This window comes from Mus caroli, unplaced genomic scaffold, assembly GCF_978045245.1.
Source record: "Mus caroli unplaced genomic scaffold, Mus_caroli_1 scaffold_18, whole genome shotgun sequence".
Taxonomy (NCBI): Eukaryota; Metazoa; Chordata; class Mammalia; order Rodentia; family Muridae; genus Mus; species Mus caroli.
This window is the reverse complement of record NW_028227273.1, coordinates 23,369,217-23,441,153: the sequence shown is the minus strand read 5'-3', so window position 1 is coordinate 23,441,153 and position 71,937 is coordinate 23,369,217. Positions and strand designations below refer to the sequence as shown.

At 40.7% G+C, this 71,937-nt stretch overlaps 2 protein-coding genes, 1 long non-coding RNA gene and 1 other non-coding gene across 6 annotated transcripts in view; 2 read left to right on the top strand and 2 right to left on the bottom strand.

Moving 5' to 3' along the window:
• Positions 1-6,727, bottom strand: part of Ndc80 (NDC80 kinetochore complex component) — a 33,674-nt gene extending 26,947 nt beyond the window's left edge. The window contains exons 1-5 of the mRNA XM_021149345.2: positions 6,630-6,727; positions 5,516-5,625; positions 3,358-3,435; positions 574-697; positions 306-478 (exon numbers count right to left, since the gene is read on the bottom strand). Coding sequence (XP_021005004.1) covers positions 306-478; positions 574-697; positions 3,358-3,435; positions 5,516-5,616 — 476 coding nt within the window. The 5' untranslated portion in view covers positions 5,617-5,625; positions 6,630-6,727. The remainder of the gene's footprint in view (positions 1-305; positions 479-573; positions 698-3,357; positions 3,436-5,515; positions 5,626-6,629) is intronic.
• An 18,536-nt stretch (positions 6,728-25,263) lies between these two features.
• Spdya (speedy/RINGO cell cycle regulator family member A) lies at positions 25,264-61,385 on the top strand. 3 transcript variants are annotated; one of them, XM_021150018.3, is made up of 7 exons: positions 25,264-25,357; positions 28,572-28,821; positions 30,209-30,267; positions 34,483-34,568; positions 41,008-41,179; positions 50,605-50,869; positions 61,294-61,385. In XM_021150018.3, the coding sequence occupies exons 2-7, from the start codon at positions 28,590-28,592 to the stop codon at positions 61,383-61,385; spliced, it is 906 nt and encodes a 301-aa protein (XP_021005677.1). In that variant the 5' UTR covers positions 25,264-25,357; positions 28,572-28,589. The 3 variants fall into 3 exon arrangements, with proteins under 3 accessions (XP_021005677.1, XP_085688775.1, XP_021005675.1); XM_085832649.1 differs by having other exon boundaries at positions 50,605-50,902; positions 61,297-61,385; XM_021150016.3 differs by having other exon boundaries at positions 50,605-50,902.
• Positions 61,386-61,473: 88 nt separating this feature from the next.
• On the bottom strand, positions 61,474-69,199 carry LOC110284302 (uncharacterized). Its single transcript, XR_015045826.1, has 3 exons — positions 68,350-69,199; positions 62,897-62,931; positions 61,474-61,691 (listed from the first exon to the last, which is right to left on the bottom strand). It is a non-coding gene; the product is annotated as an uncharacterized LOC110284302 (long non-coding RNA).
• A 487-nt stretch (positions 69,200-69,686) lies between these two features.
• Positions 69,687-69,758, top strand: Trnac-gca (transfer RNA cysteine (anticodon GCA)). Its single transcript has one exon. It is a non-coding gene; the product is annotated as a tRNA-Cys (tRNA).
• Positions 69,759-71,937: the final 2,179 nt, after the last annotated feature.

The following is a 71,937-nucleotide window of genomic DNA, read 5'->3' as shown; positions in this document are numbered from 1 at the left end:
TTATATATGATTGTGAGCCACCACGTGACACCCTAACCTGACTCCTCTGGGAGATCAGCCAGCACTCTTAACCACTGAGCACTTTACTTCAATGACTCCTACATTTTATGAGTTACCAAGCAGTGGTGTTTTGCTACAGGAACAAAAAAAGTGGTATATTGCAGTATATTTTCCTTTCTCTTCAATTTATTCTACAAATACTGCTCATCTTAAAACTAATCCACGCTATTCACAAACTTATCACAAGTCTTCGTTTGTTTCTTCTCTGTGACTTGGTAAGGTCTCTAGACTAATGGAAAACATACCCAAGTGCTTTAAAAATTCTTGGGACCTCTTCTTCACATTTCGTACCAGGGAGTTCATACGACGGGCACAGGAAGCCATAGAGAAAGGCGAAGATCTTTAGGAACTCTTTAGTAGATGGGGCTTGCAGAGACTTCATGGATACACTATACACATAACCGTTTTCTGTAAGAAACTACAAAGTTCTTTATGAAGCATTGAAAGTTTTGGACTAGAAAAACATATTGGCTATAAAAACACTCAATTCAGACAATTTAAATTATTGAATACCTCATAGAGTTGTCGAATACACTGCTGAATGAATGCTTTGTCATTAAGTGGTCTTGGGTCCTTGATTTTTTCAGAACTGGAAAATATACCAAGTTGACTATTCCTGGATCCATGTCCGCTAGTCCTAGAAGCATATTTTTTAAAAGTGTATATTATTTCAAGGCTATACATAACATACACATGAGGTCACAGGAGTTTGTTTCAGGCATAGAACGAGGTGGAAACAAAAGGTGCTCTGGGACTGGGGACACAACTCAGTGGTTTGTTCAGCACACACAGTCCTCCATGCCCAATCCCCAGCACCACAAATGTCAAACCAAACCAAATGATTTCTTTGTGCCACCACCATTCATTATCCCTGAAGGTATGCTTCCAGTGCACAGGGCTTCTGCAAAGTCTATTCAATGACCTAAGCACTCCCATGCCTACTGACCCATAGCTGCTCCCTTAATTCAACTCCCTTGCCACTATTCTAGTGAAAAAAAATTGTCCAGGAGTATTAAGAGTTAACATGTGCAAAGGACTCAAAGCATTTGGCCTTTTTGAAAACTCAGGAAATATTAGATTCTGTAAATAACTATCTCTATCCATCAATCCTTAGAACTGCTCTAAAAAGAGATACTGCAATTATCTCCCTTAAAAAAAAAAGGTTAGGTTTAATCTGTGTGCAGTGTGTCTGCAAAAGTGTGTGCCACACATGTGTGAGTGTGAGAGACAGAGACAGAGAGAGAGAGAGAAACGGAGGACAGAAGACAACCTGTAGGAGGAGGGTCTCTTCTCCTACTGTCAGGAGCCATAATGGGACACGCTAATAACTATCAGGTGATCATCCTGAAGTGGCCTGCCTCGGATTGTCATATAATCTGTAACACGTGAGCCCTCATTAAGCAAGGCTGTGAGGGACTAATTTTAGGAAAGATTACTGCTATTAATAGGCTTTTCCTGTTATTATTAAACATATATAACAATCACTAAGTAGGACCACACCCCCTTTGAAGCAGACCTCTGCAGATCCACGAAGATCTACCTTCTTGTAGCGATGCTATATAGACAAATAGATGACTTAAGTCCTAATGATGATCCTATAAGAATTCCTAAAATTATATCTGTGATTATTAAGTTTTTTATAATGGGACTGCTATTGGATCCTTTTCTGATAGTCAAAGCTGCAATGAAAACTCTGCCAGTCTCCCAAGTGTCACCAGTTAATTGCTCTTAGATGGTAACCAGACTTTCTCCTACCCAGAGCACATTCCAAGAGGTTGTAAAACAATTAACCAAAGGTCATTAAAAGGCAACTAATGATTTACTATAGGTGCTAGGACAGAAGATAAAATATCGACTGGGTTTATCTATACAAAACTTCACTAATTAGTTATGATTTTAAACCTTCAGTGAACCTGTGGAGCTCAGACAGACGATGGATGTTTAGCCAGATAATTACTCTTAATGGCTCTGCATGTAAACATTTGCTGTTGTAAACTTGTTTATGATTTGATTTTTTGTGTGAACTTGTGATGAACTTTGTAACATGTGATCATGTATTTTGAAAGATGTCTAAGTACTGACGACAAAGAGCAGCACGAGAATCATCAATAGAATGAAGATCAATAGAGGAGACCTTTTTTGCCTTTCCCCACTTAGGATCTTTTGCTTTTCCCCTTAGATAGCTTTCACAGGAAACTTTTTACAACTTGGTAATAAACTCTATAATCATTTATCTAAGTGTCTTCTCTTCCTGAGACTTCCGACTAGCAGGCTGAAAGTTAGAGCCCAGCAGTTCCTGCTGAGATAGAACAGGGCAGCATTGCTTAGTCCTCCACTGTTAGGCTACAGTGTTAATCGCCTAAGCCAGCAGTCTTTTACCCTCAGAAAGAACAAGAACGTTTTTAGGACTTTTTAGAAGTTATCATCAGCATTTCAGTATAATTACAGAGCTAGAAAGCCCCAAGACCCTCAGACTTTAAAAGCATCACCAGAGTCCTACTCTGTGAATCCACTGCTACCCTGGCCCAGGCTGGGAGGCATCCTACCTTGTGGGACTGGGAGTTGAAAGCAGATTCCTAGACTTGGAGTTGAGAAACTTTGCCTGCTGAGCCATCTTGCTGGCCCAGAAAGGTTTTTAAACATTAAAAGCATTTTATTTTTGTAACCATATGAGATTATAATGATTTAGAGTTGAGTTTATATGACATTTTTCTGAGGTTAATTTCTAATATAATCAATTCTGGCAGACATAGACCATAAAACAAAAGCTCTCTGAAGTCACTATTAGCCTTCATAGTGTGAAAGAGTCGAAACTCAAATGTTGCAATAGAAGATGGCTCTTCTTTATCCACCGGATTCTGAGAACTCGGTACAGAACACAGTAGACTTGACCATCACCTTATAATCACAGAATCTTCTCACCACTAGCATCATGTAAAGCAGGCATCACCTAGGATTTTAACCAACACAGGAAAACCGGATCATATGTCCTGCTTCAGAGCCCCTTACAACCCATCATTATTACTGAGCTCTAAGAGAATGAAGAAATAAGAATCTACTCATTAGGGCTGGAGAGATGGCTCAGTGGGTAAGAGCACCCGACTGCTCTTCCGAAGGTCCAGAGTTCTAATCCCAGCAACCACATGGTGGCTCACAACCATCCGTAACGAGATCTGGCGCCCTCTTCTGGGGTGTCTGAAGACAGCTACAGTGTACTTACATGTAATAAATAAATAAATCTTAAAAAAAAAAAAAAAAAAGAATCTACTCATTAAATATAATTAAAAACCTCATTACCTTTTCCCAAATATTGAGACTTTTCTTTCCGATGTCGGTTTGTGTGTACTCAGCTTTCCAAAGGTTGATCTTTCTTTGCTTTAAAGAAACATTGAAAACAACTCTTTAAATCAAATGTAAAAATACTAGTTTAAGTAATTTTTGAAATATGTTAGAGTTAATACCTCTTTCCCACTGTCCCACTACCCACAACAATTTTTGAAAAATCATAAAAGTTTTTGGTAGCTGTTAGGTAGATGAGCTGCAAGATAGTATAATTTTAAAATGTTAAAAATGTTTAATCTATGTGTTTTTTTATCTTAAAACTTATTTATGTGGTGCTGATGGCTCAGCAGTTAAGAACACTGACTGCTCTTTCAGAGGTCCTGAGTGCAATCCCCAGCAACCACATGGTGGCTCACAACCATCTGTAATGGGATAGGATTCCCTCTTCTGATGTGTCTGAGGACACTGACAGGGTACTCACATACATAAAATAAATTAATCTAAAACAAACAAACAAACAAAAAACCCAAAAACCAAAAACTCTGATTAAAGTAGGTTTTAAAAAATTGATATTATATATATATAATATATATATATAATATATATATATATATATAAACTTTATGAATAAAAATAGAAGAAGTACTTAATTTTTGGTTGACAGCTTTGTTTGAATTTCTTTCTTTTAAAGTTTACTTTTTAAAATTTTGAGATAGGGTCTTAAGTCTGTATTCCAGGATGTCCTAGGACTCAGTATGTAGTTTGGGTTAGCTTCAGACTCAAAATTTTTCTTTCAGCATGGAACTAGATATAGCCATTTAAGCCATTATTTTCTAAACTATAAGAAAAATGGCAATGGTAACATTTTTGCTTTTAAGTACAATTCAATGCACAAAATCTTTTTTGGTGTAAGAAATGTGTCATGGTTTAAAGAAGAAAAAAGTGCTTCAAGTATCCAGAAAGAAAATATGTAAATAGTTTACATTTCTAAAAGTAGTGGAGCCTCACCAGGCACCGGTAGTGGTACACACCTTTAATCCCAGCAGTTGGCGAAGCAGAGGCAGGCAAATTTCTGAGTTCGAGGCCAGCCTGCTCTACAAAGTGAATTCTAGGACAGCCAGGGCGTCAGGGCTACATAGAGAAACCCTGTCTCCAAAAAAAAAAAAAAAAACAAAACAAAAACAAACAAAGCCCCAAACAAACAAAAAAAGTAGTGGAGCCTTATACTATATCAATACAAGTGATTTACCAATGGCTTATTAAGCAGCTAGCTTATATGTAGACTTTATAGGATATAGGGTTAGAGATAGCCTTCTGTTAACTGGAAGAGCAACCTCAGAGAGAAAAACTGATGTTTACCATAAGATATTCGTTGGTTGGCTGTTCTGTGAACTGTACAAGCTGGGGGAACTTACTATATAGCCACACTGGTCTTAAACTCACATTGCGCCATCATCATCATCTCTTTTTTTTTCTTTAAAGCTTTATTTAGTATATGTAAGTACACTGTAGCTGTCTTCACACACCCCAGAAGAGGGCATCAGATCTCATTACAGATGGCTGTGAGCCACCATGTGGTTGCTGGGATTTGAACTCAGGACCTTCGGAAGAGCAGTCAGTGTTCTTAGCCGCTGAGCCATCTCTCCAGGACCAGCCATCTTCTTCTTAGAGCCTTTTGAATACTGGAATTGTAGGTGTGTGTGTGTGTGTGTGTGTGTGTGACACCACACCAAGCTATGTAGCAAGTTCCCTTGGACACCTGCCCCCAAACTTGAGGGAATTACGTTATTGCTTATCACCAAAACAAATAAATCTGCTTCAATTTTATTACTACCTTTAGTATTTGGAAACATCTTAATAAATAATGAGTAGTGCCACGGTGCCTACTTAAACGGCTAATAACAAAGGAATAGGAGGAAAGCAAGCATTGACAATCATTTTATAGCACACCCAGTAAAGAATCTGACTATGGGAATTGGAGAGACAACGAGCTAAAACCTAGCATCGTGTCCACTTTTAGATTTCACTGCCCCCCACCCCCGAATCCAGTACTACTGGGAAGAGGCAGGAGTCACCAAGACATCACTTACACTTTTGTACTAACCATTTCTGGCACTTTTTTTGCTCTAGACAGTAAAGCAGGCAGCTGAGAAGCACAGGGGGAGGCACTTACGTTTGAGGGGTATAGAGGCCTGGCTTATTGAGGTCCAGGGTCCTTAACTCCTGCATAGAGAGGCGGCCAGCACCACAGGTGGAAACTGAACTGCGCTTCATTCTCGCAACCTAATTCAGGATTTCAGCGTTAGGAAAATGTTCCAGACTCAAGCAATTCATCGAGCAACAATTATTATCTTTATCCTCTAGTAGGAAAGCAACTAAGTTTGTTTCTTTACGACAATCGTTTCCTTGTATGCTATATTTATTTGTCCATGTAAACTGAAGTTCTTACAGAGAACACCTATGCAACTTCAAGTAGAAAAAAAGAGGCAGAAAAAGGAGGGGAAGATGGAGCTGAAGGTTTTGGGAGAAAAGGAAGGAGGGAGGGAGAGAGGGAGGGAGGGAAGGAGGGAGGGAGGACGACTGAGGAGGAGAAGGCAAGTGGAGCAGAAGCATCTGGCCTGGAGAAGTTCTAAGGGGTCTCTTATATGGGGAAGATGGTAGTGTAGTGATATATCTGCCCAATGTAGGCGCACAGCATGTATTCATATTAATTAAGTTGTGTTTTCATTGCCTGGGCTTATTTGGGTTGGAGATTTACTGCAACACCTTTCAACAAAGAAAAACAATCCAGTTTACAACAACACAGGCTGCTCCCGCATTTAAAACTAGTATCAAAATAATGTCTACGTTGGAGCCTGTCTCCATCTCTGCAGCATCAGACACTATGCACTCGGCCCTAGCTTCCACAGAGGGTTAGACAGATCGCATTTTTATTGTTGTTGTTTTGTCTTGAGCTAGGGGTGGAGAGTCAGCCCCTTTAGCGAGCTAGGCTGAGCACTGAGCCACACCCCTCCTTGTTTTGGTGGCTTGCGTTCAACCTAATTTTACTCTCATGATTTCACTGGTTTCCAGTCACGTCCATACCAGGCTTTTAAGTTGCAGCATCAGGACGGGAACACAACACACCACTCAGCTTTCCCCCTGTCAGTCCCTACCTGTCAGCATCGCCTTCTCCCGCTACGAACGTTGCAGAGCCGGGCAGATCCCACCCCAGCTCCCTCGCAACAGTCAGCTCCAGCGCCGCGGACCATTTTAACACAGACAGAGCTGATCCCATCTCATCTTACCTTTTGCTCAGCTTCTCAACGAGACCCGGCGCCCAGCTTTCAGTAAACCGCACGAATGCATACAAAAACAGCCGCCCAAACCAGAGCGTCCGCTTCCGTCAACCCACCGCGGTTTGAATTTTAAAGTTTCCGCCCGCGCTGACGTCAGGACTGCGACGTCGAGCACGCATGCGCGCTCGCTCAGCGCCCGCCCTCGTCGCCGGAAGTGTCCGCATCGGCGGCCAAGCGCGCTCCGGGCTCTTCCCAGGTCGTCGTTAGCGTCGGCGACCCGAAGGGAGTCCCGCCCTGTCCCGGAAGCTGGCGTCTAGGACGAGTAAGGCTGTCGGGGCGGAGCGGAGCGGCCCGAGCCCTCTTGGAGTCGAGTTCCGTACAGCAATATGGCTGCGTCCTGGAAGTAGAAAGCGCGGGTTTGTCTCCGATAGGATGGAGGCCAGGACCCAAGCCGATGAGGCGGCGTGAGGTTCCTGACGTTAGGAGAGGCTGTGGAGTGTGGCGGTGGACGAGCCTGAAGGATATTTATCATCAGGCTTCCTCAAGTGCTCTGGATTCCCGCCGCCCAGCCTCGGAACTACAAGCAGGCGTTACCAGTTCCCCGATGGTGGTGGCCTGTCCCTGGGCTAAAGGGTAGATTCCTGGATCTCGGCGCTATTGTGCCGGTAGCTAGTTTTGAGCTAAGCAGTCCTTTTTTGAGTTTGAGGTTCCCTAGCGGTCACAGTGTCTCCACTTTACGTCTCTACTGGGAAACCAAAATCTCAGGTATCACGAAGAGCTCCATCACCAAATAGTAGTCAGCAGATATATTAGCAGGCATTATATTTCAGACTCTGTAAGCGGCAGTTCATTTACTTCTCGAAACTGATGGGATTAGAACATAAAAATGATCGTTTTAGTCGGGCGTTGTGGTACACGCCTTTAATTTCCGCGCTCAGGAAGTGGGGGTAGGGGTAGGGGGTGAGATGGGGGGGATCTCTGTGAGTTTGAGGCCATCCTGGTTTACCTAGTGAGTTCTGGGACAGCTAGAGCAACATAGACACTATATCAAAACAAAACAACCAACAAACCAAACAAACCCAAGCAAAACCACCCCAAACAAAACACACACGTACAGACAACTACAAAAACTAAAGAGATAATTTTGAGGCTCAGTGAAATCAAGGACTTTAGTTTGTATGCGGGGCAGGGTCCACACCCGAGAGAATCTTGAATTTGAGGCCAGTTTGATGGACCTGGCATACACCAGGGCAACCTAGTGACACCCTGTCTTTAAAAAACAAACACTATTCTGCAGTCAGTTGCATAAGAAATTTGACTATAAATGCTATTAGACGAGCCTTTAATTTGTTTTTTATTCGGTGTTCTCTTAAGGTTTCCACTACATTATAATAAAGCTATATCCAGAAATGCAAAACATATCTTAGGTGAAGATAAAGCAGTTCTGCAAAACCTAGTTACTGGAGTGTGGCTCAAATAGATTATTAGATCTTGACGTTTTGACCTAGCAAACTAGTTAAGTCGTGAACTTCTGATTCATACTGCACTTGGTTTGGCTGGAGCAGTCTTTTAATCTTACTGCCCTCCAACTGATAAGGATTAGGTAGGGCAGGGATCTGAGAAATGGAGTGACTTCCTGTGGCAATTGTAGTTTGAAAGCACAACAGCTGTCTTTCCTTTAATTTATATCATTTAAAAAAGGGTAGATTCTTGTAGGTAATTACTATCCTTTGATTTGACAAGACACCTTTTAAGGATTTAGTGACTTGAATACTTGGACCATGTGGACTCGTGCCTTGACTCAAGGACCAACACAGGACCATAGAGGGCACCGGAAGAAAGGAGGATCAAAATAAGGAGCATCTTTGGCCAAGTTGGCTGAAAAATTTGACCAATTCTGAAATGAAAAGACATTTAAAGTATTGCATGTTTTCCTTAAAGGTGGCATGTACACACTCACCTTGTATGTTTAAATATAAAACCTTCTTGTGTGTACAAAGTACATCATCGATATACAGGACAGTGAGAACTTAATTACAACATTGGTATCAAACCCAGGACCCGCACGCTGAGCTGTACTCCCAGCCCTGGTTGTGATTCTTGATTATCAGGTGTTTGTTTGTTTGTTTTGGTTTTGTGAGGATGTCTGTGGTGCATCATTTGCCTCCTGGGTGGTTACTGGGTCATCTTTCATCTTTCTTTCATTAACAAGGTAAACTATCAACTTCACCAGCATCAAGAGCCTTTTTGTAATAAAAGCAACCCCACTTCTTCTGTCTACACGGATTCTCTTCAGCTGGATCCCAGGTCTCCTTTTGGAGCTTCTGCTACGTGCTTTGCTCCTGACTCCACTACTGTGTCGGGCAGTGAGGATGGAGGGAGTTGTGAAGTGATCACCCAAAAATATGTTTTCCGATCTGAGCTATTTAATGTCACCAAACCTTATATAATTCCAGCTATTCACCAAGAGCGCCAACAAAGTAACAAAAAGTGAAAATCTACTGAGTGACGATGAACAAGAGGTCTCTGTTTCTGTTGGGAAAGTAGGAAGTGTTAAGCATCTTTTTTTTTTTTTTTTTAAACATGAAACAAAAAAATTTCATTAAGTATCTCAAACATCTTCCCATTTTCTAAGTATAAAAGAGTTAATCATGCAGAAGGTGTTAGCATGTCCAAGAGCGATTGTGGGTTGCCCTACAACTCATTGCCTAGCTGAGAATCACAGGCTTTTTATCCTCCTGTCTCCACTTCCCAAGTGCTGGGGTTCTCAGCAGGTGCTGTCAGTCACCTTTAATCATACTTTCTAACATCCTGCTATTTTAAACAACACATTGCATGTTTCAAAAAGTAAACAGAGGTCAGGAGAGGTGGCCCAGCAGATGAATAGAGGTGCCTGCTGCTGAAACTCACGGTCTGAGTTTGATCACAAGGGCCCACTTGGTGGAAGGAGAGAACTGTCTCCCAGAAGTCTCTAACCTCTGCCTGGGTGTCGTGGCTATGCACCCCTCCCCACAATGCACAATGCATGCATGAATAAATAAATGGATTCTCAATGCTTGTGAGAAAACCTGAAAGAAAACAAGAGTCTTGTGACCTCAGATGCTTGAAAATCATGAAATTGTTCTTGGGATGTGCTTTTGTGTCCCTCTCAGGTGTAGCAGATACATGGGAATTTATTCATCACGACTGGACTTTGTTACTTGTTTATATGCCTTTATGAAAAAAATCATGTTTTTACCATATCCTGCTTGTCAACCTCGTTTGGCTGCCTTTGTGATTGTACCTGTTACTCACGTGACTCTTAACCCTCAGAGTATAAATTGTCCGATACTCTGATAAACTGATAAACTTGGCTATCGCATGAGAGATTAATCAGCTTCATCTGTTGGCTTCCTTCTCCCAGGTGTCACTGACAACAAGAGTGGGAAATAGTTACTGAATGTTTTTACACCTGTTTTTGCTTTTAAAATTTCTATGAAACAGTTTCCAGTTATTCAGTGGATTTTAGGGAATTTTAAAGGCCTTGTTTTGGTAATAGGCTCCTATAAATAAAGTTTGAGAGAAGGGTATTTTTGGAAAGTTTTCTAGTGGTAATAGGAAGTCTTCTATGGAATATACATATTTATAAGGTACTTGTGTGTGTGTATGTTTTTTAAAGATTTATTTATTTATTACATATAAGTACACTGTTGCTGTCTTCGGAAACACCAGAAGAGGGCGCTAGATCTCATTACAGATGGTTGTGAGCCACCATGTGGTTGCTGGGATTTGAATCACCATGTGGTTGCTGGGATTTGAACCGCTGAGCCATCTCTCCAGCCCCATGGTCCTTGTGTTGAGTATATACTTTGGGGCAGTTTTCCAGATGTTTGAGTCTGATACAGTGGTACATACACAGTTGTAATTGGAACACTTGGGAGGTAGAAACAGGAGGAACAGGAGCACCAGGTCACCCTTGGCTGCACAGTGAGGTTCATGGTCAGCTTAGGCTATATGAGATCCTCTCCTAAAAAGCCAAACACCCCTCAAAAACAACAACCTCCCCCCAACAAAAATAGATATTTGAGCATACTCTACAGGATTAAATGGCGGGAGTAGGGTTTTTCTTTGCTTCTACCATGTTGACCATTGGCCCTGGGGATTGAACTGAAGTTGTCAGGCTCAGCAGCAAGCACCTTCAATGTATGCTTTAATCTTTTGGGTGTGTTCCAGTAGTCCAGAGGTGATTGTATAAACTCCCTGTAGATACTGTCTTGTTAGGGGTAAGAATGAATGATTGTTCATTTAGCAAATGTGTGAGCTCCTTCCATCTATGTTTGTGCATAATGGTGAAGCAAGATGAGCACAGTGCCTTTTATCTATTGTACCTCAGAACTGGTTAGAAAATTAGGGAAGCACACTAAGAGTTAGAGTAAGGAAGTTACTCATAGTAACCTCTTCCACTGTGGGAGGTACCTGAAATGCTGTCAGAAATGCATGGGTTTTGTTGTTGTTGTTGTTGTTTTTTTAAAGATTTATTTATTTATTATATGTAAGTACATTGTAGCTGTCATCAGACACTCCAGAAGAGGGCGCCAGATCTCGTTACGGATGGTTGTGAGCCACCAGGTGGTTGCTGGGATTTGAACTCTGGACCTTTGGAAGAGCAGTCGGGTGCTCTTACCCACTGAGCCATCTTGCCAGCCCGTTTTTTTTTTTTTTTGGACATGTTTTTCCTTTTCTTTTTTTTTTTTTTTTTTTTAATTTATTATATGTAAGTACATTGTAGCTGTCTTCAGACATTCCAGAAGAGGGCGCCAGATCTCGTTGCGGATGGTTGTGAGCCACCATGTGGTTGCTGGGATTTGAACTCTGGACCTTCGGAAGAGCCGTCGGAGCTCTTAACCACTGAGCCATCTCGCCAGCCCCTGTTTTTCCTTTTCAACAAGTATGCATTGATTCATCTACACGTGAAACACAGCAAAGAAAACCTCAGATGTATCACTGTCACTAATTCAGATCACCAAGCATTTGACTTTAGTATGGGTAAGAGGTTGGGTTGGTTGGTTGGTTGGTTGGTTTTTCGAGACAGGGTTTCTCTGTGTAGCCCTGGCTGTCCTGGAACTCACTCTGTAGACCAGGCTGGCCTCGAACTCAGAAATCCGGCTGCCTCTGCCTCCCGAGTGCTGGGATGAAAGGCGTGCGCCACCATGCCCGGCTGTTTGTTTGTTTTTAATGGGACATGTAACTGTACTTCAGGCTGTCTTGGACCCACTGCGTAGACCAGGCTATTTTAAACTCCTGTCCCTGCCTCTGCAGTGCTGTCATGATAGGTGCATGCCACCATGCCTGACCAATTTCCCATTTTAATGTGGAAGGTACAGATCAGCATATGTCATTAATACTATCATAATGAAACTGATCATTTCTGATATGCTAACGAAGTTACCTAGCTAGCCTACTCTTACATCTTTTTATGTAGTTAGTCAACATGTATTTTAGCCTGTTGAGAATTTGAGACTATGCTAGTAGCAATCAGCAATGAAAAGAAGTTATAGCTCTGTGTTCCTGCTCTCATGCTCTGTTGTGTGATGTAGTCAGGTGCAGAATATTGCTAGTTAACACTGGCCTGCCTATAACCCTCAGATCAAGTCTGAAGGCCATTACACCGCCTCTTACCGGTATGTTTCTGTGAAACAGAACTGTCAGAATTGGAAACTATTCAGAGAAGGATTGAATTTAGCATTTGAATGTTCTGTAGGCTTATGAATTGGATGTTTGTTTTAATATTCTGAAATGTTGTAGAAAATTCACAGCAGAATTTATGAAATCGAGCACAGGTTAGTTTACATCACCTTAGATTTTCTTGACTCTCTGTGTCCGTCCAGTTGTGGCCGTGACAGGTGAAAGCCTTTAGGGCCTGCAGTTCAGCGAGTGGCCTTGTTTTGCCCTCAGGTTTAGGATTCAGAGCGAGAAAATTCCTTGCTTGTTCTAAAACCAGGAGCCAAGCAAATAATGGCAGTGTCTAGGACCCTCTGAATGTAGTAATTTTTTTCTTCTGAAGACAGACTGCCATTTTGTAACATGGGGCAGTCAGCTGCTGCTGCTGCCGTTCCCTCCAGTGCAGTGCTCAGGGTTACACTCCTCCTTCGGAGTAACTGAGCAGCAGATCAGTGGGAAGGGCTGGCCCTGGGCAGCGGCTCCCATGTGTCCCATGAGTGTGAGTCGTGGCCTATGCTCTGCAGCTTATCTGGGCTCTTCCGCTGCCACCCTCATTCCAAGAGTGAGTGACAACATGGAGTACTGCACAGTGGTAAGGACTGCTTTCATTGCATAGAGTGTATTTAAAAGTCAACCAGTGCTCACGTTTTCAAATTTGAGTTTGGTCATGGAAGTCCTTGAGATTCTGAATTTGACATTCAAGGTTTATATTTTAGATAACTTCTTCAGAAAAAGACCTTATTAATTTGATCATTACTACTTAAAAAGGAAGGCAAATACAAAACCAACAGAACCACCGAACAGCAAGAGAAGGTCTATAAGCTACCACTCAAGAGAGCTATGATCCGCTTATCATTTTTACATTGGTAGGACATAATTCATGAGCTAGGAAAAGAAAACATAGGAAAGGGCTGGTGAGATGGCTCAGTGGGTAAGAGCACCTGACTGCTCTTCCGAAGGTCCAGAGTTCAAATCCCAGCAACCACATGGTGGCTCACAACCATCCGTAACAAGATCTGATGCCCTCTTCTGGAGTGTCTGAAGACAGCTACAGTGTACTCACATATAATAAATAAATAAATCTTAAAAAAAAAAGAAAGGAAAACATAGGAAAGTGAGCTGGGGTGAGTCATAGAGAGCCAAATGGTGTGCCTCTGGTTCAGCGAGAGACCTTGTCTGAAGGGAGTACAGCAGAGAGCCATGAGAGAGGATACCTGCTCTGACCTTGGCAAGCACACTATGGTATTTACATACTCTGTGCTTGTATCAGACTGTAGAACACAGATACACATGCAGACACACCACAAACAAAAGGAAGTATACTCAGGGTTTCTGTTACCTTGGAAAACTTTACAAGGGAGTCCTTACAGTAAGTACCTTTGAGAAATATCCATATGTGTTTGACCATTCTTTGTCCTAGAAGGATTCTCTGAAAACTCACCTTTGGGACTTGCAAAATTGCTACTAATGCATTAGTCTGTGACCTGGATGAAAGTGAACTTTACTGCTCCTTGAGAAAAAATATATTCAATATCAGTTGTACTTTTAGGAAATGTAATTTGTATACTTGAATTTTGTTTATCATTTGGTATGGAACAAAGCTTAATGCATAAGCCATTTGTCTTAGGGTTTATAGTTTGCTGTTAAAGATTTACAAAAAATCTTTAAAATCTCAAGCCTTTATTCTTAAATAAATTTTAATCTATTTGTCATTTCATTTAAAGTAGCATAAAAATGTTTAAAGATTACTCTTAGCCGGGTGGTGGTGGCCCATGCCTTTAATCCCAGCACTCGGAGGCAGAGGCAGGCAGATTTCTGAGTTCGAGGCCAGCCTGGTCTACAAAGTGAGTTTCAGGGCAGCCAGGGCTACACAGAGAAACCCTGTCTCAAAAACAACCCTCCCCCCCCCCCCAAAAAAGATGACTCTTAAGAGGAAAGGTTTAGTCTTGCCCCGAGTAGTCTATAAATTACAGTTTGACTGTAGTGCCAGTAGAGGGCAGCACAAACACATTTTAGAATCAAAAACATATCAACCCCAAGTTGTATTTGTGGGGAAAATCTGAATGACTCAATATAGTTAATTCTCAAGCTTTGGTTATGTAGTAATATACAACAAATATTTGTAGTACTTTTTGGTTTTGAGTTCGTGTAAGTTTAGTGTATGTATTTTAGCTTAGACAGGTACAAGATAGAAAGCTATTAGAAAATAACTCAAAGATTTTTGTTTGTTTGTTTGGTTTGGTTTGGTTTGGTTTTTTTGAGACAGGGTTTCTCTGTGTAGCCCTGGCTGTCCTGGAACTCACTCAGTAGACCAAGCTGGCCTCGAATTCAGAAATCCTCCCGGCTCTGCCTCCGGAGTGCTGGGATTAAAGGTGTGCGTCACTATGCTGGGCAAACTCAAAGATTCTTGTGGTGCATTTTACAGTGAAATCAAAACCCTAGGGGTTTGCATGATGCATAACCTGTACATAGTACTTAAAATTTTTCCTCTGAATCTTAAAAAAACTGATTTATATATACTCAAAACATGAAAGTGTTCTCTTTTGCTTCAAAACCTCAAAATATCTTTTAAATTAAATTATAAATATTTTAGAATATAAAAGTAAAATACAAGAAAACAATATATCTTCTTAAATTGTGAAATACTTTTTATATGTATAAGGTGTTTTGTTTACATGTTTATCTGTATACTTTATATATCCCAGATGCATCCAGAGGCCAGAGAGGGCATTGCGTTCCCTGGAACTAGAGTTACAGATGGTTGTTCACCACCATGTGGGTGCCAGGAATTAAATCCTGCTCCTTTGTAAAAGCAGCTATCGTTTATTTTGTTTGTTTGTTTTGTTTTTATTGAAAACATACCTTTCTCATGCAATACATCTGGATCATAGTGTCACATACCAGTCCTCCCCAGCCCCACCCCGTTCCTCCCACCCATCCCCTCCCCTCCCCTCCCCTCTCCTCCCTCTCGATCCCTTCTCCTTCCATTTCTCATCAAAAAAGAACAGGACTCAAAGAAACAACAAGCAGACAGGACAAAATAAAATACAATGACATAAAGCAAAAACTGTTACATCACGGTTGGGCATGGCAGCCCAACAGGAGGAAGAGTCCTAAGAGCCGGCAGCAGTCAGAGACCCACTCTCTCTCACAGTTGAGGCCAGTATTCCTAACCACTGGGCCATCTCTCCATCCCCATCATTAGGAGAACATCTTTATGCCAAAAGACTGAGGGACTGAAGTAAACTCTCCCATTACTATACCTTAGACCATATTAACTTCTAGAAATTAAAAAGGAGATTTTGGGTTTTGTCCTTTAGGTCTCTAGGGAAATCTTTCTGTTTCAAGTTGCCCAGTGTTGAATTCCATACTTATGTAAGTAGAATCTTTTATGTCAACATTGAAACTTATCAAAACCTATATTTGAGTTAGTTTAATTGCAGGCAATAACAGCTTTTAATTTCTCTTTGTTTTTTTGTTTGTTTGTTTGTTTGTTTGTTTTTGTTGTTGGTTTTTCAAGACAAGGTTTCTCTGTGTAGTCCTGGCTGTCCTGGAACTCACTCTGTAGACCAGGCTGGCCTCGAACTCAGAAATCCGCCTACCTCTGCCTCCCGAGTGCTGGGATTAAAGGCATGCGCCACCATGCCTGGCTTCTCTTTGATTTTTGATAAGTAATAATATTACTCTTGGACAAAGAACAGTCTGAAATTCAAAATGATTTTACTAATAGTATAATAATTTTATTAATTATTTGAAAGTTTCATGTGGTGTAATTTGATCCTATTTACTTCCCCTCTCTCCCCAGCTTCTCCTAGGTCCACCCCAGCTATATTGTGTTTTAAATTTTACAGTTGTTATCTCTTAAGTCTTTCCGTTATTTCTAGAGAAGCCACAGGCTGGAAGTATCTGTCAGGGGTGGAGTGCTTGGGTAGCTTTTGCAGGGCCCTGGACTGGATCCTTACTTCCTAAGGAAAGAAGAAAACTTGCAGAAGCCTGCCTGTCGTTCTTAGAATCTGATAGGCTTCTAAGGCCAACCTAACATAGCAACCTTGAGCTGTGTTCTATGTGCTAAAGTACTTTCTTCCTGGAACTATTTTTATGTCCAATTCCTGTTATGTGGTTAGTAGAGCAGCCAGAACATGATTGGGGTTGTAGTGATTTAGTTGTTTGTCCTCTAAGTGAACGGGCTTTTAAAACAAGTTGCTGTGGCCTTCCTTTCTCTCAGGCAGTGTGGACCACAGTTATGTAATGTTTTCTTCAACCAAAGATGGTTTTTCAATGTAGTAGTTATGAATATTTAGACAGGAACTCCTTATTGGAATGGCATGGTGGAATTTAGGCAAAGAGCTGCAGTGTGAAAGCAAGGGGGAGTCTCAGTACTTGCAGGTTACAGCTGTGGGGCTGTCCTGGGTGTTTTCCAAGACTTGTGTCTGTGTACAGCTCTTTGCTTAATTCTTTCACTAATGTATGTGCTAAAAACTAAACTTACAGCTTATCTTCTGTTTTAAAGCAGGGTTTCCCCATATTGTTTTTGTGGGTATTTTTCAATGAATGGATTGCATTTATTAAAAAATAAAGTAAGGGCTGGTGAGATGGCTCAGTGGGTAAGAGCACCCGACTGCTCTTCCGAAGGTCCAGAGTTCAAATCCCAGCAACCACATGGTGGCTCACAACCACCCGAAATGAGATCTGACGCCCTCTTCTGGTGTGTCTGAAGACAGCTACAGTGTACTTACATATAATAAATAAATAAAGAAAGAAAGAAAGAAAAAAATAAAGTAAATGAGTTCTCAGGAGATGTGTAAGAGGAGTTCAAGGCCAGCCTGGTCTACAAAGTGAGTTCCTGGACAGCCAGGGCTACACAGAGACACCCTGTCTTGAAAAACCAAAAAAGAAGAAGAAGAAGAAGAAGAAGAAGAAGAAGAAGAAGAAGAAGAAGAAGAAGAAGAAGAAGAAGAAGAAGAGAAATCTTTTTCTTTCTTAATATTAATTGGTTTCCCCCCACCCCCCACCCCCGACAGAAGTTCTGAGAGACTACAACCAGGTGGCCAGTGGTTGGAATTGTCTGCTCAGAATTTACAGCCGGGTTGGACAAGTTGGAGCAAGTTGGGGCAACGAAGTCCTCAAGTTTCAGCACATGGATTATTTCATTGCTCTGGAGTCCGAGTCCGGACGCTGACTATAAAAGTTGTGCTGTCTTTACCTCACCACCTTCCTTCAAACTCATTTCCCCTTGTACCAGTCAGTGTGCTTAGACATATGAACTTTCATACCATCTAGTGTACCCAGAAATGTAAATTTTATACCAGTCAGTGTGCATAGAAATATACATACATCTCGCACAATCCTTTACAGTGAGTCTCTTCCTTCCTTCCTTCCTTCCTTCCTTCCTTCCTTCCTTCCTTCCTTCCCCGATTTCTGGCGAGCAGTGGTTTGTCTTCTCACATTAGTGTTTCCTAACGTTGTGTCTGGCTTCTTCCACTGAGCATTCAGAAAAACCACTGACACTGTATATAAACCACTCACTGCTTACTAAGGGGATGGTTAGACTGAAAGTACTTGGACAAGCTTGCTTCACCTACCCACTGATTTCATCAGACATTAATTTTGAGGTTTGTTCATCTTTTGAGGGCATAAGGCTAATATCTTCTATTATTCCTTTAAACTGCCAGTTGACTACAAGGCTCATTGAATTATTAAGTATATCCCTTTAAGCTTTCTATGGAGTTTTCCTGTCTACATTTTTTTTATTTGTTTCCATGCACCAGATATCCTGACCCGCACCCGACTTTCTGCTTTAAAAATAAAACCAAGGCCACACCTAGCTTGACTGGCTTAGTTGTTGCCCCTGCTCTGCCCTCCATGTGGGATTTACCTACTGTGTCCATCCCAGTTCTCAAACTCATCCTCCCTGGGGTCCCAAGTCTCCCTTTTCAAGCTCCCCACTCTAGAGGCAGTTCATCATTTGGGACGGACACTCACAATGTAGCCCAGGTTGGCCTTCAACTTTAATCTTCTTACATTGGGTTCCAGGCATGTATCACCATACCAGGCCCTAGATATAAACCCTGAAAGAATTTTTAGTTTCAGGAACACATGAGGTTAAGGCTTTTCTACTCATATGATTCAAAAGACTATAACTATATCAAAGGACCAGCCTACATTTTTTTCTTTTTTCTTTTTCTTCTTTAATTTTTTTTAAAAGTACTATTTCTATGTATTTGGGTGTTTGTATGTATTATGTATGTATGTATGTATGTATGTATGTATGTTTGTATGTATGTATGTGCACTGTGTATGTGCCTGATGCCTGCAGAAGCCAAAAGAATCGTTGGATCCCCTCCCTGGAGGGATGGTTGTGAGCCACCATGTCCTTTAGAAGAGCAACCGGTGCTCTAAACTCTAAGCCACCCTCAGCCCTGGGCCTAACATTCTTTGAAGGAGTTTCTACATCCCCTCACGGTTCCTATCATGTACCAACTTGTTGCAGGCTCGGGGTTTCCCACTCATACCCGGTTCTGAAGTGACTCTGAGACTTAATTATTTATGAATAAATGCCTAGGCCATAAGTTTTGGTTCATTTCCCAACAAATTTGTAACTTATATAATCTGTTTGTTCTAGTTTGTGTCTGCCACATGGTTCGTTACCTCTCCTCAGTTTCATATGTCCATCTCCTTTTAGTCCAGGTGGCCGATCTTAACTGCTCTTGGATCTTTCCCAGAATCCTTTCTTTCTCTGCCAGATGTCCCACCTTCTATTTCCTGCCTCAGCTAACAGGTGATGCTTCCACACAGTACATAAGAGATTCTCTCTACAACTTGTCATATCCTTGCAAGTGCTAAAGCACTGTGTGCACAGTTCCCAGTTTACCAATATCTTGCTTCATCCTCAATATATGCTTGTGAAGATACAGCTAAGGTAGCTGGAGACTAAGAACTGAATTCTAGCCCAGCGTGGTGGCACGAGCCTTTAATCCCAGCACTTGGGAGGCAGAGACAGGCAGATTTCTGAATTTGAGGCCAGCCTGATCTACAGAGTGAGTTCCAGGATAGTCAGGGCTACACAGAGAAACCCTGTCTGGAAAAACAAACAAACAAACAAACAAACAAACAAACAAACAAAGAACTGAATTCTATTTGGGTTCCTTACTGAAGGTACTTTATGTTGTACCATTTGCTAATGGACCTGAGATGTTTACTCATTTTCATTTTTAAAAATTGAATGCTTATGAGTGTCTTGTTTGCATGTATGCATGTGTGCTACATGTGTGCCTTGTATCAGCAAAGGCCAGAAGATGATGCTGGATATTCTAGAACTGTAGTTACAGATGATTGTGAGCTGCCACATGTGTGCTAGGAATTTGAACAGCAAGTACTTTTAACCATAGAGGTGTCTCTCTCTCCCTGAACCTGAGATCTAAACAACAGTCGAATTAGCTCCTACTCAAAGGGCTCATTGTATGTATGTTTAGAATATTTCTTACATTATCATGGAAACGTACCTTTTCAGTATACTTCAGTATCACGTAGCATCAGTTTCCTTAAGTTCCTGACACAGTGTTTCTTTTTTTTTTTTTTTTTTTTTTTTTTTTTTTTTTTTTTTTTTTTTTTTTTTTTTTTTTTTTTTTTTTTTAAAGACTTATTTATTTATTATATGTAAGTACACTGTAGCTGTCTCCAGACACTCCAGGAGAGGGCGCCAGATCTCGTTACAGATGGTTGTGAGCCACCATGTGGTTGCTGGGGTTTGAACTCTGGACCTTCGGAAGAGCAGTCGGGTGCTCTTACCCACTGAGCCATCTCACCAGCCCCACAGTGTTTCTTGTTAGAGATTTTATTGGTGAATTGATAGTCAGAGAGGTTTAAGATCTAATGGGCTGGTAACACTTTTGTCTAAGCCATTAACATTACCATGACCTTGCATTTATTTACTCAGTCACATTTTAAGGAAGTTCTACAAAACACTGAGTACAGGTAGCTAAAAGGGGGAGATTCCACAACCCAACTCACGTTGTCTGCTAATCTCTGGATGTATGGACCAACCCAAAATTCCACAGAGTCTTGTTTACCAGTTCAGTTACTAGTCCACTTGAGTTTGATAACAAGTCAGAACTGTATGGTGTTGGATCCCACAGCCAGCCTTTTCTGTGTAAATATTCTTAGAGCTAATCTAGATCTCCCAGTTCCTGTGAACTTGAGTTAGATCTACAGATTATCCCCCCAAGATCAACCCAACTTCTTGGGCCAGGTAAGAACAGATGATTTGTAGGAGCGGAGAGCAGAGGAGCATCATGGTCCACACTGGTCTTTCAGGTTCGACAGCCCACCCTAGAGTGACAGCTCAGGCAAGCAAATGGTGGGTGGCAGTATGAGATTTGCTTTATTCTGTGTTGCTAAAGATAATAGAGCATCCAGAGCTTTTGTCATTTAACACAGGCTGGTTTTGAACTTGCTATGTAATTAAGGCTGGTACTTTGACCCAATAAACCTGGCCTAAAAATCATTTTTACTAGAGAAACTTACAAACTTATGCAACACAATATACACCAGCACCATCTCAGATATATAATCCAAAAGGCAAAGCCCCTTGGTTTCTATGCATCTTGAGCTTAGACTTCAGAGGTTGCTGAAGTCTCTGGGGGGTGGGGGTGGGGGTGGGGATTGGGAGGCGTGGGGTGGAGCTATGGACCAGCCCATGTATGCTCTTTGGTTGATGGCTCAGTCTCTGGAAGCTCCCAGGGGTCTGGGTTAGTTGATACTTTTAGTCTTCCTATGGCGTTTCCATCCCCCTCAGCTCCTTCAGTCCTTCCCCTAATTCTTCCATAGGGGTCCTGACCTCAGTCCAATGCTTGGCTGTATCTGCATCTGTCTTATTCAGCTGCTGGTAGAGCTTCTCAGAGTACAGCCATGCTCCTGTCTGCAAGCAAAACATGGCATCAGCAGTAGTGTCAGGGTTTGGTAAAAGGCCCATTCCTACTTTCCTGGCTTCCCTTGTGTTCCATGTTAAAGGCTAAACAAAAGATATTGAGCTGGGATCCATATAGGAGAGATAACATACAGGGTCAGTATTTGCCTTTCTGGGCCTGAGTTACCCCACTCAAAATAATTTTGTCCAGTTCTATCCATTTACCTGAAAATTTCGTGATTTATTTTTTCTTCAGATTCATATGAATGGATGGATGATCCTTTGTGTACACGTACCACATTTTCTCACTCATTCATCTGTCCATGGGCATCACATTGTTTCCAAATCCTATCTCCTCTGAATAGAGCAGAAGTGACCATGCCTGTGTCAGTACCTCTGTAATAGTGTGCTGGATAGTTTTTTTTTTTTTTTTTTTTTTTTTGGTTTTTCGAGACAGGGTTTCCCTGTGTAGCCCTGGCTGTCCTGGAACTCACTTTGTAGACCAGGCTGGCCTCGAACTCAGAAATCCGCCTGCCTCTGCCTCCCGAGTGCTGGGATTAAAGGCGTGCGCCACCACGCCGGCGTGCTGGATAGTTTTATGTCAACTTGACACAAGCTAGAGTTATCTGAAAGGAGGGAACCACAATTAAGAAAATGCCTCCAGAACTTGCAAATCTGGCCACTTTCCTTTGCAGTGATTATGCCTCTTGGATTAATGGAGCACTCATTAGATTTGACGGTGGAGAGGAAGTGTTTCTGTCAGGTGAATTCAACTCTCTAAAGAAGGTCACCAAGGAGGAGTGGGATATAATCGAAGGGCTCATCAGGAAGACAAAAGGCTCCTAAGATGGCCACAACTTCATCTGTGAAACACTAAAGTTAGGGACTAGAGTGCTACAGATGGACCGTGGTCTTCCACTTGTCTTGGGGGTTAATAAATTGTTTGCTTGATGAAAAAAAAAAAAAGAAAAAAAAAAGAAAAAGAAAATGCCTCCATAAGATCAGAAGGCAAGCTTGTAGGATATTTTCTTAATTAGTGATTGAGGGGAAGAGCCAAGTCCATTGTTGGTGGGGCCATCCCTGGGCTGGTAGCTCTGGGTTCTATTAGAAAGCAGACTAAACAAGCCATGGGGAGCAAGCAAGTAAGCAGCACCCTTCCGTGCATCAGCTCCTGCCTCCAGGTCCCTGCTCTTCTTGAGTTCCTGCCCTTGATACTTTTGATGATGAACATGTGCAAGACCAGAGTCCTTGACCAGTCCAGCTCTGCACTCTAGTCTACAGTCAAATTCATATAAGCAAACAGTGTGTTTATTCCATCCCATGGTAAGTTGCCAGTGCACATGTGTATTCATAAGCTGTACGAATCAGTCTCAATGGATGTGGGGAGAGGGATGGAGAAAGCAGGGGAGGGAGGGAGGGAGAGAAGGAAGGAGAGGGAGGGAGAGAGGGAGAGCAGGAAGGAGAGGGAGGAAAGGAAGGAGGGAGGGAGGGAGAGAGAAGAGAACAAGAAGTTAAGAGGGGATGCTCTGTGAGGATGGTTCTGTAGTAATTGGAGGAGGAAAGTAGAGGGTGGTTATTGCCTAAATATATTGTATGCGTATGTGAAAATGCCAAGTGTAAAATTTAAAAATGAAGCAAATAAAAGAGGTCTTCCTTGGGCTGGAGAGATGGCTCAGTGGTTAAGAGCATTGACTGCTCTTCCAGGGGTCCTGAGTTCAATTCCCAGCAACCACATGGTGGCTCACATCCATCTGTAATGGGATCTGATGCCTTCTTCTGGTGTCTCTGAAGACAGCTACAGTGTACTTGTCATATATATATATATAATAAGATCTTTTAAAAAATAGGTCTTCCTTATTGTATTTCAGCAGGGGTATTTAATTTCCCCACACAAAACAGGACTAACTAACCTTGCAAGTACCTCTCTCTAATCCCTGTAAGCATTATTCAAAAGCCAACAGCAATATATAATAACTGTACTTTCATTCAAAAGGGAAATGACCCATTTCCATAATTGATACTTCCTGCACTGGCCATGTGGAGTTTTCCTAGAGCCTGCTAGGGGAAAGCCATAGCTGGGCGTAGAAAGTAGGGTTTATGAGTAGTCATAGGGGTGATCTCAGGAGCTGAACTACACCAGGAACATTTGAGAAACTCAAATTCAGATGCTTGCAAAGAGCTGTAATGGAGCCACACTAGCACTGATAAGAGAACATGAAGTGTGTTAAAGCTATGGATACTTTCCTATTATTCTATCCCGTCTACTTCCATAGTTTAGAAACAAGTAGCTGAACGGGAAAGCAAGAGTACAATTTCCTAGTTGCCAATCTCCAAAACTCTTTTTAGATTATCTAAAGTGAGCACTTTTCACCCGTGATGCTTGACAATGTGAGATATTTCACTTTGCGCGCGCACTTTACCGCTCAAGGAAAAGGCTTTTTGTGTCCTGTATTCTAGTTATTTCTATATCTGTTCAACTATTTTACAACATAGCTCTGTTTGTGTGCAGGATAGTCGTTGCTCAAGAAATCACACTTTATACTCATGGTTGGAAATTAGTGACCACAAGAATCCCTGACACTTGGGGGGTGGGATGGAGGGAAGACATCAGGGAAGGATCCTCGAAAAAAGCTGGAAGAATAAAGCATGGGGCAGCCTCCTAAAGAGTTTCTTGACACTTTTATTCAAATAAGAGCCATTGATAGCCGGGCGTGGTGGCGCACGCCTTTAGTCCCAGCACTCGGGAGGCAGAGGCAGGCGGATTTCTGAGTTCGAGGCCAGCCTGGTCTACAAAGTGAGTTCCAGGACAGCCAGGGCTACACAGAGAAACCCTGTCTCGAAAAACCAAAAAAAAAAAAAAAAAAAAAAAAAAAAAGAGCCATTGATAAAAGAAAAACAAACAAAACCTCAAAAGCCTCCCTCCCCGCAAGAGAAATTAGTTCTCAAAGTTGCCCCTTGTAAAAGTAATTTTTAGTGTAACTATAGTATGCATTTGATGGTAAGAGTTGTTGACTGAGGAACTAATTGCTGGGAATTACTGCAAACAGGCAAGGCAGGATCTCTCTTAAATGCTATAATTATAGTAACAGAAAACCATAGAAGCAGCGTCAACCTCTGGAATGACTTAAATATGGTTCTTTTCTGGAGTATGCAGTCAGTAAGACATAACAGCATGGAGAAACGGAAGCGGTGTGTCAACAGAAAGAAAGAAAGAAAGAAAAAAAAAAAGCAGATTCTGAGGCTGGAGAGATGGCTCAGTGGTTAAGAGCACTGACTGCTCTTCCAGTAGGTCCTGAGTTCAATTCCCAGCAACCACATGGTGGCTCACAACCATCTGTCCATCTGTAATGGGATCGATTGGATGCCCTCTTCTGGTGTGTCTAAGACACCTACAGTGTACTCACATACTATATATCTATCTATCTACATCTATCTATCTATCTATCTATCTATCTATCTATCTATCTATCTATCTAACTATCTATCTAACTATCAATCAAATCAGATTCTGCATTAGAGGGGTGGGACTGGCAAGGGTTGATTATGCACCAGCTATATCCCAGGCGTCTCAGGAAGGCACGGGCATGACAAAAGGAGCATTTAGGGCTGTGAATGGAAGAACGTTGCCCTTTGGTCACTAAAGGCCACTTTATTTCACCCCTTTTGAGCTAGCGTACGTGGGCTCTTCCTCCTCTTACACACTTGTGCACAAGGGAAGAAGCACCCAGGTCCAAGGCGCGAGCAGAGAGGCAGGGAGGGGGAACGGCAAGCAGCCCTGGACCTTCAGGGCAGCCCCGTCCCCTCGTCCTGTCCGGGGCTCCTCAACCGCTCCGCACGGCCAGCGTTCGCGGGAAAGCGCGATCGCATCAAGGTACAGAGAGCTGGAGCGGAATAACGGCAGAAGGCGGAGGCGACCGGGTCAGCGAGGGGGCGGGGCGGGCGGCAGCGCAGGCCCCGCCCTCGGCGGTTCCCGTGCTCTGATTGGCTCCCGCGGCCGCGCGCTCCCGGCCCTCCGCTTGAGGTTCGTAGGCGGGCTTTTCGGCCTGCGGTGAGCGACCCTGCACGCAACCGCCTGAGGTAGATCGCTGAGGCGGAGGCTGTGAGGCCGCTCGCTCTTCGCCGGTCTGCGCAGGTACCTTCGCCCGCCCGCCCGCCCGGGCCTGATGGCGGAGTTCTGGGTGTCGCCTGTGCCCTCCCGCTCGCTCCCACAGTCCTGCGTGAGGAGGCGGGGACGCCTCAGCCCCACATCCCCGCGGTCTCGCGGCCCCCCTGCGGCCCCGCCAGCCCCAAGGGCCGGGACGCGGGACGGGCATCCCGGAGGCGGGGACGGGAACTGGCGGTGCGGGGCGAGAGGAGGGAGCCGCGGCAAGGCAGGCTGCGGAGACCCGGCATTGCGGCTCCGGCGGGTGGCGCGGGGTTGGTGCGCGGTGGGGAGTGAGGCTCAGCCTCTTCACAGGGCTGAGGGATGAGTCCTGCCGCTGGGTCCCGTGTCCCACGCCCCCGGCCCGAGTCCTCCCGGGCTGGAGTTCTGAGCTGTCGCGTCTCATCGCGACATCGCGACACCTTTAGCCACTTTCTCCAAAAGTACGAAAGTTCTCCTGCCTACCTGCCCCTGTCGTCAGATGCTCACACGGAGAAACTATTTCTTATATATATATATATATATATATATATATATATATATATATATTTATGTGTGTGTATGTATATGTATATATGTAATATATATAGTAACCACTAGTCATATATATATGTGTGTGTATACACACACACACACACATGATCCTGTCGCCAGACTTTTCTTCAGAAGCTTACAGAATTCAGCTGTACGTACCAGACAAACAAACAGAACCCCAGACCTCAGACACCCAGACGTCGTCTTTATGAATTTTGCTGTGATTTTTTTTTTCCAATGTTGGGTCGAATGCATGCCACTGAGTTGAAGGATCTTTAACTTTTATGTTGTGAGACTTTTCCTTCAGAGGTCCAAATCGATCAATATCTGCTCACCCTAGACAGGGCATTCGTGACAGAGCAAAGTAGGGATTCCACCCAAGTCCGCTTTGGTGAAGCCCGGGTTTACAAGGGTATCTGTCGGAGAGGGCTTACTGACAGATAGAGCCTGTGTGGCTCAAGCTGCGTCCCCGAAAAGTCCACCCAGCTCGGGGAACCCCTGGGAAAGCTGCTGTCCTTACTGCTTTAGAACCTTGGACAGGGGCCTGGCGACTCTTGGGAGTTGTTTATTTTCTGAGTCTTGTTTCGTTACTTCCTTCTCTCCTCCACTCTCTCTCCCTCCCTTCTTTCTTCCTTTCTACACCACACACACACACACACACACACACACACACACACACACACACCTACCTACCTCTTGCATTCCTGCTGCCTTCCAAGGCCAGGAAAGGGCATTGAATCCCCTGGAACTGGAGTTGGATGCTTATGAATCACTGTGTGAGTGTTGAGATTCAAACCTGGGTTCTGTGGAAGAATGGTGAGTGTTCTTAACTATTGAGCCATCTTTCTAGGCCCTAGGCCTAATTCTTTATACTCTAACCCTACACTGGTTAATACAGTAGCCACTAGCCATATGTGACCATTAAACACTTGGATTTGTCTGGTACAACAGGAAAGTTTGATTTTTACTTAACTCAAATATAAAATGAAAGGAGTGTAAAACACTATCCTATATAATTTTTTTGTTATTGTTGTTTTTTTCCAAGACAGGGTTTTTCTGTATAGCATCCTTGGCTGTTCTGGAACTCAGTTTGTAGACCAGGCTGGCCTTGAACTCACAGAGGAGTGCCTGCCTCTGCTTCCCAAGTTCTGGGATCAAAGACATATGCCATCACTGCCCAGCACTACTTCATTTTTATATGACTGTATTTCAAACTATTTACTAATCAGCATCAAAACTGAGACATGTATAAGGCATTAAAAATCTACCAGACTTAAATGATTTAGGATTTCATTAATGATCTCATTAATTTTATATTGATTAGATGTTAAAATTATATGTTAGCTCTATTGCATTAGATACATAAAAATTAACTTCCTTTTATTTAGCACTGACGATTGAGCCCAACTCTTGTGTGTGCTAAACAAGTAGCTATAGTTCCAGCCCTCGTGGGTTTTTTTTTTTTTAGTCCAGCTTTAAAAATATAAAACTATGGGGGGTGGAGAGATGATTCAGTGGTGAAGAGCACTGGCTGCTTTTCCAGGGGATCCAGGTTCAATTCTCAGCACCCACATTGTGCTCACAGCTGTCTGCTACTCCAGGTCCAGCACATCTGAAATTCTCAGACATGTGCAAGCAAAATACCAATGCACGTAAAATTAAAACAAACACAAAGTATAAAATATGGATGTGACTCTCAGATTGATAGTATCCAGCTAGTTTTTATATTAGGTATAGCCTCACCTCCAGCAGGAAAGCTTGTAAGAGTCAGGAGAGAAAATCTGTACATAACTCTTTGAATGCCAAAGGGTAGTGTGGCTGCCTGGGTCACTGTGAGTCATAGATCAGAGGGTCTCATTAGGATCTTGGAGTTGTTCTCACTTTATTTATTCATTTCTCGATTCCTTATTATTATGAAACAGTTGGACCAAAAGGTAATATTAATTGTAATACTATCCACTAGTCACCAACAAATCCCAAATAGTAATGAACACTCATATTGTTGAATAATGACAGCTAACTTTCATTTCAGACTTACACAGCACTATATATTAATATATGCTCATAGTCAGCCATTCAGATAGGATGGTAACAACTTTAAAAATTAAATTACTTTAGAGCTGGGCACGGTGGTACATAGCTTTAAACCCAGATTCAGGAGGCAGAAGCATGCAGATCTCTTGCGAGTTTGAGACCAACCTAGTCTATCTAATTAGTTCCAGGCCAGCCAAGGGCTACACATTGGGACCCTGTCTCAACAACACCCCCCCACACACACATCAATTTGTAAGAACCCTACAAAGCACATGTGCCATTTATTTGCTAAAACTTTTCAGAAAATACCAATAACTGCTTACTGAATATGGAGACTTTGTGACCCAGAAAAACTTACCAGGAAAAAAGGAAGACCACAAAAAAAGAATAAATAAGTTTCCGATTTGATTTTGAGTTCCAGAATAACCAAAGCAAAGTGGCCCGAGAGGGGGTATTTACTCAGAAGCAGCAGAGCATTTCTGAGCACTGTAAGAACAGTTTCTAACATGATCCAGTGTTACAACTAACATTTTAATAGCAAAATCAACATTGATAGGACTGCATCTGGTAGTATCCAGTTAGTTTTTATATAGAAATGCATGATGTGATCAATAATCTTGTGTTTTTATTTTTATAGGAATCTTGGGAAGCTAAAATGCGGCATAATCAGATGTATTGTGAGACACCACCTACTGTCACTATTCATGTAAAATCAGGCTCAAATAGGTCACATCAAACTAGAAAAGCTATTAGTCTGAAGCGTCCTATTCTTAAAGATCATTGGGAAGCATCTGAAAAACATGCTCATAATAACAAATCTAAGCGGCCCAGAGGGCCTTGTCTAATTATACAGCGTCAGGAAATGACTGCTTTCTTTAAATTATTTGGTAGGTGTAAAACATTTTATTAGTCTAGCATTCTTAAATATCGGAATGTAAATCTATTTTGTCAGTTATTTACAGTGTATTTACTTGTGCGGGGTTGGGGAATACACACATCCAGCATTTTTGTGGAGGTCAGAGGACAACTTGCTGTGAGTAGGTCCTCTCCTTCCATCATGTACGTCCTAGGGATTGGACACAGGTTGTCAAGCGTGGTGGTAAGTGCTTTTGCCCACCAAGCCATCTTACTGGCCCTCTTTTGTCATTTTATAATGAAAATATGCAAATTGACCTATTTAGCCCAATACTGGGATCAACAAGCCAAATTCCTATTTTGTTAGTCATCTCCAGCCCTTAACCACAAACTTTTTGAATATTTTTCACTGCCCTAAGAAACCACCTGATTCTACTATTTTAGCTACCTTGTGAAATAGAAACAGAATTAACAAAACGAATTCTCAGAAAATCAATAGTTATCCCTAGAATTTTCCAAATATTAATTACAATTTTATAATTTATAACATGCAAAATGAACATAAAGAACTTTTGCCTTGTTAATAAAATGAAGGGGATTTACTTATATTCTGATAGTTTTCAACAATTTTGAGAGCTGTTTTTGTTTTTTGTTTTTGTTTTTTGTTGGTCTTTGTTGTATTTTCTTTTTGTTTTTGTTTTGAGACAGGTCTCACCATATAGCACTGGCTAGCCTGGAGTAGACCAGACCAGCCTTGAACTCAGAGAGATCTGCCTGCCTCTGCTTCCCAAGTGTAGATTAAAAGTTTGCACTACCACTCTGGGATAGATATTATTCTTGATTTTGTTGATCTTTCAATCCTAATCATTTTTCCCAAAATTAAATGTTATTACAAATCTAAGTAAAATTTGAAGTTATTTATATATACATGGTTATGTTTTTGTTTGAATAATAAGTAGACTAGAGAGGAAATAGGAGGAAAGGTCCACCCCACCCCTCCCCCCAAAAAATCCTGTTCCTTGAGAGGAGAAAGTAATAGAAAAATAATACCCTTAGAACAGCATTGAGTATTTTTATTTCAAATATGAATTATCTTGCACCAGATTCCATTTCTGCCTCTTAAAATTGACACTGCAGAAGAACAAAGAGCTGGAGTACCTAACAACCTGTTGGATACTCAGGAAACAAAATATATTATTCTCCTTTAAAGCTGAGCATATACATAAATAAACACATACATCAGATGGGAAATGCATAGTCCTTGCAATGATATATATACTAAAAAAACTGACAACTACACCTTAGCAACCAGTTTTATTTAATTTCTAAACATTACTTTAAAATGTCCCAATTTAGAAATTATTTCTTCAAAAGGAAACCTTTTGTAAAAAGATAAGTCAAGGTTGTCTTTTGTTATAGATGATGATTTAATTCAAGATTTCTTGTGGATGGACTGCTGCTGCAAAATTGCAGACAAGGTAAACTGAAAATAGTGTAATTATAAACCATCATTGTCATGTTACTAGACCATTAACATTTTTATGAGATACAGTAAGAACTTTCTCCTTCATTACAGTTAGAAAAATAGCTAACCTATGTTCTTTCTTCAGAGCAAAATTCTTTTATTATCCTTATTTGTATGTGTGTGTGTGTGTGTGTGTGTGTGTCTGTCTGTCTGTCATAGCATGTATGCCATAGCCAGTATGTGAAGGTCAGAAGACAATTTATAGACAGAGTTGGTTCTCTCCTTCCACCACGAGGGACCTAGGAATTGAACTCAAATCATCAGACTTGACAGCATGTGCCTTTACCACTGAGCCATCTCACTGTCCCCAAAGCAGAATTCTTACACTTAATTTTTACCAAATTTATCTGGAAACAAGAATCAATAGAGATTTCATACTTTGGTGGGGGAAGTGCAAGGATACAGTGTCACTCCAGCCTCCTAAGAGCTAGGGTAACAGACATCACTGTGCTCAGCTAGATTCAAGACATTGTGGTTAGAAGCCCTCGTTGCTCTTTCAGAGAATTCAAGTTTGCTTGATCTGGTTGCTTACAACTACTTGTAACTCCAGATCCTAGGGGGCATATGTACACACACACACACACACACACACACACACACACACACACACACACACTTTAATACTACCTTTAATTGGTGTGGAGAAAAAGATCTTGAGACTCATTCCATTAAGGAAGTTTTCTGTAAATGTGGAATATTTCATAAGTAATTCAGTCAAAAAAATCCATTGTCTTTTAAAACAATTTTATTACTATTTTAATAGGTATTAAGTTGCTGTTGCTGTAATTTATAATAGTATAAATAATCTCTTATTCCATGTTGGCTTCCTCACTGCTAGATCATAGCCTTAGATCAGCACTGTTACATTTTTTGAGAAACACTATAGACAAATGAAAATTGAGAATTACTCTATAAAACAAATGGCTTTGGGGATGGAAATATAGATTAGCAGTAAAAAGCCCTCGTTGCTCTTCCAGAGAATTCAAGTTTGCTTGATCTGGCTGCTTACAACTACTTGTAACTCCAGATCCTAGGGGGCATATGTACACACACACACACACTTTAAAATATTTTAAAACTATGGATCATCCTCTTTTGGGTTAGTATACAAAGAAATGAATTTCATTGTGACATTTTGGGTTTTTGTTTTTGTTTTTTTTTCGAGACAGGGTTTCTCTGTGTAGCCCTGGCTGTCCTGGAACTCACTTTGTAGACCAGGCTGGCCTCGAACTTAGAAATCCGCCACCATGCCCATCATCATGACATTTTGATCCATGTGTATTATTATTCTTTTTTCCCCTGGTTTAACTATTTAACACTGGCTGGTTTAATACTTTTCTTGTAGACTTGAACTGGAAGATACTTACCTTACCTGCCTTTGCCTCCAGAGCGATGGGATTAAAGGAATGTGCCATGATGCCCATCTACTTTATTTTTATTCAGACTTGTCACTCATTATCCTCTTCCTGGTAATCTTACAGGATAAAATTAGTTTAACATGTTCTCCGTTAGATATCAGACCCCATAAATTGCCTAGTATATTAGGAATAGTGATGATAAATGCTTTTTTTTGTTGTTGTTGTTTTTTGGGTTTTTGAGACAGGGTTTCTCTGTATAGCCCTGGCTGTCCTGGAACTCACTCTGTAGACCAGGCTGGCCTCGCACTCAGAAATCTGCCTGCCTCTGCCTCCCAAGTGCTGGGATTAAAGGCATGCGCCACCACTGCCCGGTGAACTCAGGACCTCTGGAAGAGCAGTCAGTGATCTTAAGCACCGAGCCTTCTCTCCAGCCCCTATTTTGTTTTTTATTTGTGTGTGTGTGTGTGTGCGCGCATGAGCGTAGATGCCTGAGGAAGCCGGAAGTCATCAGCTATGGAGCTGGAGTTATAGGCAGCTCTGAGTTACTTGATATGGGTACTGGAAACTGAACTCAGGTCCTCTGGAAGAATAGGAAGTGCTCTTAACCATATTCTCCAGCCTCCCAAATTTAAAAAAAAAATTAAACATTTTTATCTTTGTCACATTTATGAAATAGCCTTCATTTTGACATTTACTATGAAATCACAAGCTATTCTTCTGAACATTCCTTTATTTTTATTTTTATTTTAACTGTTACTGAACTTGATATATGACTGCCCATTATCTAAATGGGTATCTACAAAAATAAAATGACAACTATTCAGTGGATTCAAAAACATAGAAACAAATATTGAAATATGTCCATAAAAAAGCATTTATCGCTGGGTGTGGTGGTGGCGCATGCCTTTAATCCCAGCACTCGGGAGGCAGAGGCAGGCAGATTTCTGAGTTCGAGGCCAGCCTGGTCTACAGAGTGAGTTCCAGGACAGCCAGGGCTACACAGAGAAACCCTGTCTCAAAAAACCAAAAAAAAAAAAAAAAAAAAAAAAAAACCAAACAAAAAAACCAAAAAACAACCCAAAGACAAAAAACAAAAATAAACAAACAAAACATCCAACCAAACAAAAAAACCCCAGAGGTCTTGAGTTCAATTCCCAGCTCATAACCATTTGTAATGGGTTCTGATGCCCTCTTCTGGTGTTTGAGGACAATAAATAAATTAATAAAGAAAACTAAAATAGTTTTTAAAAATTAAATATTTTGGAAACTTGAAAAAAACTTTTAATGTATTTGGGTGTTTAGCTTGTATGTATGTGTGTGCACCGGTTGCATGTCTGGTTTCTTTGAAGGTCAGAAAAGAGTATTAAGTTCCCAAAAACTAGGGCAATAGATGGTTATGAGCCACCATGTGGGTGCTAGGAATCAGACTTTGTGTTCTCTGGAAGAATAGTGCCGTTAGTGACTGAGGCATCTCTGCAGCCTCTGGAAACTAATTTAGGAAAATTAAAGCACATACAACGTATAATAAAAACAAAGACCTTCCATGTGGCTCTTAAAAATAATCAATGTGACTATTCTTGTTTCTTGTCTGGAATGTAAATTATTTTGAGGTAAATGTGAAGCGTGCTAACATTTGATAATTTGGTGCTGGTGGGACACATACAGCTGCATCGGCTGGTAAAGCCTGATGACTAAGATGGTTCCAGGTTTCACATGTGGAAGGAAAGAAGGGACCAGGCTTCCATTGTTCTCGGATCTCCACACCTGACATATGACATACATACATACATAAAGATATATAAGTAAGTGTAAAACTATATCTCCAAAAATGTAATTTTTTAAAACAATCAAAGTATCACTTTTCTTTAAAAAATTATTTTATGTATTCACCATTGCTCTCTTCAGAACCCCAGAAGAGAGCATCAGTCTTCATTGCAGATAGCTGTGAGCCACCATGTGGTTGCTGGGAATTGAACTCAGGACCTCTGCAATAGCAGTCAGTGCTCTTAACTACTGAGCCATCTCTCCATCCCCAAAGTATCACTTTTCAAATAAACAGTAATCATATAATCAAATACTCAGTTTCTTTAGAACTGAGTAAACAGTACCGTGATAAACAGTACAGTTTAAGTGCTTTAATGTTGGTGTACAGCAGGGGGCAGTGTTTGAAAAGTAACTAAACCGGAATTCTTGACTGTATTATTTCAAAAATCCTTTACTCAGAAATGAAGGGAAGCCCTGGAATCATCAAGATAGTGAATAAGTATGAGAGAGAAAAACAAGATTCATATTATAACTTGTTTCAAATTTGAACCATTAGATCTTGGCATATATTCTAATAAGCTAATTGTGTGTCTTTGTAATAAGACATTTAAAATGTGTTTTCTCAATGAAAATTAGGCCTTGCTACACAGTTTTAAAACTATTGGTGAATCTCCGTGAAAGATGTTTGGCTACAAAAACAAAACAAAACAACAACAAAAATCAAAAAAGATGTTTGGCTACTCATTGAACTATTCAACTTCTTTATAAGTTTGAAATTTAAGATAGAAAAAAAATGGAGTTTTAGTTTTAAAATGCACCAGCTATAAAAATAAATTAGAAATCCTCTTAGCTAAACATAATAAATTATTGGTAACTGTAATTATTGGAAGCTCAAACGATTCAAGTGGATTAACTCCGGGGACCAAAAAATAAGTACTCAGGTGACTGTATACAGATAAATATTTAAGGGTTAAAGTCAACTATTTTATAGCAGTGATATTAGTGAAAGCAAACCATTAATACTAATTTCTAACTTTTCCTTGTAGTATCTTTTGGCTATGACCTTTGTTTATTTCAAGAGAGCTAAATTTACTATAAATGAGCATACCAGGATAAATTTCTTTATTGCTCTGTAAGTATGTTTTCTACTAAATGAGTTTTATTGGTCATTTTAATATATGTGACTTGTAATTTAAAGCAGAAATGTTAAAATTTTATGGCTATTGTTAATAGGCCGTCTTGTGTGGGAAAATTATGTATTTTTCACTTTAATAGGATAGTTTTATGTTCTTTTCATTGGCCTTATATTACATGCCAAAGATTTGTTATTCCCACTTCAGGTTACGATGTGTCTTTTACATTTTTTACAGAGCTCTCATATAAATTTCTCCAACACACACACTCTCTCTGTCTCTTTCTGTCTCTGTCTCTGTCTCTCTTTCACACACACACACAAGCACATGCACACACACATTGGGGTTTTTTGTTTTGTTTCTTTTTTCTTTTCTTTTCTTTCCTTTTCCTTTCTTTTCTTTTCTTTTCTTTTTTTTTTTTTTTTAAATGATCTCTCATTGTAGCCCTGGCTGTCCTGGAACTCACTCTGTAGTCCAGGCTGGCCTTGAACTCACAGAGATCCACCTACTTCTGCATCCTGAGTGCTGCTTAACGGTGGGTGTCACCACATCCAGCAACAGATTATTCTCTTTTTTTAAAAAGAAAAAAAAAAGATTTATTAGCCGGGCGTGGTGGCACACAACTTTAATCCCAGCACTCGGGAGGCAGAGGTAGGCGAATTTCTGCATTCCAGGACAGCCTGGTCTACAAAGTGAGTTCCAGGACAGCCAGGGCTACACAAAAACCAAAAACCAAAAAAAAAAAAAAAAAAAAAAAGATTTTTTTTTTTATTTATATGAATGCACTGTAGCTGTCTTCAGACACACCAGAAGAGGGCATCAGATCTCATTGCAGATGGTTTTGAGTCACCATGTGGTTGCTGGTTTTGAACTCAGGACCTCTGGAAGAGCAGAGGGTGCTCTTAACCATTGAGCCATCTCTCCAGCTCCAACTATTTTCTTTTAAATTGCCAGTTAGTATGTAATAAAAGTATCATCATACTTTTATAATGTGAGCCTTTGTGGAAAATATTTTGCATATATTCTTTGTAGGTCTATATCTAAAAGAAGTTGTGCATACTTAATACTTCCATGTTCACTTATGGTGTCATCGAACACTGAATATTGTTTATATTCCAAATTTTCTGTTGATATCACATTAATTAGTAATAGCTTTGCTATCTGTTACATTGTTTCTAATAATGTGTTTTTCTAATTTATAGGCATAGTTTAGTTAGGAAAAATTTCAGAGCTGGAGATAAAACTTGGTGATGGAATTCTTGCTAGTATGCAGTAAGCTCTGGGGTCACTCCTCAGCACTGCCCCCCCTCCCAAAACAGGGTTTCTTTGTATATACCTGGCTGTCTTAGAACCTGTTCTCTAGACTAGGCTGGCCTTAACTTCAGAGATCTACCTGCCTCTGCCTGCTGAGCCACTGCCTGGCCTCATTCAGCACTGTGTTTTGTTTTGTTTTGGTTTGGTTTGTTTTGTTTTGGTTTGTTTTATTTTAAGGGGAAAGCTTAAATTTAAGAGTACATTTTGGAACTTGTGGTGTGCCAGGAAGTAGAGTGCTTCCTTTATATACATGAAGCCTTGGGTTCGGTTACTAGCAACTCCCCCCTCCCAAACCAAAAATGAAAAAGACAAAGAATAGGCTTTTTCTACCCTATACTTGGATACAACGATGCAGCTAGAATGTATGTACATAATTTTAAGTGTTAAATTAGGGCACTGTATAAAAGCATTGCAGTATTGGGGGCTGGAGAGATTGGCTCAGCCATTTTAAGATGGCTGCTCTTTTAGAGGACTGGGGTTCAATTCCCAGCACAACCATCAAATCCAGTGAATCTGATGCCCTCTTCTGGCTCTGTGGGCACTAGGCACACATATGGTTCACAGATATACATGCAGGCATGACACTCAAACGCATAAAAATGAATAAATAAAATGATATTGGAGTATCACAATAGCTGTCAGCATTGAGAAGTTAGTTTTATTTAACTCAACATCTATTTAATTCAGAATCAGAATTGGTAAAGAAATTAGACCAGAAGAGCTTGATCTATGATTAATTAGAGAGACATTTTCCAGAACATAGGAAAAATGAGCTGAATTTAACATCTGGTGATGATTGGTAAACTGGAAGAATTTAATAGTAATAGCTAATTCTGAATGGTATATATAAATCACCACATCTTATATATTTATACTTTTAGTTTTCTTGGGTTTTGTTTTTTGTTTCTTCAAGACAGGGTTTCTCTGTGTGTAGCTCTGACTATCCTAGAACTCCTGTAGGCCAGGCTGGCCTCAAACCCACAGAGATCCACCTGCCTCTGCCTCCAGAGTGCTTAAAGTCATGCACCACCTCAGCCCAGCACATTTAGGCTTCTTATGAAATACATTTCTCTTTTGGGGGGCTGGTTGGTTTTTCGAGACAGGGTTTCTCTATGTAGCCCTGGCTGTCCTGGAACTCACTCTGTAGACTAGGCTGGCCTGGAACTCAGAAATTCACCTGCCTCTGCCTCCTGAGTGCTGGGATTAAAGGTGTACACCATCACGCCTGGTTATGAAATACATTTCTAATTCCTGTTTTATAGATAAGGAAATACTTTGACTTTATAGACAATAAAGCACTTTAAAGGTCAGGGAAATTAGTAAGGAGGCCAGCTATTGTGGTATACACCTATACTCCCAACATGTAGGAAGCTGATATGGGAGTGTGCGTTTGAGGCCAGCCTGAGCAAGAAAATAGCAGAGATGCAAATGCATGTATGATATTCCCAAGAGCCAAACTCAGCCTTAATGCTGTTAATTTTCCATTTATATGTTTCAGTATTATACCATATCCAATATCATACTATTCTGTAGTTTTCTCCACCTGAGAATTAAAGACAAGCCAAAAATGGCTTTAGTGCAAATCCGTGTAGAAGTATGAAATTGGATTTGTTTCAATTGTTTTGTGGTTATAGCCATTAAAGTGCTATTTAGCTCTTACTGTGTAGTTATCTTTGAAGACTGCACTGCATATTGTATTATATTATATTTTAGGTAACCTGAATTATAATTTCCATCCTGTGTCTAATCATATGTAGACTAACTCAGTATCTCTTTTCATTAAGCATCTCTTATTAGCCACAGTTCTAAAGCTCACAATTTCTTTCTATATAGTCATGTAATGTTTTCTTTCAGTATTTTTGTAACACCCTGAATTTCTTTTTCTTCTTGTTTTTTAAAATCTTTTGAGACAAGTATTTGTAGCCTAGGCTGGCCCCAAACTCCCTGTGTAGCCAAGGATGATCTTGACCTGATCCACCTTCCTGCCAGTGCCTAGGTTACAGGCATTGCCACCATGCCAGCAGTACTCCTTCATCCTCCCACATCCTCTTCTACATTTATTAGTTACATGCTTTTTTCTCCTTTACCTAGTTATTGAATGAGTTCAACTCCAGCCAAAGCAATTTAGAAAGATCTTTACTTAAAAGAAAAGGTAAAAAGAGGAATGGAATTTAGTTGGTGGTAAAACACTTGCCTAATATGCTTGAGATCTTTAGCCTTCCTTTCTAGCTAACTTTAAGCCTTTTAAAAAATGTTGTTAGAACCTACTTGGAATTAGATGAACTTCCTTGACTTAAAGATACCTTTCAACAAAGAACCCTTAGAAAATTCTAGCTACTATCCTTCAAGTTTTCCCCATCTCCTCTGTTAACTTCCATTGAAATCCATTCAATATGCTGTTATATGCTGCATTCTGCTTTCCAAATCTGCTTAATAATTTGGAGGTATTTTGCCCAAACACTGACAGATTTTAATGTGTGTAGGTGTTTCTATCTAGGAATTTACACACTCAATAGCCCATTCCTGTAACACTCTCAGTATGCAGAAGGCTGAGGTAGAATGACCCTAGATCAAGGCCAGCTTGTACTACGTAGGGAATTCCAGGCTAGCTTGAGCTTTGTAGAAAGATCCTGTCTTAGTCCACCCCACACACCCACCAGATGCACAGGCACATGCTTTAATCCCAGCACTCAGGAGACAGCAGCAGTCTCTGTGAGTTTGAGCCATCCTGGTCCACACAGCAGGTTCCAGGTATCCAAGACATCATAGTGAGACCTTGTCTAACAAACAAACAAAAAGAACAATAGAGAAAGAAACCTTTTACAATGTCTGCACCCTGGTCATCAAGGACATGAAGGAAAGGTATTTCTGGGTGGGCTCAAGGAGTGAAGGTAGAGCCCTTGTCCTCTGCCCCTGAATGCTCACATTCCTTCTGAACAGGAGAGTAGACATAGGATTCTGAGGAGGGGAAGATAAAGAGCTCCCAGGTTAGTGGCATAGTGGCAGTATATATGAAGGATCTTGTAGTCACGGCCTGAGTTAAGGAACTACATTATCGTTTGGTGTCACTGCTGCAGGGTAGCTTGTAGCTTGTCAATCTTCAGTGGGAAACTTTGAACCATATATAAGCTTCATGCTACTCAGGATCTGACACAGGCAACGATGACTGTTTCTAGCCTTTTGCCTGGAGGATACAAAAGAAGCAGTTAGATTCCCATGGATAGTTGATAGTACTCAATGCAGTGGCAACCACCATGATGTTACACATTTTGTATATTTGTTTCTCTGAGCTACATTTTGGATATTTCTTTAATTTATCTACTATTACTAATTTAATCTTTGTTATGTTTGTTATATATTTTATGTATACTATTTTTAATTTTTCATATATATTTATTACCTGTTTTTTGTTTTTTTTAAGACAGGGTTTCCCTGTATAGCCCTGGCTGTTCAGGAACTTACTCTGTAGACCAGGCTGACCTCGAACTCAGAAATCCGCCTGCCTCTGCCTCCCAAGTGCTGGGATTAAAGGCGTGTGCCACCATGCCTGGCCTTTTTTTTTTTTTTTAATTACCTTATTTTTACAAACATATTAGTTATCTTTATTTGAGTATGTGTGAGTTTATATGCCTCATTTACAGGCTGGTAGCTGGAAAGGTCTGAAGAGGGTGTGAGATCCTCTGGGTTGGAGTTAGAGGTATGAGGTGCCAGATATGGGTACTGGGAACTGAAGCCAGGTCCTCTGCAAGAACAGCAATCACTCTTTACCGTGGAGCCATCTCTCCAGCCCATAGACCATTATTTTTGTATTTTGTTTAAATTTTGGGTTCTGCTCTGCTCATGTTGTCTTGTTTTTTTTTTGTGTGTTTGGAATGTTTTTGTTGTAAAAGTGACTTATGGAGCCTGAACTGTTTCTGATTGGGAATCTCTTCCATTATTAACTTTATTCGTGTATTAATATCTTGCCTCATTTTTGTTTTGTGGAACAGGGTCTCATGTGCCCCAGTCTGGAATCAAACTCACTATATAGCTAAGGATAGCTTTGAACTCATGATTCCACTGTCTGGACTCCTCAAGTCCTGGGATTAGAGATGTGTGCTAACACACTAGCTTAATATGTCTTTCTTTTCTGACTGCTTTTAAAGATTTTTATCAATATTTTTGAGCAATTCAGCTATGGTGTGCCATCATATAAGTTTCGTGTGGTTTCTTGTTTCTTATTCATTTATTATTCAACTACAAGTACGTTTCAATTTATCTACTTTTTTGAGTATAAAGTATAGTTATAGTAAGGGGGTGGAGAGATGGCTCAGGGGTTAAGAGCACTGGCTGCTCTTCCAGAGGTCCTGAGTTCAATTCCCAGCACCCACATGACAGCTCACATCTGTCTGTAATTCCAGTTCCAGTAGATCTGACGCCCTCAAACAGACACACATGCAGGCAAAACATAACATACATAAACATAACATATGGTTTAACAAACATAAAATAAGGATAAATTATTATATAAAAAGTTATAAATGTTTTGATGTCCTCCTATGTATCAGTTTTGGGTTGGCTTTGATTGATTATTCTCCTCATCATGGTTTGTGTTTTTCTGCTGCTTTTTATGTCTGGTCCCCCTCAAGTATTTGGCAAAATACTAACTTCCAAATGTGTATGAGGGAGCTGTTTGAAGATAGCCCAAAGAAAGTTTAAAAAAAGAGAATACCTGCCTTACAATTCATCTAGAATTATAAACAGTTCTCCTCAGCCAGGGTAAAAAGCCACAGTTCCTGGAATAGTAAGAAAAATAGTCTAGAAAAGTCTTGATTTGGGAAGGAGCTAATTAGGTCCAGATTGAATGCTGTTACAGATTCATCTACAAAGTCAGAAAAACCTCAAAAGAGATTGTTTCAATGTAACTTATTTGCATCCCAGAACAAAGTTCAACATTTATAGGATTACAGAAACACCTAGAAGGTGCAACAAGGTATACAATTCATTGTATCACTGCTTCTGTTATGCATTTTAGATATGAGTATCCTTTATGTATTGGTAAGACTTTCTTTTATTATTATTATTATTATCTATTGTTCTTGCCCTTACCCATATCTGTTTTGGATTGTTGATCCACTTTGTTAGGTATCTGGCTAATACAGTTGAAGAAGATGAAGAAGAAGCCAAGTATGAAATTTTTCCATGGGCTTTAGGGAAAAACTGGAGAAAACTGTTCCCTAATTTCTTAAAGTTAAGGGACCAACTCTGGGACAGAATTGACTATAGGGCTATTGTAAGCAGGCGATGCTGTGAAGAGGTGAGTTTTTAAAATCACTTTTTATAATCTATCGTCGTTTATATACTTTTCCTTGATTTATTTATTTTAGTTTTGTTTTGTTTTTTTCTTCCTTATTTGGAGATAGATTCCTGCAATTATCCCAGCCTGCCTTGGAACTCACAGTCCTATTCTGTTCCCTTCAGTTTTAGGATAAAAGTATATCATGCCACTATGACCTCCTATTTAGTTTTTAATGATCTATGTCTGTCTTTCTCTATGTATGGAGACCACTAGCCTCGGTCATTATTATGACTGCAACTTTTATATTTTGTTTCTGTTTGAATTTTATCACATTTATTCAAAATTGTAACATCCATTTTCAGAACAGACTACTTCTATATTATTCTTATTGTAGTGTCCCCCTCCTCCCATCTAAAAGATCACCAGTATCTTGGTAAAATGTTTGTGGATATACTAAAGCATCTTATTATAAAACTAGAGTTGAATAATAATCTCCACTAAAGTATATGAATTTTCAAGTTTTCAACATTGACGCCAACAGCATGGTTATATAAATTAAATAAATTTAAATATGTCTAAAATCCATACCTCTTTTCTCAAAAAATATATTCTTTTGCGAGAAGTTGAGGTCTCATGAATTCTCCCAGTAACCCTCCCACTTCCTCTTCCTGTAAGCGGCCAGGGACTTCTGAGGATGCTCTGCTACTCTCTTAACCCAGAAACCCGACAAAATCATGCAAATCAAGAGGTCAAATCTTCCTCACTCTAAGAACATCCATTGAACTGCCCAGGCCATCAAGGGTATCATATCTGAAAAGTAACCAAGTATCTCAAAGATGTCACTTTAAAGAAGCAGTATTCAGCAGTATAAATGGTAGAGTTGGTAGGTGTGCCCAGGCTAAACTGTGGTGATGGACACAGGGTCGGTGGTCAAAAATGAGTCCTGAATACTTGCTGCACATGCTTAAAAGTCCATAGAGTAATGCTGAACTTAAGTGTTTAGATGTAGATTCTCCAGTCGTTGAACATACCCCGTGAACAAAGCACCTAAGGTGTGGACAAACTCCCAGAGCTTATGGCTGGATATATGAGCTTTCCCTGCCTTGGTGAGATGATCTTCACTGAAAAGGAACAAATTGTCCCAAAACCAGAAGAGGAGGTTGCACAAAAAGAAAAAGATATCCCAGAAGAAACTGAAGCAACAAAAACGTATGGCATGGGAATAAATTCAGCATACAATAAATGCAGATAAAAGTTTTAAAAATACATTGTTTTCTTTTTTAAATTTAATTTTCTTAAATATCATTTGAGACAGGGCCTCTATAGCCCTGGCTGTCCTAGAACTGTCTATGTAGACTAGGCTAGCTCACAGAGATCATAGTGTCTTTGTCTCCTAATACATGGGACTAAAGGTATGTACCTTCCCCAGCACATTGTTTTCTTAATGTCAGAGTTTATTAAGATACTTTTATTTATAAGTAAGTTATTTTAACCAAATGTTTTTATTAGTATTTTAAACAACAAAAGTTATAGAGTAAAATCAAGTGAAAGCAACAATTATTGTCAACTCTTGTATTACTGTTTCAGAACTTTGAGAAATGTAAACTAGATAATTCTGTAATTAAATCCTACCCAGCTAAATAACCATAGAACAAAAGAGCCCAAACTGATGAACTGATTTTGAACTTGAGTAAAGACGTTAGCCGCATGTCACAGAATTTTCCCCAGAATTAGTGTTGTTAATTATAATTGTTAATAAGAGAAGATACAATTATGCATATTTAAATGTGGATTATTGACTCTTGGAGGAACTGCAAGGATTCAGAAATAACAGAGGGCAGAAAATAAAAGAAAGACTATATAGCAGGCCAAGACTATACAAAGTTAAATTCAATGGGAAAAGATAAAAGTTGCATATACAAGGACTCTAAAATTAATGTACTGTCATCCAAACTGAACTCAATCCAGTTACATGATATTGAAAGAACCCTGTAAGTTATGGCTCTCTCTACTGCTTGTGTGCCTTTGATATGTCTCTACTTGGGTCAATGTTGTAGTCCATTCCTGTAATCTCAGTACTCAGGCGACTGAGGCAGAGGGATCTAAAGTTCAAGGTCAACTTGGACTATATAAATAGTGTGACCCTGTCTCAAGAAGAAATCAATGGCCATTACATAGCAATTGCCAACTTTGAGAATGACAGAGGGCTCTATTTAAACACTCTAGTCTTTCCCAAGTCCCTGCTACTCTGCTTCTGTTCTGGTCTCCTCATTCTCTTTAGAACTGTTGTCATGTAATGCCTTTTCTCTACTGTTCAGCAGAACGTTGTCAAAGCCTCCTGATAGCTTTATGTTGCCAAAGCATACACTAGCTTTTAGTTTTCAGTCCTCACCTTAGCAGCATTTGGCACACTTATTTCTCTGCTACCTTGCCTTCATGTGCTTCAGTGAATATTGGGATTGAGGGTTTCCCCACTTCTTGTGTCAGCCCCCTTTCATCTCGCTAGCCTTATTAAGGTGTCTGAGAGCTCAGTCCTGAGAACTTTTCTTGCCTTGACTGGAATTAACTTAGTAATGATCTTGTTCATCTTCAACACATTAACTATGAGGGACTGGAGAGACGGCTCAGCACTTTAAAACCACTTGCTCGTCATCCAGAAGACCAGAGTTCAGTTCCCAGCACACATATCTGGTAGCTCATAACCCCCTGCAACTCCAACTCCTAGGAATCTAACTCCTAACAGTGGCCCCTAGAGGCATGTGCTCATACACATAAAAATATTTTCAGAAGACTTGAACATAGAGATCTAGAGGTATCTTCTAAGTGCAGATCTGCATATCAGATTGCTTGTTTATTCCATGGTCTGACTGAACCCTTAAACTTGGCATGTGTAAAAGTCTATTCCTGATTCCTATACACAAACCAACAAACTTGCTTTTTTACAGTCTTCTATATATTAGTAAAGAGCAGCTCCATCCTTCTAATTGCTCATGTCACAAAACTGTATCTTTGGCCTTTTCTTCCCCCTTATATCCTTGCCTTCAAAACTATTCAGGAGGCTCGAGAGATGGCTAAATGGCTAAAAGCAGGTCTGCTCTCCCAGAGGCTCCTAGTTCAATTTCATGGCTTCTCACAACTGTCTGTAACTCCAGTTTCTGGGGATCTGATGCCCCTTTCTGACCTATGTGGGCACCAACACTAGACATACAAGTGGTGCAGGCACACATGCAGCCAAACACCCTTACACATAAAAAATAAAATTTACATTTAAAAACTGTAGCATCCTACTATTTCTAGCATTTCTACCACATTTATCACTGGTTGCCTTAATTGTCATAACTTTGCAAACAGTGTCTTCTGAACATAGAATGTACCTTAGTGGTAGAGGGTTTGCCAAGCATCCACACAGCCTTGGGTTCAATCCCTAGTTCCTTAAAACAAAAGCAACAGGGTTTCATAATCTTCCCTCCTATAGGCTGCTCTTTATATAACTGTGAAAGTCATCATTTGTTAAGCCTCCATACAGTGAGTTCTTTTTAAGTTGTGTTTGTATAGGTATTTTACATACATACCTGGTGCCCACAGACCCTAGAAGAGAGCATCAGAACTCCTGGGACTAGAGTTGTAGACTGTTGCAAGCCATCAGGTGGGTGCTGGGAATAAAACCGAGTACTGGAAGATCAGTTCAGTGCTCTTAAACACTGGTCCTTCTCTCCAGTCCCCACGCCAAGCAAATCTCAGTAGCTTCCCACCTTTTATAGGGTATAAGACAACATTGGCCTTGCCATCTGTACCTCCTTTCTCACTTGCTTCTCCATTGTGTTCTTTTCTAACCCACTGTATGCAGTCTTCCTTCCAGCGACATCAGCCTCCTTACTGCTCTCAACTGAGCCAGGCATATTCACAGTGTAGGATCTTTGCACTTGCCATTCTTAATGGAAAACATGGGGATCTTTTTGTTTTTTGTTTTTCAAGACAGGCTTTCTCTGTGTATCCCTGGCTGTCCTGTCACTCTCTTTTGTAGAACAGGCTGGCCTCAAACTCACAGAGAACTGCCTGCCTCTGCTGGGATTAAAGGCGTGAACCACTACTTCTGACTTTTTCTTTTCCTTTTTCTTTCATTCTTTTCTTTTTTTTTTTCTTTCTTTTTGTAGGCATGGGGATCTTTGCACTGGTCTTTCTCTCTCTTTTGTTTTTTTTGGGGGGTGGTGGTGGTTTTGAGACAGGGTTTCTCTGTAACCCTGGCTGTCCTGGAACTCACTCTGTAGACCAGGCTGGCCTTGAACTCAGAGATCCTCCTGCCTCTGACTCCCGAGTGCTGGGATTAAAGGCATGCGTCACCACTGCCCAGCACACTGGTCACTCTCTATTGCAGCCCTAACTGTGGCTGATACACCCAGTGACATTCAAATGGAGAAAAATGACCCCCTCTTTCCCAGTAAGCATCAACTACAAGGATCCTCTTGGTTTGAGGTGGGACTTTGTGTTTACCTCTGAGTGCTGGAATTTTGTCTGGCTTAAATCCACATAGGTTTGAATACTTTGAGGCTAAGTAGTAAGATATGTTGTTAGAAATTAGGCATCCTAAACATTTGTTACTGAAATCCTAGTACTAGCATACTGTCAGTCAAAATAATCTTTAGCCTTATATTCTAAAATTAAGTTAAAGTGGAATAGTAGCTACCAATGTGCTTATAATAGTAATATGTATTTGCATAGTATTTGTGGTATTCAAATTTATAGTATTTGAATTAGTATGGCCCCCATAGGCTTTTAAGTTTGAGCATTAGTCTCCAGTTAGTGGAAATGTTTTGGAATTTGGATTAGGAAGTGTGGTCTTGTTGGAGGAGGTGTGTCACTGGTACAGCATTGAGGCTTCAAAACCCAGTGCTATTTCCAGTTAACCCTCACTGCCTCGTGTTAGTGGATGGACGTGTGAGCTCCTAGTGCCTGCTCGAGTATCTTTCTTGTCTGCCTGTGGCCATGATGGTCATGGACTCTGTCCCTCTGCAACTGTGGGTCCCCAACTGAACACTTGTTCATAATGTTTTATTCCAGCAATAGAAAAGGAACTAAGACTATATTATGACTCAATATGCATTGCTTATCCTCACAAAGATGTCTCTTGAGGATGGAGGCACTTTTCCTTTATAGCTGATGAGACCAGGGGCCCAAGGATATTAGGATTTACTTAAGCCCACACAAAGAAGTACCAGAGCCACATCTTGACTGGCTGCATATGTAATGACTTCTCACTGTTCTGTTTTCTCTGATATCTTGCTTCCATATAAACTTTTCAATAGTAACTTAGAAAATTCATTTGTATCTTATCTGGGGAATTAAAAAGCATAACTATTCTATTTCTCAGATTTTAAAAAAAAAGTGTCATTAAATTATGACTTGTCTTTCTGTTACTATTGTTAAAGAACATATGCTCCCTTTTTAGGTAATACTGAGTTTTGTGATTTGTTTCTTGTTCTTTTCTTTCTTTCTTTTTTTTTTCTTCTTTAGATAGGGTCTCTCTACATAGCCTTGGCTGTTCAGGAACTTACTTACTACATAGGCCACGCTGGCCTAGAATTTACAGAGATCCTCCTGTCTCTGCCTCCTGAGTGCTGGGATTAAAGCATGTGCCACCATGCCTGGCCCACTATTTTTTTTTTTAGAACTATTTTCTAGAACTATTGTCAATAACAATATTAACTGTGCGGTATTCTATTACACTATGTCTGCTTTTTCTCACTTGAGCTCTATTTTCTCTTTGGATCCAGTTTAATGAATTATTTTAAAAATTTTTTTTAGATTAACGTATATGAGTATTTTACCTGCACATATGTATGTAAGTGTGTATGCATACCACATGTGTGCCTGGTGCCCACATCAGAAGAAAGCATTAAGTGCTCTGGAACCCAATCCAGGTCCACTGAGAGGGCAACAAGTGTTCTTAACAGCTGAACTCCCTCTCTAACCCCATCCCCTTAGTGTGTTCAGCTCCCTTGAATACTTGTTGGAAGAAAGATGGTCAATAATTGTATGCAAATAAAAAATACACACTTTCTATATATACATATACATACATATATACACACACACTGTGTGTGTGTGTGTGTGTATGTGTGTGGTGTGTGTGGTGTGTGTGTGTGTGTATGTGTGTGTGTGTGTGTAAATGGCTTCTCTGGAAAGAATGAAGACTATTTCCCTACCAATTCTGAACTTGGCTTCTTACATTATTACTTTTTAGACATGTTCCTTTGTAGTGGAATTAATTTACATTCGCGATGGCTTAATTTCTACACTGGTCCACATATTAGAGAGGGTGCCTATCCACTGAGAGAGACTCAATCCCCCTGCCTTTCAAATACCACAGAGGATAGCAGTTGTTTAGAGGGAAAGATTTTTCTTTATGCTGCTTTGTGCACTCTGGTAGAGTTGCTACAGTAACATCATAGCTAACTTCTGTTAACTACTACTTTATTTCACATTGATAAATTAGGAAGCAATAGTATTGGGCAGAATAAAACAATGAAGGTATGCAAAAGAGATTGCAGTGCTTCAGAAGTGACGCCAGTGTTAGAAATGCTACAAAATTCTAATTGTCATGACTTAGTAGTAAGCTGGCTATAGCATATCTGGAAATATGAATACTTTTACTTCTTTTTGTTATTTTTATCCTTTTAATTTCCCTTTCCGTCTTATTACTTTACAGGGCTCAAAACCACAAATACCACTTTTTGTATCTTAGATTTTTATAGAGATGTATAGCTTATATATATATATATATATGAGATTAAAGGCTTATATTACCATACCTAAATTTAGCTGGGTGGAATCTTGCCCCAAGGTCACTAACTCCCTTAATTCAATTTAATATCCTTGAACACAGGATTCAGCTCTAATTCACTTCCTGGTGCCCCTTTAATGTTTGAACCATATAGTTTATATTTACCCTTTCTCAGCTTTCTTCATGAGACTTAACCAGAGAACAAAGTCTATGATGGGTGTTTCTGAGACTCCCTTTGTCTCTTCACCTTCTACTCAGGCAGACTCTTCAGACAAGGGCAAAAATCAGGCACATCTTCCACCAAAATACCACAAACCAGTCTCTAGGCCACACACTGAAATTATTCTCCACTGAAACCTCCTGGGCCAGGTCAACACAGCTCAGATCACTCACAGCAACAAAGTCTTCCATGTTCCTTCCAAGACGGTCCATTAAGCCCTCACTTAAAGCATTCCAATGTTTTTAGTTACCATTCTAATTTTATGTATGAAATCTCATTTAATGGTTTTAGTTGAAAACTTAATGAATATAACTGACTTATAAACAAATTCAATCCTAAACTATACTTATGAGCTAAAAGTGTAGGGTGCCTTCCTAGCATGCCCAATGCCATGTTTGATCCCTAGCACCCCATAAAAGGGGCATGGTGATAATAAACACCTGTAATTGTAGCACTTAGTAGGTGGACAAGGAGATCAGAAATTGAAGGTCATCCTTAGCCATATACTGAGTGCAAAGCCATCTGGGGCTATCTGAATCATAGTTTCTCTCTTTCCCATACCATTCCATCTTCATGTGTGTGTGTATGTATGTATATACATATATATGAATATTATATATATTTATTATTTTATAGATTTATAATATATTTTTATATGTGTGCTTATATAAATTTAAGAAACTTGCATGGAGACGTGTGATATGGCTCAATGGCATAGCACTTGCTTTGCAAAGGCATAATACCACCATTTGCCAAATAATCTAATAAATTTTTACTTTCATATTAAGGGCTCTTTCTTGAAGGCAGTGGTCTCTTCTCTGAGTTCAAGACCAGCTTGGTTTACAGAGCAAGTTCTAGGACAACCAGAGATACACAGATATGTCTTAAAACATAACAACAAAAAAGAGTTCTTTCTCATCAAAAACATACATAAGTCCTTATACATACACTCCTAAAACAGCTCCTCTAATGCTGCCTTCTCTTGTCCTTCCCAGGTCCCCAATATAGCTCTAAACTTTCAGAATTTTTAAACATTTTTTAAGAAATCACTAGTTTAGGCAAATAGTATAACTGTTTGGCTTTCATTTTAGGATTATTATAACTTATCACTTCCTGTGCATCATTGATAACTACAGCTAAAGACTTTGACTTAAATCTCATTGATGTTTTGGATTTCATAAGGTCAATACATCATACTTTTCCTTAGCTTGACTTCTTAAATGGCTATCATTTGCCAGATGCTAATTATGTGGTAAGGATTTTACATGTAATATTGAATCTCAAAACATTATTTGTAGTAGTTAGCAACCCCATTTTATCAATGAAGTAACAGAACCTCAGAAAGGTTAAATAATTTGCTCTGTAGCATAGATAGTCAACAAGTGGTAGAACCAGGATAAGAAAGTCTACAACTGGGCCGGGCGTGGTGGCGCACGCCTTTAATCCCAGCACTCGGGAGGCAGAGGCAGGCGGATTTCTGAGTTCGAGGCCAGCCTGGTCTACAAAGTGAGTTCCAGGACAGCCAGGGCTATACAGAGAAACCCTGTCTCAAACAACAAAAAAAAAAAAAGTCTACAACTAAAGTCCACGCTTGATTTAAAAACCTTATGACAAGGCCTGATAGAAATCTTAAGTGCTTTATAAAATGTATCTTTTCCTCCTAACTTTCTAAAAATATACTCTAGTCTCTGTGTAACAAATAAGGAAACTGAAGAACAAAGAAATTAATCTACATGTTTTTAAAAAATACACATCCCTTGATATAACTGTAAATATTTTAAGATTAGCCTAACATAGTTAAGAGCCTATTTTTAACAACATATACAAAAGTTAAGAATTATATAATGTTTTATACTATATTATCTTTCTTAGACTTAGAAATATTTGAAATTTTAAAAATAAATACCCTGCTACGCTCCATTAATCCCAGCAATCAAAGGCAGAGACTGAGTTTGAAGACAGCCAGGTCTGCGTAGAGGACCTTATCTCAAAAAAACCAAACTGACTGACTAAATAAACAGTAACTGAAAAGGTTGCGTCATTTATATTATCTACTTGAACTAATTTAGATACTTTGTCAATATTAATATTAATGATCCAAGAAATCACTCTACAGAAAATGCTGCTATGGATGACCTGATGTTGCTGATTTAAAGTTTTAACTTAAGTGTTTCTATTGTTCTGGGAGGGGCTGTTTTTTGTCTGTTTTTTTTTTTTCCCCTAAGACAGGATTTCTCTGTGTAGCCCTTAAGCTCAATTCTGTAGACCAGACCAGCCGAGAACTCAGAGATTCACCTGCCTCTCTGTTGGGATTAAAGGTGTACACCACAACTGCCTTTCTTTTTTTCCTTTTTTAGGTAATTTGGCTGTTATTTTACAATTTCTGTACTTTACTCAATTTTAAAACGTTATTAAATTCACAAAGTAACCTTTTCACTATAGGTCATGGCCATTGCACCAACCCATTACATCTGGCAACGAGAGCGGTCTGTGCATCACAGTGGAGCGGTTAGGAACTACAACAGAGATGAGGTTCACCTGCCCAGGGGACCTAGTGCTACACCAGTGGATTGCTCACTGTGTGGTAAAAAGGGAAGATACGTGAGACTGGGACTGTCTTCATCCTCCTCCTCCTCCAGTGACACAGTAGAGCTAATGGAAAAAGGTTCTCAGGAATTACACAATGCATTATCAGTGGACATGACAGGTGAACCTTCTCAAGCTAATACCTATTCTCAAGGTATGATTTAATGGTAGAGTTAGACTAATGCATGTTCTTTATCTAGTTAGACCTTACAGGCAGGGATGCATAATTTACATAACTGAGTTAAATTTGTATTGAAAGTTTTCCCCCTTCAAGTTACCACTTTTTATCCTATCTATACCCATGTTGTGGTAGCCTACACACATTAAAAAGGATTGTAACATATATTAAACTTCATCTCACTATGCTACGAGGTCCAACTATTAAGGCTTGAAGGGTTTCTATGACATGTTTATTTTATTTAAAAATGTTTTCAAGAAAATAAATTTACTTCTAATCACCATCCAACTATTGGTTTCTTCTATATACTTTTCTATTTCTAACAAAATTAGGCCATATTTTAGCCAGGCTAGCTTTTTTTATTTACTATAAATCATTTTCCTATGTCATTTAGTGTTTGAAAACCTTATTGTGATATGTGTAATTTATTTGCATATATCATTGTTGAGTTCTAAATAATTGCTTAGAACAATGATATATTAACTAGAAAATAATTAACCATAAATACAAACTATGCCATAATTTTCAAATTATTTTTATGTGTAGTATTTCCCTGTCATTTCTTTGCTAGATTTGAAACAGTACTAACGTACTCTGCAATGGGATCCTGTTCACTCCTTACAGATTTCCCTCATTTGAAAAATAGATTTCACTAGGCAGTAGCGGCACACACACCTTTAATCTCAGAACTTGAGAGGCAGAGGCAGGAGAATTTCTGAGTTTGAGGCCAGCCTGGTCTGCACAATGAGTTCCAGGACAGCCAGGACTACAGAGAAATCTTGTCGAAAACAAAACAGAAACAGAAAAAGGAAAAAAAAAAAAAACAGATTTTTTGTAGACTCTTATATCATAGAAAAAAAAAACAGACCTACATCGGTCAGATTTTTACTAGTTTATCTTTACCATATTCCTATGAGAAGGACAATGACTACTGAAGCATCACTAAAAGGGGAACTAAACTCCAGTCCAGTGGTTTTCAACCTTCCTAATGCTGTGACATTGTAACACAGTTCCTCATGTTGTGGTGACTCCCAACCATAGAATTATTTTTGTTATTACTTCATAACTATAATTTTGCTGTTATAAATCCTAATATAAATATTTGTGTTTTCTGATGGTTGTTTGGGGTTGAAAACCACTGCTCTAGTCCCTTGGCAGTAGAGCATAGCTCCTGTTCCTTTTACTGGACACAGTATTTGCTTAACAAATTTCACTGGCAGTATAGTCTCTTGCTTTTCAACATCTCCAAGCATATTCTTTTAGTCATACACATACTTGACAATAAATAGGACTAATTATTGACTCAACTATAAAGTGTCATTTGTTCTCCCTCTTCTATCTCTTAGGTTTTTTTTTTTTTTTTACTTTTACATTCTTTGAGCTGGGCGTGGTGGTACATGCCTTTAATCCCAGCACTCAGGAGGCAGAGGCAGGCGGATTTCTGAGTTCAAGACCAGCCTGGTCTACAAAGTGAGTTCCAGGGCAGCCAGGGCTACACAGAGAAACCCTGTCTCGACAAACCAAAAAAACAAAACAAAACAAAACTCCTTCGATTTATAATACACTTAATATTCACTACCACTGAAGGTTAAGTATTGTTATCTCCACATGGCAAACAAGGAAACCAAGGCTTATGTTAATTCTCATAAGGTTTGTAGAGTAATATTTGAATCCTGGTCTGGTGACTGGAGCCTGAATTCTTACCAATTATACTCTACTGCCTTTGATAAAACTCTGCTTTCATCAGTGAAAATAAGCTGTGGTAGGAGTCTTTAAGAAGACTGCTAAAGGAGTGATGGAAATACCAAGAGCCAAGTTCCTTCTGGAATGCTTGTAGAATATGTTAGGAGCAAGTTTTAATAATTTGAACCTGTATTTCAGAAAACAGAAGAGAAATCATTGTGTTTTCTTTTGAGCAGCCCCTGTAGATATCATTGCAGCATGTAGATAGATTCTAGGCCTTGGCACCCACTAGGGGACTGGAGTGAATGCAGGGAGTAAGGGGCTTCCTAGTCACTATCTGAAAAAACTGAGGCAGGGCATGTGTCAGTGGGTAAGGGCTTGCTGCTAAGCCTGATGGCCTGAGTTCAGTTCTGGGTGGAAGGCAAGAACTGTCTCCCTCATGCTGTCCTCTGACCTCCACAGAAACATGGAGGTCATGTAATTGTGTATGAAGCACATACACAGGGAGTGAGGGGTTAGGGGGAGAGGGAGAGAAGGAAAGAAGGGGAGGGAGAGAGCAAGAAAGGAAGAGAGAATAAATGTATTAAAAAAAAACTAAAGCAAGCCTTTGAGTGATTATAAACAAAAGTAAGGCACTGATGTAGTGAAGGTGTAGAAGGACTGTGCTATTACCTGTTTAGTGATGAAATTCCCAATTTAGGATTTATAGGTCCATTTTAGGAAGCAACAATTTTTTTGTTTTGTTTTGTTTTGTTTCTTGAGACAGGGTCTCACTATGTAGTTCTGGCTGTCCTGGAACTTCCGGAGATCCACCTGCCTCTGCCTCCTGAAAACTGGGATTAAAGGCGTGCGCCACCATCGCTTAGAGGAGGGAATAAATATTTATCCAATAGTTTTCTTGTGAATCTTAAGGTTAACCCTAAAAGCCTTTGTTAGTGTCAGAGGGCAAACAATATAAAGAAAAACTATTGCTAGGTATGGAAGGAATGCCTTGGGAACAGCACTCAGGTCAAGGCTGAAGAGCCCCAGCTGGAAGCCTTTTGGGGCTAAATGTCCATGTCCATTTCCTTTTTAAAAGGGGGGGGGGTGGGATACACTGGAGAGATGTCACTTGATGGTCTATAGTCACCAAAAACTCATTCCAACATTTTACAAGAAAGACACACAAGGAGCTGGTCTTGGCTCCAGGTCTTTATGTTACAATTTATGTGATCACTGTTCCACCTTTCAAACAAAAGAAAACAACTTCCTTTTTTCCATCCATCCTAACCTCCTTTCCCTTCTCCTCCTCCTCCTCCTCCTCCTCCTCCTCCTCCTCCTCCTCCTCCTCCTTCTTCTTCTTCTTCTTCTTCTTCTTCTTCTTTTTTTTTTCTTTTTTTTTAAAATACATGGTCTCATTGTGTAATACTGGGTGGCTCAAACTCACTACATAGACCAGATTGGCCTCAAACTCATAAAAATCTACCTGCCTCTGGGATTAAAGGTGTGCAATATCATGGCTAAAATGGTTTCATATCTTTTGTTGTTTCTTTCCAAGTAACATGTACCAAAAAGCAATTTTAACACAAAAATACCTATAACATTTTAAAAACAAAATGTCAGTTTGACAAGATAGAGGGAAACACTGTCAACTACTTTGGGGGTGCCAGACATTCTTTAAGAAGTCAGAGGTATTATGAGTACTATGCTAGTCCTTTATACTAATCACATCGAAAAAGCTCAATACCCCAAGACATTTTGAAATGCTTAATATTCATTTTACTGATGTGGGTGCTGGGAATTGAACCCAAGCCCTCAGGAAGGGTGGCCAAGTGTTTGTAGCCACTGAGCTATTTCTCCAGACCCCACTTTTCTACTTTTCGCTTTGGTGTTGGTGTTTGAACCTAGGGCCTTACATATGCTACACTTAGGTCTTTCCTTTAGGTTATACCTTCAGAGCTGTAACACACTTCTATAGTTACTCTAGGCTGCTTCAGCCTCAGGGCACCTTTGCTAGTCCAAGTGAAACAGGGACAAACACTATCTGCAAACCCGAGGTGTTAAAATAAAGATAAAGGGAAAAATACAACAAGCCTTACCTTTGGCATTGACAGGCACAGAATAGTCTATATGTTAGATAACCTATAACTAAGTAATTTTTCTTAAAAGTAAGTTCTGTTTTTGAACTTCATTTTGTGTCATAATGTCATTCACTGTTCTGGTCGCAATCACCTATGTTTGAAATCTTTGCACTTAACTGCTAATGTAACTTTTAAAAGTGTTAAGTTTTTTTTCTTTATTCCAGCTTGCTCTTAAATTAATGAGATAAAGACTTTAAGATGTATTTAATCAAGCTTTTGATACATAATAGCTGAACAGTTACTAATCTATTCTAATCCTTTAAAATAATCTGGCTACCTCCCAGCCCAAATCCCCAAGATACTTGCAGTTTAGTGTTCATCTGGCTCTCTCTGCTCCAGGTGTCTTTCCACGGCCTCTCCTAGACCCTCTCCTCTAGACAAATCTTTCCCTCCCTTCCCCTCTCTTCCTCTCCCTCTCCTCCCATCTCCTTTTCCCTTCCCCCTTCTCCTTTTCTCTCTCCCCTTCCTTGGCTGGAATCAGAAATCCAGCCCTATAATCTCCTCTGCTTGGCCATTGGCTGATCAGCCTTATTGACAGATTAGAGAATAAATGGGGAGCAATGCTTACACAACACTGAGACAGGAGGTTCTTAGAAGATAAGCACTATAATGTCATGTCTGGATTGCAACCAGATATGGAGGCAGAGAAATCAACAGTTGAATAATACAAGGATAATCTTTACACAGTTCACAATAACATTATGCCTATACTTAACAAAAATATAATCAGGGCTAAAGATAGCACTCAGTGGGAGAGCATGTTTGGCAGTTACTGGACAATATGTTCAAGCCCAGAGCCAAAAAATAAACAGAGCAGGTGACAAGGGTCAATAATGTGAGCAGGAATATGCTATATGAGCAATATTTAAGAGAACAAAAGATTACAGAACTATAAACTCGGAACTCTGGAGGTTAAGGACAGAGGATTACTCTAGGTTCTAAGCCAGCCAACGCTATAGAGAAGGAACCCTGTCTTCGACAAACAAATGAATAGGCTACAGAATTCTCTCTGTGTAAGAGAAAGTTGGTAAGAGATTTCCAGAACAAATAACATATGTTCAGGACAGTAAATGAGCACTGTGTTTGCAGAGACTAGCAGATGTAAGGGAGAGAGTGGAATAGCAAATAGGAATTTGAAAATATGGATGATCACAAGGTAGTGGTGGTGCACACCTTTAATCCTAGCACTCAGAGGCATAGGCAGGTGAATCTCTGAGCTGGAGGGCAGCCTGGTCTACAGAGTGAGTTTCAGAGCAGCCATGGTTATTCAGAGAAATTCCATCTCTTCCTCCCTCCACCCTGCCCCAATACAGATTGTCTTAAACTGAATCGATAGCTAATCTGGTTCAAGTAGTCTTTGCACCTGTTCCCTTTACACTCTTAGTCATATCATATGTTCTATAACTAAGTCAATAGATGAAACAATACTTGATCCAGTGTGCACTTAAAGCCACCAGCAAACTTATTGATCATTTACTGGATAGGAAGGGTAGAGGTGGAGCAAGTCTCCTAGAAAGCAACTGGAAGACAGTTGTAAACCAGATCCCTCAAGATCTGAGAGTAATAAATGCAAAAGGGCCAAACACACACAAGAAACTAACAGGAAGCCAGGCATGTGGCACACACCCATAATCTCAGCATCTGGGACCAGTAGAAGAGGACCAGGAGTTCAGGGTCATCCTTGGATAGAGAACCAATTTGACGCCAGCCTGAGCTATATGAGACCCTATCTTACAAAATGACCAGGAAAGGAAAGAGGAAGTAAGTTAACATTAGTTAGCATTTGTCCTCTGTATGATTTTAATCCTAATACTTGGGATGGTGAGGCATGAAGATCATTAGTTCAAGGTTAGTGGGAGCTATAGGGAGTGAAATGCTGTCAGAGAGCAGGGAGGACATCTGGCCCGTACCCTGATTGTTAACATATTGAGAAAGGTCTTAAACTGTGTCTCGATGAACTACTTAATAATAAATGCTAATTTATCATTCAACTCAAAATGAACATGGGCACAATGATAGAGGGGTATTGTTCAATTTATTATCCATCGGATACAATGTGCTAAACAGAAAGTAAGTACACTTAGTTTGAAATGAAATAGGTTAAAGGATAAGATTTTCCTCTGCTTTAATCCATCTTCTTCATAGAGACACTTAGGACCTGACAATGAATGGGTGTCAAAGCTCTACTTATAATACAGACAGAATATAATACCAGAAAAGCTCTCCTTCTCAGTCAGTACTTAATGCAGCCAGAATGTCGTCCTAAGCAAACACAAATCGAAGTATATTACCCTTAATTAAATCCTTCAATGGCAGCTCAGGGGCTTTCTTTGTTTTGTTTTGTTTTAAGATAGACAAATTTGGGTTGGGGATAGAGTACTTGGTTAGCATTCACTAAGCACAGGATTGGTTACCAGTATTACATAATAACGTCATAGTGACTCACACCCATAATCCCAGCATTTAGGAGATAGAGGAATCAGGAGTTCAGGGCCAGCCAGGCAGTGGTGGCGCATGCCTTTGATCCCAGCACTTGGGAAGCAGAGGCAGGTGGATTTCTGAGTTTGAGGTCAGCATGGTCTACAGAGTGAGTTCCAGGACAGCCAGGGCTACACAGAGAAAGGCTAACCTCAGCTACATACTGAGATTATCTGAGACCTTGTCTTTAAAAAACCAACCAACCGGGGCTGGTGAGATGGCTCAGTGGGTAAGAGCACCTGACTGCTCTTCTGAAGGTCCAGAGTTCAAATCCCAGCAACCACATAGTGGCTCACAACCATCCGCAACAAGATCTGACTCCCTCTTCTGGAGTGTCTGAAGACAGCTACAGTGTACTTACATATATTAATAAAATAAATCTTAAAAAAAAAACCAACCAACCAAACAAACAAAAGACAAACTCTTTAAAAGGCCTCTAAGGTCCTGCATAGCCTGATCAATGATTGTAATCTCTTTCTGATCTTCCTGCCTCTACCTCCTAAGTGTATTTGACCACTCTCAGCTTCCCATTCTCCACTTTTTTACCCCACCTTCTCCTTCTAGAATCCTCCTTTACAATATAGCCCCCTCCTAGTTTCATATCTTTAAATTATTATTGTTGCTGTTGTTGACAGGATCTCACTGTGTAGCCTTGGCTATCCTGAAGTTGCTATGTAGACCAGGTTGGCTTGAACTCAGAAATACAACTGCCCCTGCCTCCTGAATGCTGGGATGAGAGGAAAATCCTTTCCATCATACTCAGTTGGGTTTGTTGTTGTTTTATTGTTCTTTGTTTTGTTTTGGTTTTGATTTTTGTTTTTGGTAACCCACCAAGTTTAATTAGGTTTGCTTACAGGTTCTGGGCTCGGGGTTATTTTTTACTGGAGCAAGGGCACCTTACTAGCGATGGTTTGGAGCTTGTGCAGGGAAACGCAGCTGTCGTGGGTACGTGAGCACCAGGCCTATGTCTTTTGTAGAGGGTTTCACAGAACTTTGCCCCTTATATCCTTCCCACCAGCCTTTCTGAATTGTGAATGTGAGTAATATACAGATGTCCCATGCAGGGCTGAGCATCCAACCATCACGTATTCTCAGCACTTTGACCAATTATATGTTTCTGCATTAACCACTGCCCACTGCAAAGGGTTTCTCTGACTAAGGTTGAGAGCACTAACCTAGGGGTCAAATGTTTGGAAAGCAGTTTGACATCATGTCCATTTAGCAAAACAACAGTAGTAGGTTCTCCCTAAAGCCAATGACCTCTCCAGTCTTGGGCTAGAATGTTCTCAAGCTGGCCTGGGACTCATGGTAGTTCTCCTGCTTCAACCTCCTGAGCTCTAGAATAACAGATGTGAGCTACCATAGACAGGATCATTTTAACCAGGTTAAAAGAATGTCAGACTTAATGACATACATCAAATTATGGGAGAAATATGTTAGGAACAGGGATTATTCATAGATACCAGTTATACTAATTCTGATGTTCTTTTAACCTCCTTATAAAGGTTCTATGGTAACTCACACCTGTAATTCTAGTGCTAAGAATTGCCATGAGTTCCAGGACAGCCTGGAAAGTGAGATCCTGTCTCAAACCAAACCAAACCAAGTTTCGAGTGTAAGAAAAGAGATTAAAGAGCTGTTACATCTTGAAACCCGGTATGGTAGGACGTGCCTGCATCCCGGCACTGCAATGTTTTTGAGCAGGTTGGCAACACCAGGAACGAATTCCCTCCTGTGGAATGGAAGTGGTTGACGACCTCCATAGCAACCATGCCACTAGTTCACCAGTGACGCATCCTGTCTTCAAGTCTGGTAATATTATATCATTCAGGGTTCACTGAGGTGTCAGACCACTGCTGAGTAGTTTTCTTCTTCTGCAGCTTGCTATTGCACTCCCCTCCAGAACTGTGAAAGCTAGCCAACAGAGCAGCATCTACAGCTAAGCAACACAAAACTGTACTACTATATACAAATATAACCTTGAAGATGAGTTGGTTGAAAAATGAATAAAGGTTTTTTTTTTTTTTTGGTGTTTCGAGACAGGGTTTCTCTGTGTAGCTCTGGCTGTCCTGGAACTCACTCTGTAGACCATGCTGGCCTTGAACTCAGAAATCCGCCTCCCTCTGCCTCTGCCTCCTGAGTGCTGGGATTAAAGGCATGCACCACCACTGCTCGGCGAATAAAGTTCTTTAAACAATATATGTTATTAGAAAATACAAAACAACTGGTACCTATGAATAATTCCTATTCCTAATTCACATGTGTAAAGTACATTTTTCACATCATTTGATATATGTCATTAATCCTGGTGGCCTTTAAACATGGTTAAAAAGATTCTGTCTATGGCAACTCACATCTGTTATTCCAGTCTCAGGAGACTGGAGCAGCAGGACTGCTATTAGTTCCAAGACACCCTGTTCCAGGCCAGCCTAAGTTCCAGATGAGACCCTGTCTCAAACCATATCAAACCAAGATTTGAGCAGACTAAAGAGATTTAAGAATTGTGACACCTTGAAGCAATGTATAGTAGGAGATGCCTGCATCCTGACACTCTAGAAGCTGAGGCAGAAGTATCAATAGTTGAAGCCTGTCTAGAATACACAGGGAATAAGAATGTCTCAAAATAACACTATATATAGCTGGACATGGTAGCTTATATCTATAATCCCAACACTCTGTAGAGGGGAAAGCAGGAGGATCAGGAGTTCAAAGCCAGCCTGCGTTATATTAGATGTTATCTTTAAACCCAACAAAAATAAAAACCAACCAAACAAAAAGAGTTATTAGGTCTTGAGGGCAATCCCTATTAATAGTATGCTTTACAATGTACCAGGTTCAAGGTCCTGGCTTCAGTACCTAGAACCAAAAGCAACAAAAAAGTTACATCTTTATTATAATTTTAAAAATTATATTATTCCCATCAGTTCTCCCCTACTATTTACTATAGCCCTGGTGTGGTTTTTTTTTTTTTTTTTTTTTTTTTTTGGGGGGGAGGGTGTTGGGACAGGGTTTTTCTGTGTAGCCCTGGCTGTCCTGGAACTCACTCTGTAGACCAGGCTGGCCTTGAACTCAGAAATCCACCTGCCTCTACCTCCCGAGTGCTGGGGTTAAAGGCGTGCACCACCATGCCCGGCATGATTTTGTTGTTGTTTATGGGTGTGTGTGTCTGTGGAGGTTAGAGAACAACTTTCCCGAGTCAGTTCATTCTTCCACCTTGTTGAGGCAGTGTTGCTGCCCCACGCAGTCCAAGCTAGCTGGCCAGACTGCAGGCTTCTGCAAGATTCTTCTGTCTCCACTTCCCACACTGCTATAGGAGTGTTGGGATTGCAGATGCCTACTACTGCATCCAGCTTTTTAAAACAAAAACAAAAAACACATGAATTCTGGGTATCAAACTCAGGCTTGCAGAGCTAGTTAGTGGTTTTACACACTAAGCCATCTCTCTGAGCCACCCTCCTCCTCCTCTTCTTCCTCCTCCTCTTCCTTCTTCTTCTTCTTCTTCTTCTTCTTCTTCTTCTTCTTCTTCTTCTTCTTCTTCTTCTTCTTCTTCTTCTTCTCTCTCTCTCTCTCTCTCTCTCTCTCTTGAGACAGGGGTTCTCTGTAGAGCCCTGGCTATCCTGGAACTCCCTTTGTAGACCAGGCTGGCCTCAAAATCAGAGATCTGCCTGCCTCTGCCTCCAAAGCGCTGGGATTAAAGGTGTGCTCCACTAAGTCTGGCTCCTTATTTTTTAAAGTTCCACATAAGAAATTAAAATATGTACTAGGTTCAGGCAGTGATGAATGCCTGTAAGTCTAGCACTTAGGAAGCTGAGGCAGGAATATCAAGAATTCAAGACTAGCCTGGGCTATACAGTAAGATACTATCTCAATCTTTTTGTTGTTTTATGAGATAGGGCCTCGTGTACCCCGATCATTCTGCTGCTTCCTCCCCAACACTGGGGTCAAAGGCAGGCTTACCACTTCTATCTCAAGAAAGAAAGAAAAAACAAAGATAAAGAAAAAAGAACAGTAAAAAAGTATTTTAAAATACACAAAGTTTTATCTTAAATACATACAATTTACCTTAAAATGCATATTTTATTTCAGTAGCCAATGACCATCAATCAAATAAAGAAAATGAAACTACTTTTGTGAAGGAAAACAAATCCGTGGAATGGTTTGCAGAGAGTGAAGAATGACAAGGCTCAACTAAAGCAAGCTGGAGTCACAGCTACAGAATGGCAAACCAAATGCAACGTAAAACGGGACTGCTACCAAGTTGTACAATGGCCTTTAGCTTCTGTTACTTTTCAAACACATGGAAAAGTCATACAAATCATAGTACTAACTAAACATACCAAAATAAGGTAAAAATACTTTCTGAAGTAGTGACTAATAATAGTCAGTTCTAAGTTGATACTTCTTTGTCTTCAGATTCAGTGCTGTCATCTAAGGTACCAGGTCAGCTGTGGTCTGAACTTCCTCCACTAGCTTAAAAGGTCAAACTAGAAGACAAAAAGAGCTAGTTTAAAAGAACAGTTAAGGTCATAACACTGAATTAATTAAAAAGAAACATTTAATTAGTATATTCTGAAAACAGTACTGACATGTGTGGCCACTTTACCAGTGAACAAGTCAAGCAACACAGGGGCATGGTCTGTGTGGAAAATCAGAATGTGACACTTCTGTAACAGAGAATGTACACTACACTGTACAAATGTTTTACAGTTCGTTCACAAAAAGTATTGAAATGTTAAACACTGTCCCTTTTCCGTAAGCTTTTTCTCAGAACTTGTTTTTTGAGCATTTTTGAGACTGTTTGGCTAGTTACTAACAGAAACATTTGTCAGTGATTACACAGTAACTTTACAGATAGGCTTATAACCAAAAGGAGAAGCCTGTTTCATAAATCAATGTATCTAAAACCCATTTCATGGCCTAAATAATGTATACATATGAGTACCTAAACTTGTTTCTTGGAAGAACTTCAGCAATGTTTTAGGAGCTAGAAAAATACCACATTTCATTTTCTGTACAATAAATAAAAAAATAAAACCCTGAAGAGTATCTGATAGTTATTATATGAGTGTGTTAGTCAATATGGTCAACATACTTAAGGATCTATAGTATTTATTATTAAAAATACAAGCATAAAATAAAACTGAAGTGCACCATGGTGCTCCTTGTGAAACACTTCATTTCCAACTTCAATTTCCTTTTGAGAATGTAACTGTAAATTTGTGTTGATGTTTGGTCTGACTTTTGGAAGCAGAATTCCACTTCTGATCTCACTCATCTGTTCCCATGAGAGAGCAGTTCACAGAGGCCAGTCACATTCAGAAGTTCAATACCCTGTATGATGCTTTCAGAAAATGAAAAGTGGATTTTATATTTTGATCAAAAAAGCGAGTGTATAGTATCTTTAACTACATTTCATATCCAAATTTAAGTGCTATTACCTAAATCTAGATGTAATAGTTAAATGGAAGGAAGGATTAAAAGGGCAAATTAGGTGGGGATGCAGCTTAGTGGTACATGTTTGCCTGGCACGCATGGCCCCAGTACCGAAAAAAAAACAAAAAACAAAAAAACAGTACCGCAAAAAAAAACCAAAAACCAAAAAAACCAAAAAAACAACAAACAAACAAAACAAAGCACCAGGTCATGAGCTGTTTTATAGTCCTAAGTGACAAAGCAGACCATTACTTACCTTTACTGTTAACATTACACTTTCAATTTTCCAACCTGTCAGAAAAAAAAATACCACATTAATTTTTTTTTTTGTAAAAGATTATTTAAACAGCAATATGATGGAATCTGGGATGCATGGTCATTTTATAACATTTTTATGACTCTTTCTTTGGTTATATATATATGTGAATACAAAGATACCTGTATTAGCAATATTGCCAATTTTAAGAAGTGCCATAAAAACAAACAAAAAATGGAATATATCCAAGGTCCTATGAATTCCTACTGCTCAAGTTTATACATAACTGTTTCAGCTGAGCTTTGGCAATAAAAATTCACATGATTTCTAGGTGTGGTGGCTTATGCTTGCTATCCCAGCACTCGGGAGCTGGAGGCAGAAAGACTGATTTCTAGGCTAGCCAGGGCAAGGAAAGATTCTGCCTCAAACAGAATGAAAAGGAAAAAAAATTTCCACATGTCAATGTTTAAATTTTTATTGTCGTTGTTTTGGAGACAGGATCTTACTATGTAGCCCTGGCTAGTCTGGAACTCACTGTGTAGACCAGGCTGGTCTGGAACTTAGCGCTCCACCTGCCCAAATTCTTGACTTATCCTGCAAATAGTGAGGTTCACAGTGTCCAGCTTTTACTTCTTGCCATTATTCAACATTCATGGATGCTTCTGTCACCTGACTCAGTAGCTCTAGGACCCAACTCCAAGCATATTAAAATAAAAGGATTCTTTGTAGCCCTGGAGAAAAGGGCAAACACAGTGAAGACTGCTGCCCATACAAAAGAGGGCAGATCCTTGTTTGCTTTTTTTTTTTTCTCCTAATTTAAATTTTTTACTGTTGATCATGGTGGCACACGCTTTTAATCCAAGCACTTGTGAGGCAGAGGCAGGGAGATCTCCGAATTGTAAATTTCTGGTTTCTTTGGAGACTCAGTTGTGTTATGTGATGTTTTTCTGGAAGCTGCCTGGACAAAGGACATGTGATGTTTGCTAGAGCAGATGCTTGAGGGCGCATGAGATGTTGGAAAGGGTATAAATGTAACCCGACAGACAGTGGATGATGCTGTGTGGTACTGGTACATGTGCTTTACCATTCTTTGCTGGTTGTTGTTGGGTTTTGCTGTTGCTGGTCCTCACTGTCATTGTTTGTTGTGAATTCATAGAGAGAAATGCCCCAAAGAATCTCTAGTGGTGTTCAAATGGCTTCTTGCCACTTCCAAGGACTTGGACCAATTGGCAGAGCCTCGTGGTTTCTTCTGGTTCAAACTGCTGTTGTTTGCGAGCGGGTAGAGCTACATTAGGGATCTGTGTGAGATGAGCTGCTAATATCCTGACAAGTAGATTGGATTCTCTCCAAAGAACTATTTCTAAACAGGTCCACATCCTCCTTTGCCCTATATATTTTTTAATATTATTTATTATGTAATTCAGACCCACACACCAGAAGAGTGCATCAGATTCTATTACAGATAGTTGTGAGCCACCATGTGGTTGCTGGGACTTGAACTCAGGACCTCTGGAAGAGCAGTCAGTGCTCTTAACCACTGAGCCACCTCTCCAGCCCCTCCTTTGCCCTATTAACCGTTCATTTCCACTGATGGATGGTGGGCTGGAAGGGAGGTCAGACATTCAAGTACCCTTATTAAAAGTAGGTTTTAAAAATCAAAGTCTACAGATCTCTGGGAGTTTGAGGTCAGCCTGTTCTACATAGTGAGTTCCAGGACACACAGAGCTACCTAGTAAAATCCTGTCTCAAAAAAAATTTTTTTTTGTTGAAGGAAGTATACATGTGCCACTGCATGTTTATGGAGGTCAGAAGATAACTTAAAAGAAGTTCTCTTGGGCTGGAGAGATGGCTCAGCGGTTAAGAGCACTGACTGCTCTTCCAGAGGTCCTCAGTTCAATTCCCAGCAACCACATGGTGGCTCACAACCATCCGTAACGAGATCTGACGCCCTCTTCTGGAGTATCTGAAGACAGCTACAGTGTACTTATGTATAATAAATAAATCTTAAAAAAAAAAAATCTTAGCATTTGAAAGAGCGACAGGGAGTTCAGAAATTAAAAAAAAAAAAAAAAAAAGGAGTTCTCTTACTGTATGGGCTTTTGGGACTGAAAGTCAGCCTTGGTGGCAAGAACCCGCTGAGCCAGCTTGCTAGCCTTAATCCTTTTTTTTTCCTTCATACCCAGTAACATAGAAACCATTTAAAATAACTTAGTGTAGCAAATGTTTGAGACTTTATATCTTCTTTGCTTTTGAAATATCACTATAAATAAAATTCACATGGTCTGGTTTAACTTAAGCTCCATGAATTATGCTAGTGTTCGTATTCTTCTTAACCCTATCGCGATGGTCTTTCATATCTCAAAACGTAGGCCTTGCCCTTGTGATCCGACTTCAGCAAAAAATAATTGATATTCTATAGCATTAGTTTACAAACTGCCAAGAATTTATTTTGCAAAGATATTAAATGTCTCCAGAAAAAAAGTCAAATATCCATGGTTACAAAAATCTCTTCCCAATCCCCTAACCCCAAATTTTCCTCTTTGGAGGCAGCCATAGTATTTGGCACTTGCCCTTCCTGTGACAGCTTTATTTATACAAACCTGAGAGTAACTCTGTGTCCTGAATCCACAGGACAACTAAATCACACCATCTTTTACTTTTCTGGTTGACGCTGTCATCTCAGCAATATGCAAACACTGTATTCTTTTCAACTACTGCATTCCATGATTTATTTAGGTAAATGATAAACATTTACCTGTTTCTAGTCTTACCTTCATACAAATACTTCAGAGAACATTCTTTTGCCTAATGTGTCCTGGCCATCAGATACAAATTAAGCTCAGAGGGTACGTAAAGTTTTATATTTAAAAAAAAAAAATGTATAGTTTACACTAGAGTGCCTGTTTCTCCATTCCCATCCCAACAGTTATCTAATATTTTATGTGTGAATCTAAAATGTGAAGTTTGTCATTGTTCTTTTCTTTTCTTATTATGTAAGTAACCCAGGTTAACCCAGAACTCATGACTCTCCAGTGCTGAGAGTATAGGTATGTGCTTTCATGCCTGGTCTACCATTGCATAATTTTCATTTACATCTATGGCTAAGGTTGAGGCTTCCTTGGGTGTCTATGTTTATGGAGAGTATATATGGGAAAAGGTCAGGGGTTGGTACTGGATGTCTTCCTCTTCTGCTTTCCCAATTTTTCCAGACAGGATCTCATCACTGACCCTGGAGTTCACTGATTCTGCTAGATTGGCTGGCCAGGGAGCTCTGGAGATCCACCTGCCCCAAGTCATCCTTTACTCCAATCTTACCTGCTTTGGATAAAAATTAGCTCATTCTACCAGAGCCTGAGTCTGCTTCCAAAACAGTGTCCCCTGGTTGATGTCGTTAGTATCACTTATATCCTATGATGGAAATACGGTGTGGATGACTCATAAATACATGCTGAGCACTCATTCTTGCCTTACGCTACTGTCGGAGGGTCAAAAACAGGAATGGAAAGTGGATGAGACTCTGGCCCTGCCCAAGAATTTATATTTTGCTTGATAAAGTGAAATTTCAAAGATCAGTTAGCAAACCCAGCAGCACTACAGAACTAATGAGAAATTACAGATGAGAGCCATAAGGGCTCAGAGGCAGCAGCAGAGCAGCTAGAGTCTTCAAACTATCAGGAGAACTGAAGAAAACTCTCAGGGTAGGGATGGTTTTAAACACAGCACAGGAAGGATATGCACTGCTCCCTTAGGAAGGGAAGGGAAGGGAAGGGAAGGGAAGGGAAGGGAAGGGAAGGGAAGGGAAGGGAAGGGAAGGGAAGGGAAGGGAAGGGAAAGGAAAGGAAGGGAAGAGAAGATGGGCTGGAGATATGGTCAGTGATTAAGAGCACTGGCTGCTCTGATCTTCAGAGGCTCTGAGTTTGATTCACAACAACCACATGGTGGCTTACAATCATCTGTACTGGGATTTGATGTCCTCTTCTGATGTGCAGACATACATACTAGCACTTATACATAAAATATATAAGCAAACAAACTTTTATTTGCCAGAGTGTGATGTCACTTGCCTTTAATCCCAGGAGGCAGAGGCAGGTGGATTTCTGAATTCGAGGCCAGCCTGGTCTACAGAGCAAGTTCCAGGACAGCCAGGGCTATACAGAGAAACCCTATCCAAAAGAAGAAGAAGAAGAAAAAGAAGGAGGAGGAAGAGGAGGAGGAAGAAGAGAGGAGGAAATGAAACTATTAACTTTTAATTTAGAACTATAATATTATGGAGTTTGGAACCTTGCTATATAGACTAGGCTAGCCCAAAATCACAATGCATTTCCTGCCTCTGCCTGCTATGTGCTTAAGGCATTCACCACAATACCCTGCTAGTTGTCTAAAAGCTAAAGTGGCTAGACACAGTGGTGAAACATCTGCATGGTTTTGCTGTGTTTGTGGGGCTGGGGTAGAGTTTAATGGAACTCCATCCTTTAGGTAGATAGGACCTCTGTAATCTTGAAATCAGAGTAGCTGTGATTATTCAACCGAGACCCTAAAAAATCCCATGGATGGCCTATTCACCTTCCCTCCTTGAAGTGGGGCAGGGGGTGTGTGTTTTACCCACCAACTCCTGCTCACCCACCCAAACCAGCCAACTTCCCCGCCTCCCCACGGCAGTTTCACATGGTCTTAGGGTGGCACAGCTTACAAGAGGTAGGTTTACTGGGTTTGGGACTCCAGGGCTGTGACTTTAGGAAAGAGTCATCCATGGTTGGATGCGGCTTTTCCAGACTCCTTGGCATGTCTACACAGCAGTACTGAACTCAATAATCACACTAGCTTTAACCCCAATAACCAAACAAACTGGACTCGGATGGAATGGTTTCTTTTGTCTGTTGGTGTCCTAACTGAGGTGAATAGCCATTTATGTGCCGCTCCCTGGGGAAAGGAATGCAGGGCTTTTCGTGCAGTTTAGGCAAGCCTTCTACCACTAAGTTACATCCCTAACCCTAATACAAATATGTATTCAATAATGGATTTCCAGTAACATTCCTTATTAAGTATCATTATTAAAATACTGCCACAGGGCCTGCGAGATGGCTCAGCCAGTAGACTCGTAGGCAAGCCTGGTAACCTGAATTTATTCCAGGATCCCAGGTGGCAGAAGAGACTCTGGGAGAGTTATCCTCTGACCTCCACACTGTTTGCAAGTTCTCATTCAGGGCCCACTCCCCAGATATTAAAAACAAAAAATATGGTATTATTACAATGGTACTACAAAATGTACCCCCAAACAGTTCAACATCCTAGGGTCAATACCCAAACGCTTCAGAGCTGTGGGGAACAAACATGTACGTCTCTGTTTAGCGAGTCCATACCATTCTGCTAGTAAACTGGCATAATCTTCATCTTAGATAAGGGAGTGGCAAATATCAAATGTAAATTCTGTTTCTTTCTAAAATTATCAGTACCTGAACATGTTTAAAAATCCAACATGCTGAAAAACTCCAAAGGTCGGTGATGAGAACATTCATCGGACAGTGGTAGTGCGCCGTCTGTCCTCGCTCTTCCTGGAACCCACACACACCTACTCCCATGACAATACTTTTGGATAGGTTCCCGAGGGCCCTCTTCCATCAATAATACAGCCTCCAAAGGTGGCCAACGCAGAGAACTCTTACCGGGAGAACATGTCAGGATCTGGCCAGGATACTTGTCCTCGATCTCCCTGAACGCAATCGCTCCCCAGTTACTACTATTAAAGTGTCCGACCTTGCAGAGTAGGAATAATTTCTTTAATTGTGATTCTCTCTTTCCCGCCAGAGCTTTAATAAGCTCCCCCGACTGAAAAGACTCCTTCTCTGGAAAGGGAGCAGGAGGAGGAAGCGCAAAGCTCTCCGGGCTCGGTAGCCACTCGTGTCCAGCACGAGATCTTCGGAGTCACATCCTGTAGGGTCTCAGTAGCCCTGCTCTCCGCTCTGGTCCTCCGGATCTCGAGGGGGTAACTCCTCCCTCGAAGTTCCCAGCCCGAGCCTTTCCACATACTAGAGACAACCGGGTCCGGACGATGCGGACGCGGGCAGCACGGGAAGGGAACGACCCGCGCACGCGCTCTCCAACTCGCGTGTCTCCAGGCAAGGACCCGCAACCCCGGGAAATGAGCTCGCTCACGAGGCACCGACCCAAAGTCAAGCAGGAATGAATCGGCTCCGACCTCCGATCGCCTCTCGGGCGCCTCAACCTCACAAGGAAGAACCCCGTTGTCCTTAGAGAGCCTGACGTCCGGAGCAGGTGCTGTCGCACACGTGTGACGTAGCCACCGCCGTGCCCTTTGCCCGGTTTTGGGGTAGTGCAGGCTGTGGGCTCCCCCGCGTCGCCGGCAGAGTGCGTCACCGCCTCGGCGTCCAGCACATGCGGTGGCCGGAGCTTAGGGCTTGTTGGCCTCCGGGCTAAAATCCTGGCTTTCCGCGAGTGGCAAGAGCACAGAGTTTACTTACTGCTCACCAACCTCCGCTAGCCGCCCAGGGACAGTAAGATCCGGGAAGTCTAGACGTGGAACCTGGACAGTCTTAACCAGGTTTAAGTCGCTAGTGGTGGTGGACAGGACTGTCACCCATCATCCCCAAGAGTTCAAAGTAATCTAGCCCAGAAAAATCGTTGGTCAGGCGTCATAGGACGCACGGCTTGCTGACCCGCACACCTTGCTCATAACTGGCAGGTCCATTTCGAATGGCTAGGGACTCTCTGGTCAGCCTCAGCCCGAGGTCTAGAGTGTTCACAAAGGTAGAGTAAGGCAACGGTAGCCACTGGGGGTATAGCTCAGTGGTAGAGCATTTGACTGCAGATCAAGAGGTCCCTGGTTCAAATCCAGGTGCCCCCTTCTCATAGTTTTGGAAACTAAAGGTATTGTGGCACATTCCAGCACTTGGGAGGCAGAACCAACCTGATTTACATAGTGGGTTACAGGATAGCCAGAGACTATCCGATGGCTAAGCTACAAAATAAACAGGAAAAGAAAAAGTGACACAACTCATTGTGTGCTTGTTTACAGAACTTTAAAAATAAAATCAACATAACTGTTTTAACCACCCTGCCCAAAGAGACCCAAATAAACGCTTCTTCTCCTGGAACTCACTTTGTAGACTAGGTTGGCCTCAAACTCAGAAATCCGCCTGCCTCTGCCTCCCAAGTGTTGGGATTAAAGGCATGCGCCACCACTGCCCAGCCATAAACACTTCTTAAAACTCAAATTAGCGGAGCGTGGTGGCGCACGCCTTTAATCCCAACACTCAGGAGGCAGAGGCAGGCGGATTTCTGAGTTCGAGGCCAGCCTGGTCTACAGAGTGAGTTCCCAGACAGCCAGGAAAAAAAGAAAAAGAAAGAAAAGAAAAAAAGAGCCGCACATGGTGGCGCACGCCTTTAATCCCAGCCTGGTCTACAAAGTGAGTTCCAGGACAGTCAGGGCTACACAGAGAAACCTTGTCTCAAAAAACTGGAGTTACCTTTTGCAATCAAAGTTAAATATCATTAGCCTGCCTCTAAGTTTATTGAGAATCAGACAGTACCATGCACATATATTGAAAATTTGCAATTCAGTTAGAAATCAGTATTTATGACCTACTATACAAAGGAGATTAAACGACGTCAGCAAGTCCCCTGACAAGGTAGCTGAGAAATGGGATGGTGGGATTTCTAACTAGGTTGACCACATTCAGCAGCTCTTGTTGATGGTACCATACACCTTTCTAAAGACTAAGGAAGGGTGGGGTGATTGCTGGGTGTGTAAAAAGTGCTTGCTTTGCAAGAACTGGGGTCTGAGTTTGCTTTCCAGAACTCATGTTTAAAATGGGGGAGGGGGAGACAGCAAGATGGCTTAGCAGATAGTTATGTGCCAAAGAGATTGATGACTAGATATCTAGCGTAGGATTCCAGTGGAAAAGCAGACTTTCCTCTGATACCCACACATATTTTGTAGCATTCATTTCCCTCCCTCCAATATTTATTTTAAGTCTGGGTATGATGGCACATATTTACATACACAACTCTAATCCCAGGGAAGCAGAAACAGGCAGATCTCCCAGCACAGCCTCCATTTCAGGAGACTTTCTATTTTCCATTACTAACACTGTGGAGGGATTGTTTGGCCCCAGTGTCCGTCTCCTAGGCTTCATTATGCTTTGGGGTTTCAGAGAATAGATCTCTCTTATCCCAGATTGTATCCCTGAAATCCTAGCATGAGCCCTGAAGGAATGGATAAAGGAAAGATGCAAAACAAGGCCATAGTACTTTTTCCCTTGCTGGCAAAATACATTTGCTTGTAATGCCGCTTAAAATATGAAAACAGATCAATGCTCAGAGACAGGGAGAACAGAGCTCACAAAGTCACTTAACTACTGAGTTACAGTATCAGTTCCTCTGCTCAGAGATCAGAGAAGACGATCCCAAAATGGACACGTCTATGTAAGTGTCACTTGTTAGACAATATCTTCTTTCTGCAATTTTGTTTCTGTTTGAGACAGAGCTCTCTGTGTAGTCCTGGCTGTCGTGGAATTCATTCTGTAGACCAGGCTTGCCTAGAACTCAGAGATCTGACTGCTTCTGCACTACCCCCACCACACCAACCCTGCACCACTTTTCAAATTTCTTTCTTTCTTTTTTTTTTTTTTTTTTTTTTGGTTTTTCAAGACAGGGTTTCTCGGTATATCCCTGGCTGATCTGGAACTAACTCTATAGACGAGGCTGGCCTCGAACTCAGAAATCCACTTGCCTCTGCCTCCCAAGTGCTGGGATTAAAGGCGTGCGCCACCACCGCGATTTTTCAAATTTCTATAGCCCATTATTATCCCAACAAGGAAGAAAAGTGGCTTTCACCTATATCTGTGCTGTAGGGAGAATGTGGAGAGCAGTGAGGTTCGGAAAGTCAAAGAGGCAGAAAGATTCAGATTGGGTGCCATTTGTGGAGAGAAACTCCCCTGCGTGACCTCGTTCACAGAGAAGTTCTCAGAGCAGAGGATCGCCACAACTGGACTTAGAGCTGGACCCACTCTCTTCTCAGCTCT

Excerpts from the sequence above, each read along its gene's own strand:
- Spdya (XM_021150016.3), top strand. The coding sequence starts at position 28,590 with ATGCGGCATAATCAGATGTATTGTGAGACACCACCTACTGTCACTATT. Across the intron at positions 30,268-34,482 it reads GCTGCAAAATTGCAGACAAG|TATCTTTTGGCTATGACCTT; the intron begins GTAAACTGAAAA and ends TTTTCCTTGTAG. Across the intron at positions 50,903-61,293 it reads AGCTAATACCTATTCTCAAG|TAGCCAATGACCATCAATCA; the intron begins GTATGATTTAAT and ends ATTTTATTTCAG.